At 41.5% G+C, this 72,089-nt stretch overlaps 1 pseudogene across 1 annotated transcript; it reads right to left on the bottom strand.

The window, feature by feature from the left end:
• Nucleotides 1-45,314: 45,314 nt before the first annotated feature.
• On the bottom strand, nt 45,315-45,912 carry LOC308233725 (ferritin light chain-like; annotated as a pseudogene). Its single transcript has one exon. The product of its transcript is annotated as a ferritin light chain-like (transcript).
• Nucleotides 45,913-72,089: the final 26,177 nt, after the last annotated feature.

Raw genomic sequence — 72,089 nt, 5'->3', positions numbered from 1 at the left:
CATAATTCTCAACTGTATGCACCTAATAACCTAGCAAAATACGTGCAGCAAGTGTCAACAAAATTACAAAGAAAAATGGACAAATCACCATCAGACCAGGAGACATTTAGCCCATTTCTCTCTAATTGATAGCGCATGCTGTCAAGGAATAAAATATAGATGATTTGTACAGTATAATTAAGAAACATGATCTGGCAGACATTATGAAACACCATACCAATAGCTGGAGAACACACACTTTTCCCCAAGCACATGTGGAGCCCAGATTACAGCTTAGGCTGTGAAGGAGGGCTTCACAAACTTCAGAGTGTCATGCAGACATTCCTAACCATAGCTCAGTATGTTAGAAATCAACAACAAAAAGATGATTAAAATAACCTCCTATATGGGGGAGGGGGGAATATGGGTCAAAAAAAATGAAATCATAATGGAATTTTTTAAATGCTTATAACTGAAAAAAAAGTGAAATAGCATTGAGAGGAAAACTTATTGCCTTGTAAATGTAAACACAAGGAAAGAAGGAAGGCTGAAAATTAAGAACTTTAGGACAGCAGAATAAACCCTAAGAAAGTAAAGAAAATGTTAAAACTAGGACTAAAGGAAATAAAAATAAAGGGAAAGATTGATAAATTTCATGACCTTAAAATTAAGAAATTCTGTTCATCCAAAAATGCCATAGAGTGAAAACCAAACACCGCATGCTGGAAATGGCATTTGTAGCAGATATTAGCAGTAAAAGATCCATATTCAGAACTTAAGTAATTATTTCCAATCAATAGGACAAACAACCCAACCAAAAATGGGCAAAGAAATAAACATTTTAAGATGAGGACACCCGCACTAACACATGAGAGTAAAACAAGATGCTCCATTTTATCAATAACCAGCGAACTGCAAATTAAATCCCCAGTAAATTTCCACTTGATATCCAGAAGAATGGCAAACTTTCAACACGTGACACTCCCACGTGTTGGTGAGGATGTGGAGCAAAGGGGACTCTCATTCACTGCTGATGGGAGGATACATTGAGACAACTATTTTGCTGAATAATTTGCCTTTACTTAGTAAATTTGGGCATGCATATGCAATACAATCTGTCAGTTCATTTCCCAGGCATTTCCAATATTAACTGATGCACTTATGCACCAGTGGAAATGTCCAAGATGGTCTGCTGAAGCACTTTTTATAATAGACATTACTCTTTAGAGCAGTTTGAGGTTCACAACAAAATTAAGCCAGAAATAGAGTTCCTATATGCTCCCTGCACCCACCCAAACACACAACCATCCCCTCACCCCCCAATCGATATCCCTCACCACAGGGATACATTTCTTTCAATCTATGAACCTACATTAACACATTACTATCACCTAAAGCTTATAATTTACAGTAGGGTTCACTCTTGGTGTTGTATATTCTATGGATTTTGACAAATGTATAATGACATGTATCTACCATTGTAGTATCATATTGAATAGTTTTCCTGCCTTAAAAATCTCCATTACTCTGACTATTCATTTCTTCCTCCCCTGGCAACCACTGATATTTTTACTGTCTCCACAGACCTTCCTTTTTTAAAAGGTCATATAGTTGGAATCATACAGAGTATAGATTTTTTTTAGATTGAATTCTTTCATGTAGTAATTCACATTTAAACTTCTTCACGTTTTTACATAGCTTAATAACTCATTTTTTATTAGTGTTAAAAATAATATCACATTATTTGGATGTACCATTCACCTACTGAAGGGCATCTTGGTTGTTTCCAAGTTTTGGCAATTATGAATAAAGTTATCATAAACATCCATGGGTAGGTTTGTGTGGACATAGTTTCTAACTCCTTTGGGTAAATATCGAGAGTGTAATTGCTGGGTTGTATGGTAAGAGTATGTTTAGTTTTTTCATAGACTGCCAAGCTGTCCTTCAAAGTGGCCTTACTGTTTTGTATCCCTAACAGCAGTGAATGAGAGTTCCTCATGCACCACATCCTCCCCAGCATTTGGGGTTGTCAGTGTTCTGGATTTTGGCCTTCCTAATAGGTATGTGGTGGTGCCTCCTTGTTGTCTTAATTTGCATTTTCCTGATGACATACGAAGTGGAGCATCTTTTCATATGTATACACATATTCTCTGGTAAGGTATCTGTTAAGGTCATTGGTCCATTTTCTAAATCAGGTTGTTGGTTTTCTTGTTGAGTTTTAAGCGTCCTTTATTAGATGTGTGTTTTGTAAATATTTTCTCCCAGTCTGTACTTTGTCTTCTCATTCTCTTAACATTGTCTTTCACAGAGCACACGTTTTTCATTTCAATGGGGACCAACATATCAATTCTTTCTTTCATAGATTGTGTGTTTGGTGTTGTATCTAAAAAAGTCACTGCCATACCCAAGATCATCTAGATTTTCTCCTATGTTTTCTTCTAGAAGGGTTATCATTTTATGTTTTATATTTAGATCTTTGATCCATTTTGAGTTAACTTTTGAAAAAGGTATAAGGACTGTTCTAGATTCTTTTTTTTTTTTTTTTGTATGTGGATGTCCAGGTGTCCAATACCATGTGTTGAAAAGACTATCTGTTCTTTTGTATTATCTTTGCTCCTTTGTCAAAGACCACTTGACTATATTTATATTTTCTATTTCTGGGCTCTCTATTCTGTTCAGTTAATCTGCCTAGTCTTTCGCCAATAGCACACTGTCTTGATTATTGTAGCTTTATAGTATATCTTGAAGATGGGTAGTATCAGTATTTTGACTTTATTCTTCCACTTCAATATTGAAGTAGCTATTCTGGGTCTTTTGCCTCTCCATGAAAACTTTAGAATCACTTTGTTAATACTCACAAACAGCTTGCTGGAATTTTTATTGGGATTGTGTTTCATCTATACATCAACTTGGGAAGAACTGATATCTTGACAATATTAAGTTCCCTTATCTATGAACCTGAAATATCTCTATTTAGCTCTTCTTTGATTTCTTTCATCAGTTTTATACATATAGATATTATAATATTTAGTTAAATTAAGACATAGGTATTTCATTTTGGGGGGTGTTAATAAAAATGGTAATTTGGCCCTAACCAGTTTGGCTCAGTGAATAGAGCGTCGGCCTGCAGACTCAAGGGTCCCAGGTTCGATTCCGGTCAAGGGCATGTATCTTGGTTGCGGGCACATCCCCAGTAGGGAGTGTGCAGGAGGCAGCTGATCGATGTTTCTCTCTCATCGATGTTTCTAACTCTCTATCCCTCTCCCTTCCTCTCTGTAAAAAAATCAATAAAATATATTTTTAAAAAATGGTAATTTGTTTTTAATTTCAAATATCACTTGTTTGGTGCTGTTTATAGGAAAATGATAGATTTCTGCATATTAACTTGTATCCTGCAATAATTCCTTATTGGTTCCAGATTTTTTTATTTTTTTGGTCAATTCTTTAGCATTTTCCACATAGAGATTATGTCATTGTAAACAAAGATAGTTTTATTTCTACCTTCCCCATCTGGGTACCTTTTTTCCTTTTCTTATCTTATGCCTCTGTAAGGTAAGTAAGCAGAGGTATGGGTGAACTATAAAAGAAGTTTTAAGTTATTGGCAATATTCCTTTTTTAAAGCTATTTGGTTAGTGCATAGGTGATTTTAAAATTATTATTATTATTTAAAATGTACACATATGCTACTTACATTCTTTTGCATGGATTCTATATGTTACCAAATAATTGAAGTGCAATGTAATAAAGCAACTGCATAGATTTAAGTAGATAATGACACAACGTTCGGAGAAGATTTGGAGAGGAATTTACAACATAGGAGCAGACAAGGGCAGTTTATGTAGAAGGTTCATCCGTATAAAATAGATTGTGCTTTGGGGGAACTATAAGAAGTTCAAGATGCTTTTGAGCCAGTGTGGGGGAAATGGGCGCTATTGATTCTTGATAATCGCGGAAGGATTAAATGACAAAAAGGGGAACGTCATTTCTGTAAGTTTCCTTTTAGTACGTTTATCACACGCCCAAAGCAGAATAAAGTGGTCGGAACCTTTCTTCAGAATAAAACGACCAGCCCCGCCTCAGAGCTTAGAGTTCTAATCCTTGGCTAAACAAGCGGGGAGTTCTGCAGGGCCATCTGCATCCACTCAGCCTTCTTCCCATTTGGCCCTGCAAAACTGTTCTTTCTCAAAGTTCAAGATTTTTAATCCCTCTGGGCAAGGCTTCATTAATTAAAGCCCAAACAACCTTAAAAGCAAATGAGCATTTGGGGCCACTGGCACCATTCCATGGCTCTGGACCCATTGTTTTTGTTTCTTAATACTCAAAAAGACGTCTTTGTTTAATTCTAAGCTTCCCTAAGTGCCCTTTTCTCACTTGGAGTCTTACTCCTCCCTCCTGCCTCTAGTGTAGCTCACCACAATCAGTCTAGCAAAATCCCACCGAAAAGAAGCTCATCTCTTTTGAGGTCCCTGATTTGATTCTCTGTAAGTACTACACTGGCCAATCCCTTGGCTCAGTCAACACTTCCAGTTGTTTCCCATGTAAAATTTCCAAGAGAGAAAATACAGATGCAAAGTGTATGCTAAGTGCAAAGAGCAAAGCACTCCTGATAACAGAAAATGAGGGTTGGGAAGTAACCCTTGATGCACCACATGAGGGTATTTCAAGGAAGTTAGAGTTCAAGGGTATCCTGTTCCCCCTTCAGTTTCCAAGGTCATGCATATCTGGGAAACAGAAACAGAAACACCAAAGTAAGAAGGAGGCTGCTTCTACACTGGAAAACTTGATAACGGGTCATCAGTAACAAAGAAGCTTTTGACACTTGCTGGGTGGGTCACCAGCAGAAAAAGAAAAGAGAGAAGACAGCCTGTCCTGAGACTGCCTGAGCTACTTAAGGGTTAAATGCATCGCATTTTGATCATGCCTGTCTCATTTTCCTCTGTGACAAGCCTTAACTTTTTTACCTTTGATGGATAGCATTTTCATTCAAAGATTTTTCCATTGTTGTAAGTTAAATTGTTTCTTAAAAGTAATTGCAGTGCCCTGCGCACAGCAAATCAATAAGGAAAAAAAGTGTCCATCGCGGGCTCTCTGTCTCCTTAAGGACGAAAGTAGCATGTGTTACACGAATTAACAAAGTTCAAAACAGTGTAATAGTTTTGCCTCTCTTTTCCCCCACGATCAGATAAAATCAAAGCCTCCCTAATGAATTCTCTTTTCAGATCTAGGTATTAGTTGTGTCTTTGAAAGCAGTTGATAGGCTTCTGCATAACTAAATGCTCTCCTCCCCTCCCCATTCAGAAAGCCCTCGGATGCCTGGGAGGCTTCGGCGGTGGTGTTTCCACCGGCAGGGGAGCAGCTAGCACTGCGTGGATACACCGTCTGGATGTATTAATCCCCCAGCAGCACAGGGCCAGCGGTCACGGATAAGGTGAGCATCCGAACGGACTTAGAATGACCGACGCTAGTTGCTTGCATACTGTTTGAATCTTGAAAATAAACAGAGGGTCACACACAGATCAGCCTAAGCTGAGTCACCTTGATTTAATGTTTCAATTACAGCGGTTCAAGGCCCCACCTCATTGGTCAGTGGAAAACCTGTAACAAGCGACCCCCTCCCAGATCCTCCTAAAGACCCTGCTGTCCCTGGGGATTCTCAGGGAGCTGACATTTCTCTTGGTCACTTTCACTCTTGCCCCCTCCCTCCTTTGAAGCCTCATTTTCACAGGTATCTCCCTTAGGGGGTTGGGCTCTTCTTCCAGGATAACATAGAGGTTAAGAGTTCAGAACCCAGGATCAGTTGTAGCTGGGTAACTGGACAATTCACTCATCTACGCTGCCTCAGTTTCCCCATCTGTAAAAACGGGCTCATAGACTACCTCCTCAGAGGTTGCTGTCGACATTACATTTAGCAGAAACCCCTTGGAAGCGGACCGGCACCCGGGAAAACTCTGTAGGTGTCAGTTATTATTCTCTCTGCTCCTCATCTACCCAAAGGGACACGGCCTTTTTCCTCTGCTTCCCTGAAGCAGACCTTGCCAGTGCGGTGTTTGACTCAAGCCTCAGCCGTCAGAGGTGAGTGTTTGCAGTCTGATTTTCCAGCGATTACAATTTCTCCACTGGGCCCGCTGAGAACAAGCTCACTGATGTCTTCCTGGTCCTCCGGGCTCTGACCAGGGTACCTGAGCTGCTCTTCCATGCACTCCTGACGCCCCCCCTCCTCCTCCTTCCTTCTTCTTGGCCTATCATTCCTTCTCAGGCTCCCCTGAACCCTCCCACTGTTTTGCAGGACGGTTCAGCATCACTCTTTCCTCAGATGTATCTTTCAAGCCACCCCTCAGAAATGTCAGCTTAAGACAGTGGTTGGCAAACTGCAGCTCTGTTGACTAATGAGTTTGCCCACCACTGGCCTAAGAGAATTTGCCAGGCAATTTCTAAGTGAAAAGCCCTTTTAGGAAAGGAAGTATACTGATCCCATCCCCCACCCCTCACCCCAGGGGCAGAAGCAGCTGCCAGCAGTTGTGATTTGTAAAAGCCCCCCTGTCTCTCCATTTACTACTAATAAAATTAATAATGGGAAAAGGTGGCCCAAAGGTACAACCTTCAAGTTATAAGATGAATAAGCGCTGGGGATGTAATGCACAGCATGGTGACAATGGTTAACATTACTGTATTGCATATTTGAAAGTTGCTAGGAGAGTAAATCTTAAAAGATCTCATCAGAAGAAAAAAAAATTGTAACTCTGTGAGATGACGGATGTTAACTACACTTACTGTGGCGATCATTTTGCAATATATACATATATCAAATCCTCACACTCAACAGCTAAAACTAAACAATATTATGTGTTAATTATATCTCACTAAAACGGGGGAAAACTAGTGCCTATGTGCTTTGCAGACATCACATCTATTATTGTCATGGTCCAGTGAAATATTACCTCAACTTTCCGAGTCTCCATCTCCTTATCTGAAAAAATGGGGAAAAATAACAACTACCTCATAGACTCATAGAGTCATCATAGTAATGAAAGGATGTAATACAAACAAGTACAGCCATTACAACAGTGCTTTGCACTCAGTAGGTAGAAGTAAGTGCTGAATTAATGATCCCCATTATCCTCATTATCTCCATTTGACAGATAATGAAATGCAAACTGGGTGCTATTGGGTCCTTACTCATGGTTACAGGGGGCGGAAAGGGAGCAGGCCAAGATTTCATTGAAGCTCATCGTCTGCCTTCCTTGAATCAAGAGCTACACCCAATTATAGGGACTAAACCCACATGTGCAGTTTCTGAGTTGAGGGATCTGAATGGAAGAACGAAATTGCTGAAAATAAATAAATAAATGAGCTTGAACATTTAATTATGAGCACATGTTACATGAAACTCTAGATACGGATTTCTCCTTAAAAGTTTCAAGTCATTAGCCCTCATGCGGGATGGAAACCGCCAGGGAGAGCTCCGTGGAGGCTGCTTTCCTGGCATGTGGCTCCCCGTTCTCCAGTCTCTGCCATGCTTTGCTTTGTTATCTGAGCAGCCCGGGCCCTGCCAACATTTCATTTGTGCCCCGTGCCCTTACTCTGGCTGACCTAAGTGTATATTCTCCATTCATGAGTCAAATCAAGTAATTAACAAATCATCCCTTAACGTGATTCCGGGGAAACTTTGGGGGACCCTGTTGAGCCCACTCAGTGGTGCCACAATAACGAAATGCCTTCCACACCAGAATCATTAACAGCTGCTGGGGAGCCGCCGCCCTCCCTGCCCTGGCCACTGTCAAGTAAACGGAATTGAAGGACCTTCCACAGTCGTTCAGGTCATTTACTCTGAAGCCCATATGGGGGGTTCTGAAACTTTTCTAAACATACCCACGACACAGGTTTGGAAACAGCTAAGGAGTCTGTGGTCATGCCCGTGACAGGTCTGCTTAAGACATTTTCCAGAGTGCATTTCCTTGACTCATTGCAACGGGATGCTAACCAGCCTCCCCACCACCAATTCCCACGGCTTCAATTCATCCTGGACTCAACTGACAGAATAATCTGCCTCAAACATCGATCTTATTACAACCCTCACCTGCTCGGGACCCTGCAGAGCCTCCTACTGCTGCTGCCTGCATCCAATCCGCCCTTTACAGTCTAGCATCCAAGGCCCTCGTCAATTACGCTGTCCCTGGTGGACCATCTCCGGCCCTATCTAAATTTCTCCTTGACACGGCCTCTCCACTCCAGATAAACCAGTCTGCGAGCTGTCTGTACTTCTGGGCTTTCCTTCTTGTTTCACCTGCCAGAAGCCATCCCTGAATTTCCCTTCAATCCAGGCGCACCTTTTGTTCTGTGTTCCCTCATCAGGTACAGATTTAATAAGGATTCTGTTCCTGGCATTAGTTCTATTTTCATGATTTACCCATGAAAGCACATCTAAGCTTTATGTAATTTTCATGTGTTACTTGTAAACAGAAATTCTGCGCTAACATGCACCACTCCCTACTCTTGTGCTCATAACAGACGTTACCGGTCAATCGTGGCACATTTTCGCACTGAGCTGTTCAGAGCTTATGTGTCTTTCTTCACCTTCTGCTCCAGGGAACCACATGTCGGTTGGAGTTGGATATGACATTTCTGTTCTAGGTTAGAGCACCATCACAGTTCTAGATGGTAGAAATGGGAGCACTCAGCCACTTAGAAATGGAGTGGCTCAGTTGGTTGAGTGTCCTTCCATTCACCGAAAGGTTGCTGCCTCAGTTCCCAATCAGGGCACATGCCTGGGTTGTGGGGTTGATCCCCAGTCAGGGAGCGTATGGAAGGCAACCAATGGATGTTTCTCTCTAACATCTCCCCCTCCCTGCCCCTCTGTCTCTCTCTCACCCCTCTTCCCTTCCTCTCTCTAAGCATATCCTCAGGTAAGGAGTAAAAAAAAAAAAGAAATGGGAAAGCTCAGCAGGAGGACAGGGCAAAGAAGAGGGCCTTATTTCCCCTGAACAAGGAAAGGACAATGCTGCTGTAGGGAAGACCGGGGGGAGAGCTCGGTCTTCGGTGGAGTGGATTTGAATATTTTAGATGCTAAGAAGACATATCAACTCAGTTATTGATATACTAGTAAGTCTTAGGTTCCAGAGAAAGGTATGGATTGGAGATTTAAGGCTAGGAGTTGTCAGCACTAAGATGATATTTAAAGCCATGTGAAGAAATATGGAAACCCAGGACTTTGTATAGCTAGGTGAGCAAAGTCATCCCAGCTCTGAGCCCTGCCGCCTCCACACCAGGAACTAGAGCAAAAAACTCCAGCGCCCCTGAGTGCTATCAGCGCCCCTTCCCACGATTGCACAATTAGAACCACTTTGTCCTTTGGCTTGACTTTTTGCTGAACTCAAATTTTCCTATTTGAATAAGACTTTTTCCTAAAAGTTTCATTTTAAACTTTACAAATGCTTTCCATGCTTAGCCCCTAAATATCGACGCATCAGGAAGGGCAGTCTAAACTGAACTGCCAAAGCAAATGCTGAGATAGCCAAGAACAGAACTCTGGTTTCTCTTGGAGGGTGGGACCACCAGGCCTTGGCTTCCAAGGCCAGACTGACCTGCACAAGAGCAGAGGAGGCCGTTGGCCTGGGGTGGATGATGTCCAGCTCCCACCACTGCATGGTCATTGGATGGGGCACGAGAGGGTCAGCACCAGGGCCTCTAAGAATCTGGGTCAGCATCCTGGTGACTGGTGCCCAAAAGAGCAAAAGGGGTCCTCTCTCCCATTGGCCTGATTACTCTGATTAATCTGGCGCCTAATCAGGCCCCTTTAAAGGGTGGAGGGGAAGATAAAAGAGCAGCACACCTGTTTTCACTTGACTCCAATCCTGAAATAATTCGGTGACTCCTACAAGATTTGAAACAAATTAAATTTGAAAGGGCGGAGAGGGCAGCTTTGAATAGTTGGCTCTGTTAAGAAATGTGGGTTTTCATTCCAGGAAATGGCTTCACTGTCACATCCCCCGGTTGTGGTGGCTGGGGTGGCTGTTCGTGCATGACCGTGGCTCAGGTGCTGTGGTGGGCGCTTTTGCTTTCTTATCTCTGACATCGAGCTTTTGAAAATGTCAGAGAAAGGTTATAATAGTATCTACATGAAAGACAGATGTCAGGAAGGGAAGGCGTTGTATACTGTTTGGGGGATCTGTGTTTTTAGTTAAGACGCGTTCTAACATACGGGGAGGCAGTGACAGACATAGTTCTGTTCAACCCATCACCTGGAAGACTGTCCTTGAATAAGACTCTTAGATTAATCTGGCTCTTCCTTTCTTTTAACAAATGAAGAGGCTAAAGCTAGAGCAAGGGTATCTAAAGCAGGGGTTCCAGGCTGGAGCCCTGCCTCCACTTACCTTTCAAGTGGTCCCCAGAATAAACAATGGGAAGTGTTGTCAGAAGAATCCTAGACCTCCAGCTGCCTCCATAAGAACCTGTATCTTTTTTAAAAATATATATTTTAATTGATTTCAGAGAGGGAGAGAGAGAGAGAAACATCAATGATGAGAGGGAATCATTGATCAGCTGCCTTCTGCACCCCCCCCCCCACTGGGGACTGAGCCCACAACCGGGGCATGTGCCCCAACTGGAAATCAAACCGTGACCTCCTGGCTCACAGGTCAATGCTCAACCACTAAGCCATGCGGGCCAGGCAAGAACCTGTATCTTATCCAGGATGTTGGGAATAGGGAAGCAGGACTGGAAGAGAAGGAAATTCTTCCCTCTGGACCATAGGCCCAGGAGCTGCAGTGATGAGAAAGAGAACACGTTGCCCCCCCTCCCCCAGGTCTGGGTGGCAGCAGATCCCTCCTTCTTCCACTGCTCACCCTTCACCACAGATGCCTGTTGAGCATCCGTCAGGTGCAATGCAGGGCTCTGCTTAAATAAAAACTGGCAAGGGGGCCTCCCTCACACTTACAGGTCTGTCACTTTGATCTCTGTTACAGACACAGCCAGATGTGTCCAGTGTGGCAACCTGCCTCCTTGATCTACTACCAACGAAGGGTTTGACAGATCAGTTGAGAGATAGGAGGTCACTGCCTTTTATAGTCTCTGTCATTAATGCCTCCTAGGCAGTGGGCAGAATTTGCCTGCCTGGGACCCAGGGCAGCTGAGGACGCAGCCGTGCTAGGCCCGGATCTGGTCCTGGCTGATGTTAAGGCCTCTCTTTATCTCCTCCACAGGAAGAGGAGCTGGAAGACCTGATCGCAAGGCCACTGTGACCTTTGCTTCGGGGTCCTTGCAGACCTAAACATTTCAATCAGGCCAACGCACACAGCCCTCTCTAATGAGAATTTGTGAAGACCTTCTGTTTGATAAGGGGTGGATGCTGTGGCTGGGTCAATTTCTCTTTTCACTGATGTTCCCGTGGCCTTTGATAGCACAGATCACACACACACAGGTGTGTCTTTCATGCTCCCTCGCCTTGTGGGCAGGGGTCTGCCGAGCCGTCATTACTATGCACCTCAGTGCAGCTGGTAGGGAATGTGATAAAAATAAAAGAGCCGAGGCTCCCTTTCTGTGAGGTCAGGAAACCCCCCTGTACATGCCTGTTAAAATGGAAACAGTTCTCCAGAGAAAGAGAGACCCGTAGAACAAATTGTCATCACTTGTGTCAGTGGCATTGCAAAATTAGAACTATTTTACTGTCTTATTAAACATAAAGGATTCTCCCTAAACATCACCTGGTCTGGTCCTGTACCATCTCTTCTAACTAGTCACTGTATTGATAGAAGTTTTTTTGGTTGCAGACAACAGAGGCCAATTCTGGAAAACATAAGTAAAGAGAATTTGGGGTGCAGGGGCTGGAGACAAGGTTTAGAAATAGAATAGAAACCAGTCTAGATATGGGAGGAACTAATGACTTAGCTAGCTATGCTAACTAATACTTTTGGAGTAAATGTTATACACCTATTTTTACATCCTTCTCCCATCCTTGAATTTTTACACAAAAAGAGAGAGAGACTGTTGGGTCCAGCCTGGGTGACGTGGTTATTCCTTGGGTGGTGATGGCCAGTACATGCTGTGGGAGAGGTAATTCTTCAGAGGATACAGGTGGTGCTCTTCACCAGTGGGACTGGTTGCCAGACAGCCAAAAAGGTTAACACCTGTGGAGCTGTCAACCAGCCCCATGCATTCGGTTTCCTTCTTAAATCTGAATCTTTCTGTCCAGTGATATTGCCTCTGTTGTAATGAGGTCTGCCTCAATTAGGTTTCTATAAGGGGTAAAGGAAATAACATTAGCAATATCTTAGCATAGTGTCTAGCATTTAGTTGAAGGATATTATTAATAGCCTTTGATTTTGAATAGACTTGCTTAGTGATTTCTACCCCTTCTCTCTCCCCACCCCCATTCTATCTTCCACATCACTGCCAGAATGATCTTTCTGACATGCAAATCTAATTACACCCATGCCCCTCCTCAGAAGCCCCTGATGGCTCCCATTGCCTACAGAATAGTCTCAAATTATTAGCCTGACATAGGCTGCATATTCACTCTTTTATTCAGTAGTGCTCTAGTAAATGTTCAATAACCAGTGTTCTGGGGGAGCAGGGGCGGGAAATTTTTGCATAGATATGCATTAATTTATTACAAATTTAATTGATATAACAGATATGTAGCATATCTTTATGAATAATAACAACAGAAGACTACTCAGAGATGTGAATAACAGAAGGGGAAGATCATTTGGCGTCATCTTGGAATCTAGTGACCACAACCTTTAATGGTTCAAAACTCCCTTGCTCTTATCTTTGGACCCATTGTAGGGTAGAGGGGGATCTTTCAGGTTGCTTCAGATTTGGCCTTTGTAAATTAAAGTTCCAGGTATTAATGACTCTTAGAAACCTTAGTGCTATAGCATAAAAATTTAGCTGCTAGAAATTCACATATAAAAGAGCAGTTTTTAGAAGATGCAGCTGAAACTTTCTCCTTGGCCTTCAAACATATACACACTGTCACAGTTTCTTTGCTGACTATTTAATGTTCACAGTGGAAACATTCTTCTTGAGCTAAAGTGAAATTAAGTTTGCTGGGTAATGCCAACGTTTTTCAAATCTAATATATAATCTATATATACAAAAGCCTAAACAACCATTTGACCATTTGACCCATAGCTATGATGTGCACTGACCACCAGAGGGCAGATGCTCAATGCACAGGCATGGAAACATGGAAGAGACTGATGAATCTCAGAGGGAAGGGAGGACGGCAGGAAGAGATTAACCAAAGATCTTATATTCATACTAGAGGCCCAGTGCAAGGATTTGTGCACCGGTGGGGTCCCTTGACCTGGCCTGCGGGGACCAGGCTGAAACCAGCAGTCTGACATCCCCTAAGGGGTCCTGGATTGCAAGAGGGTGCAGGCAGTTGGACATCCTTAGCACTGCTGTGAGGCAGAAGAGGCTCCCGCCACTGCCACTGCACTTGCCAGCCGTGAGCCTGGCTTCTGGCTGAGTGGTGCTCCCCCTGTGGGAGCTCACTGACCACCAGGGGGCAGATCCTGCATTGCGTATCTGCCTCCTGGTGGTCAGTGTGCATCATAGTGACTGGTCATTCAGCCATTTGGTCAATTTGCATATTAGCCTTTTATTATATAAGATTATTTTATTTTAATTCTGAAGACTTGACCCAAGATTTCCTTTTGAAAACATCACTCTTCTTCAGGTATCATCTTCATGTTATTTTAATAAGCATTTACTAAGCACCCACTGTGCATCAGCAAGTGTGAGAGGCATTGGGATATGAAGAGTTCAGGATTTAGTGAGACAGGTATCAAAGTCAGTTTACGATAAATTGTGATAAGTGTCCATGTCAGTGGAACACTAATAGGAGACTTCACAGAGGAGATGATGAATGAGTTGAGCCTTTAAAGAGAAGAATATTTTCACCAAAATAAAAGTGATTGATCGGATCCCCACCACCTCTAACATATCCAAACATTTAGAGATATAAACCCAAGAGGCATTTTGGAACAAAGGTTAAAAGTGAGGCTACTTCCCTGGCCGGGTGGCTCAGTTGGTTGTAGCATCATCCTGTACACCAGAAGATTGTGGGTTCAGTTCCTGGTCAGGACACATACCTAGGTTGCAGGTTCAATCCCTGGTCAGGGCATGTACAGGATGTTTCTCTCTCATATTGGTGTTTCTCTCTCTCTCTAAAATCAATAAACATATCCTCGGGTGAGGATTAAAAAAATAGTGAGACTACTTTTGCTGTTAGAGAAGGTAAAGTTTATAGTAAGTACCCTTTTAGCTGAGTCTCCTTATCTCCACCCTCCTACTCCACCCACAAGCTACTGAGTTATGCTATAGAGCCCAAGAGTCACCAGAATAGAATTTTGAAGTGCTCCATGGGGAACTGTGGGGCGGGGCTACAGTGTTTGGACAGGCTCAAGCCTCGGATTAATGAGAGGGCTCAGTCCTCTCGTGGCCACTTGCAAGTCCCAGCTTGGAGGGCAGGGCCCTCCCAGCACAATTATAGCAAACAGCTGTAGTTGTAAGCTTGAACCTATGGTCCGAACATGTGGCCCCACATGCCTGAGCGATGTAGGAGTGATATAGTTCAGGTGCATGTAGTTGAGTAGGATTGAAACCCATGAGAATGTTGTAAACATCTTGACCACGCCCTTACTTTGCCTCGTGGCATCTGCTATAAAATAAAGACATGGCTTGTGGGGTGTGGCGCTGTCTCTATTCTGGCGTGGCACAGGGAACTTGGAGAGTTTTTGTGTGGGGAAGTGAAATTAATGTGTGAGTGTGTGTGTGTGTGTGTGTGTGTGAGAGAGAGAGAGAGAGAGAGAGAGAGAGAGAGAGAGAGAGAGAGGGAGGGAGTACAGCCAATAGTGTGGGATGGATTTGAGAGTGAGAACAGCTAGGAGGCTGTATTAGTAAGAGTTCTCCAGAGAAACAGAACCAATAATGTATGTGTGTTACAGTATTATATGTAATCCTATCTAATAAAAAGGGAATATGCTAATTAACCATCACTCCATCACAAAGATGGCTACTCCCACAGCTGAGGCCAAGTTCCCATAAGGAGTCTTAAGCAATCAGCAGGGACCTGAGGCTATGCCCTTCCCGACCCCCGTGAGGCTTGACAGGGGACCTTAGGCCACACCCCCCGCCCGGTAGGGCTTGATGGGGGACCTCAAGACCCGCCCCCCATCCTGGCACTGGGCCAGGGGACCTGAGGCTACGTCCCCTGCCCGGTGGGGCTTGACAAGGGTGGGAATGGCTGGGTCTGGATGTAGCCCAATGTCGGGGGGGGGGGGGGAGCGGCAGGGTCTGGATCTCACGTGATTTTGTGGCGAATGTGGGTGAGCAGGAACTTGACTTTGGGTCCCGTGGTGTGCCCCAGACTCTGACAGGAGGAAGGCTTTCATATACATTTTACTAATTTTCTTTCATCTCTGACACTTCTTTATAGAGAAAGAGCAAAGAGCAATATTAAGTTATTTCCTCTAATCCCCTTTTAATGTGCACGAATTTCATGCACTGGGCCACTAGTAATATATATGTAATAATCTATATATGGCATTTATTATAGACATTGCCTCATATGGAGAACCTGAAAAGTTAGTGATGTGATTCAGTTCAAGTCCAAAGACTTGAGAACCTAGAGCACCAAGGTCTAAAGGCAGAAGATGGGTGTCCTAGCTCACACAGAGAGAGTGAATTCATCCTTCCTCTGCTTTTTGTTCTGTTTAGGATTGCAACTGATTGGACAATGTCCACCAGTGAAGGCAGAAGATGGTGAAGGTCATATTGTTTACTCGGAGTACTGATTCAAATGCTAATCTCTTCCGGAGCCAGACACATCCAGAAATCATGTTTTACCAGATATCTGGGCATTCCTTAGCCCAGTCAGTTGACATATAAAATTAATCATCCCAGAAGTTGTTGTGCTAGTCCAGACAAGGCCCATAGGGACCTTGACAGTAGAAATTAGTCTCTATTTAGAATCTTACCTGCTTCTCCACCTGAATTTAGGATCCCCTTCATAACCTCTCCTTTATGTGACTGCCCAGACCTGCTTGAATGTGCAGGTGACAAGGGACTCCTGTTGGCTTGCTCTACCTTTGGATTTTATTACTATTAAAATAATTATGACTTGAGGCAGCTTCCATCTGTTGTTTGAGTTGAGGAACAAATGTAAATCCTCTTTCAATGGCAGCCTTTGAGTGTTTCCCTGTTTTCTCAACATTTGTGAGGTTCTCAGCTTATGGAAGGCTTTGTATTGTATAGTTGGGTTGCAAAATGAATAAGTTCTTACCCTCAAAGAAAGTACTGCCTCCTGGAGATACAAGGGGTCAGGCTAATAATGACATCAATATTATATACTTATGAGGACACTGATTAAGGGTAATGCATTTGAGCCTGATTTTGGAGAAGCCAAAGGAAGATTACATTTACATGTTATATGAATGAGTTGGATTTAATTTTAAGAATAGGAGGGAGAGAGTGGGAAAGAGAGAAAGGCAGCATAGGCCGGGGACAGCATCAGCATTCACAGGGGATGGAAAGTCCATCTGCAGGCTCCATCTCCTCTCCTTCCCCCCACTCAGTGTATGACATGACTTACAGTATGCAGAGCAGTTAAGTGTGGCCTCTGGGGTCAGGCTGTTTGGGTTCATAATGTGATCATTCCACTTTTTAAGATGTTCAATCTTCAAAAGGTTACCTAAACTTTGACTGACTTAGTTTCCTCATCTATAAAATAAGAATAGCAATGTTACCTATTTACCAGATTGTTATAAAAATTAAACCTATTGCCCTGACCGGTTTGGCTCAGTGGATAGAGCGTCGGCCTGCGGACTGAAGGGTCCCAGGTTCGATTCTGGTCAGGGGCATGTGCCTGGGTTGCAGGCACATCCCCAGTGGGGGGCATGCAGGAGGCAGCTGATCGATGTCTCTCTCATCGATGTTTCTAACTTTCTATCCCTCTCTCTTCCTCTGTAAAAAATCAATAAAATATATTTAAAAAATTAAACCTATTTTACTAGGTTGTAAAAAATCAAACAAGTTAAATACATGTGGAGCAATTAATGCAGCACCTGCCACATAGCAAGTGCTCTGTAAATGTTATCCTGGAGTCTGGCATGCTTTGAACACGCAATAGTTATGAACAGCAGGTTATAGGTTCGATATGAATGGAAGAAACAGGTTCATCTGGAGGCTGGGGCTGGTTAGATACAGAAGGTGAGAGAGGGAGATGAACTGAAACCCACCCTAGTGACCATCTCCACCCGAGGAGGGCTATGACTTTGGTTCAGTTGGTGGTGGGCCAAGGGGTCAGCTTTAAACAGATAACCTGTCCTGTCACTCCTGGTTTCCCCGGGACCTTTCCCAAAAGTTCATAGAAAAATGCTGAGGCTCAGGGGCAAGTTGTTCCTCGGATGGCAGTTGGAGTTCCTGGCACAGGGAGTGCAGATTCCAGGAGAAGCCACAGAGAGCTGGAGCTGCTAGGGTTGGCATGTCTTTGAAGTTAAAGCCTCTGGGCATCTGTGCACTTAGGCGGAGGCCAGAGGCCACTGGGCTAAGCAAGGTCAATGCTATCCCAGGCATGGGGACAGCATGCCCTTCTGGCTCAGGGGCCAGCCTGAAGCCCTGGCTTCTGTCACTTAGGCATGGAACTCAGGAATCAAAGTCCAATTGATTTTCACTGTAATATGGTACAGTGAGCACTGAAACTGGAGCCAGAAGATTCTGACAAGTATGATCTACATAGATGTTTATACTCTAAGTCTGTGTCCCCCTTTACTCACCTCTCTACCCCAGAGTGTGACTGTGGGGCTCAAGAGATAATGGCATTGAAAGTCCCTGGGAGACCATGGAGTTCCCACATGTGCTTTTGCCTCCCCACCTTTATCTATAAACTTTTCTGTTATTTTTCTCCCTCTCTTCCCTCCCTCCCTCCCTCCCTCCCTCCCTCCCTCCCTTCCTTCCTTCCTTCCTTCCTTCCTTCCTTCCTTCCTTCCTTCCTTCCTTCCTTCCTTCCTTCCTTCTTTCCCTCTTTCCTTCAGTCTTTTGAATCTCAGCTTAGCAATTGCTTACTCAGAGAAGAAAGACTTCTCTGTCCTGAAGACTGAGCTGGGTGCCGTTTCTGGGTACATAAAGCCTCTTTCATGATTATAATACTTTTTACTCTCTTTTGGAATTACCTTTTTAATGGCAAGATTATATTAGCTCCTCACTGGTGGGGATATATCATAATATCTGTAGTAATCCTGGCACTAGAACAGTCTGGGATGCAAATTTGAATGAATGAACAAAGGACTAAATTGTTATGCAGATGTAAACAGTTTATCATAATACTAGTGACCCAGTGCGCGAAATCACGCAGCCCCGCCCACCCACTGCCCCGCCTTGACACCCTAACCTCTCCACCCAGAGCTCGAGCATGTCTGGCACCACCTCCGACCCTTCCAGCCTTCTCTGGCCGCTTCAAGCCCTGCCCTTGGTCCCGCGAGTCTCCTGGGGCTGGTCCCGCCTCCTCTGGGCACCTCCCTGCTTCCACCCCATCTCCAGAGCAACAAGGCGGCTCCGCCCCATCATGGCACTGGAAGAGAGTGTGGAAGCTTCATGCCTGCTGCAGAGTTTTGAGGGCCACTTCCTGGCGCACGCGTTGCACTCCTTTCCCTGGCAGGTGGGCGGCGGGAGCGCTGAGTGCAAGTGGTGGGTGGCTAAGGACTGGTGAGGAGGGTGCTGTGGGCTCTCACCCCTGCCCTCCCCGCCACAGGATGGTCCTGCCTCCTTCAGGCACCTCCCGCCTTCCGCCCGTCTCCGGAGCAACGCGGCAGCTCCGCCCAGCCATGCACACACATGCAGCCTCCTGCTGATCAGTCTTTACGGTGTGAGGGTGTCACGACCACAGGCTTTTTATAATATAGGATTGTTCAGCTGACTTTTAGAGTGTGCATCTCTTGTTTTAGATTCTGTATTGGGGCTTAGAATACAAAGATGTACAGATAAGAATCTTTCTTCTCCTTCCCATTCACAGCAGAGTAGAAAAGACTGGCACATAAATGGATAGTGACCAGAGAGTGCAGTGCAATGGACTGTAAGAGAAGTACAGAGCAGATGCTATGAGCCTTTGGAATGCACTGTGAGGCATGTCTGATGTAAAGGTTTAACTCGTTGGTACTGCCTTAAAGTGTGGGGTACCTAAAGGAGCATCAAATCCTTCTGTTGGCTGGTGAGATTGGATGCTTCAGGAATAAACCAAGGCTGTGAACCAACCATGGTGGACAGGTGAGAAGAGTGCTGACATTACAAAAATATTTCCAACAATATCAAACCACCTATCACAGGGGGAAAATACTTTACAATTATTTCAAGCATCTGAGAAAGAATGAAAACAACTCTTGTCCAATCCTCCCTACTACACCCTCCCTTAATAATAGGCTTTTCTTTCTTGCTTCTCCTTCTAAAATAGACTCCAGGAAAAATGATGAAGTTGATCTATCTTAGAAAGAATGCCAAAGTTTCAGCATCCTCTCATAGACTTGTTTCTAATTATAAAATTCTTCTAGATCAATCTTGCTTTCTCCATGACTTCAGAGAGCTCCTTCACCTAATTTTTCTGTGGAGATGGAATGAGCAGGCTCTATATTGGGAACCAGGGAACCTTTTCTCTAAGCCAAACTATATTTAGCTCTGTGAACTTTGACAAGCCACTTAATCTCCTAAGAAGATTCTTCAGATTCGAGTAAGGTCTTTGATTCTAGGTATGATTTTAATCAGACCCAACTGTGAAGCCTAGAGTCATCCATAAGGTCTCATTTCCGAATCATTACCTTTACCTTTCCACAGACGTCTTATAAAAATCTTGTTAATTTTTCATTTACAGTATCTTCTCTAGTCATCGATTTTTTCCTATCTCCAACTTTAAATCTTACAAAGTTTCAATCCATCATTTTGAGGACCTTCTCAGTAGGCTCTAGCTGAGAGAGAGTAATGAAGAGGCAGAGTCCAAGACAACATGTAAAGAGTTGTCCTTAAAGACGTGTAGTTAGTTATGTAGGATTGATTTAAGAGCAGAGAACATCTGGTGTTGGCACAACTGGTGAAAATCACCATCTCTCTGAATCTCAGGAAAGCCTTCATTCATACAAAGTCTCAGTCCAACCATGACCCTCAGATCCAGTGGGGTAATATATTGAAAGAAAGAAAATGAAAAAGAAAGAAGGAGAAATAAATGACCACCACAGGCAAAGAAACTAACAGGTATTACAGGCTCAGGGTTTCATACTCCTGCATTCAATAAGAGCTCATAGCTCCCTAGGAGATGTGGATTATTATCTACTTCATGTACTTGACCCATGGCTGTAGAGCTCTTGAGTGACATACAGGAGTGGAATTCAAGTTTTTAAACTCAGGGTACTTTGTGACAGGTAAATGAACAGTGTGACAAGCACTAGAGACTCCAGTCAACATTTGGGCACCATAGGATTTTTTCCCAGTATGCTTTCTGGAGAGTGTCAGTCCTTTGTTGGCTCAAACTGACTTAGTACCATCTTTCTTTTTTTTTTTTCCTTTTATAAGAAAGGAGTCTCTTATCCTGGAATGGTTAGAAAGGTTGTTTATTTTTGAGTCATATTTAATCACATGTTCATCCTACTTGCTTTTGTTTTTCATCAGACCTCTTGCTTCTGCTATACCAGATTTAATCTTATACTAATTTGTGCTTCGCTATCTTAGGCCAGACAGGTACATCTGGTGCATTCTACCTGCATTTTCAGATGGGAGTTAAATTAGGCATTGAAATATAGTCACATACATAAGAGCACCTGCATTTAGTCATCTTCCTGTTTTCAAATGCTAGCCTAAAGTCTTGGCTCTTATCTATATTTAAAACTGACATTGTTAAATGCATAAACACATCTGAATTATTTATATTTAGGTTTATATAGTCTCCAGCTGCAACCGTATATTTCAATATCTTTAAATTCTGTGCTGCCATCTGGACCAGATTGCTGCTAAATCAAATCAGATAAACGTTACCTTTCCACTACCTCTGATTTATATCAACCACTCATTTCCAAAAGCACAGCCCTGTTAAATCCAATCTACTTTCAAAAAGCTTATGGAATTAGCTTAGTTTCGAGGATTTGATATTCATTCTCTGAAGCTTCAGCTTTGAAAAGGCCATTTGGATAGATAGAAAGGCAGTGTGGAGCCAGCAGAGCTAGGAGCACTAGATTTCATTGATTATTGGGCAAATCTTCTGAGCCTGACTTCATCCAATTACTTGAGACTTTTCCCTAATCAAGTTATTGTGAGCCAGTTCATAGACCACAGAAATAGAATATGCAGGTTTTAAAGTGTTAGGATGTTCCTGAGATGGAAGAAGGTTTTAGCCAAATATTTAAAAGGTAGATAGAGGGACTGAACTTTTAGAATTGTATTTTTGTAGTCTACTGAACACAGATACTCCTTTCCCTGAAGAACAAAGGTGGGGTTGGATATCAAACAAATTACCATCAATCACTTTCCACTTTTCCAAATTAGAGTGCAGGTCTGAGATCCTTATTTATTGATGAAAACAATAATGGCCTATATGTTTGTCAATAAGCACAATTAATCTTTGCCTGGAGTAAAGCATCAGAGTAATTATATAGAAAGAAAGAACAAAAGAAAAAGAAGGAAGGGAGAGAGGTGGAAGGGAGGGAGGGAGGGAGGGAGGGAGGAAGGAAGGAAGGAAGGAAGGAAGGAAGGAAGGAAGGAAGGAAGGAAGGATGGAAGGAAGGAAGGAAGGAAGGAAGGAAGGAAGGAAGGAAGGAAGGATGGAAGGGAGGGAGGAAGGAAGGGAGGAAGGGAGGAAGGGAGGGAGGAACAAAAACACAAAATATACTAAAACATCCAGGTGATACTTAGGAGCCTGGATGACATGCACACATTATTTTTATTTATATACAGTCACCTACAGATATTACCTTTCTCTTTCTCAACCCATATAATTTGAAGTCTGAACTCATTTAGCAAGTCTAATGACTGGAACATGAAATATTTTCCAAATGGCTCCACTGAATGGATCTGCAGTCCATCAGCATACAGTTGGAATGATGTCATAAATGGTTACATTTTAATCCTTCCTGTATTTTCTAAATGGGAATGGGGAGGGGAGAAGCTGAAGGAAAGTGGCTTGCATATGATATTCTAAGCCTGAATAACTGAATACAAATCCTAAATGTAGGCACGGAAAACCTGTTCTTCCTCAGTATGACTTAATGCTAATTTTTCTTGCACACACAAAAAAAGAAATATGCCCCTCTTTAATGGTAAATTACCATTTATTGTAAATGTGCCATATGAAGGAAGCCGTAAATCATAATTATTGACCTATTATGATTCATTCTGCTTTACCCCGAATTAAATAAAAATGTGCACTTTAGGATAATATACTTTTAGTTCAAGTGTTCTTTCATTGGACTCGTGCCGGCTCGATTTTCCAATCACAGCTTTGGGGGCAAACACTTGACTTGCAGAGCAAATACCTCATCATAATCATCAGATTTCCTTCATTTCTGTCTCAAGCACAGGAGATGGTTTTTAATCTCTGACTTAATGGCTTCTCATCGCAATGTGGGAAATCAAAACTTCCATTTAGACAAGAAGGAAAGTTGAGCCCCTAAGTATGTTAGTGTTGTGGGTAGTGCAGAATAGAGGAGGAAAAGCCAAGGAAAGCATCACGTTTAGCTGAATGGAAGGTGGATATAGTCAGAGAATTTGAGAAAGCTAATCTTCTTTTATATATATATATATATTTATTAATTTTTTACAGAGGGGAAGGGAGAGAGATAGAGAGTTAGAAACATAAATGAGAGAGAAACATCGATCAGCTGCCTCCTGCGCAACCCCTACTGGCGATGTGCCTGCAACCAAGGTACATGCCCTCGACCAGAATCAAACCTGGAACCCTTCAGTTCGCACGTCCTACGATCTATCCACTGAGCAAAACCAGTACAGGCAGAGAAAGCTAATCTTGAGGAATAGATAAATTTAAAAGCAGACTTCTTAGATGAAAGAAAAGCGAAAACATCATAAACCTCTTGAGAAAATAATAAACCTTCAAGAGAGAAAAATATAGATTATAAAGTAGAGAAGAAGAGAGAGACTTAAAGTTTAATAGAAATGTTCAAGAGTAGTCGTCAGCCCTGTATTATCTGATATATCTGTAGTTAATATATATTTGTGGTTTAATAAAACACGTATAATTTAAAGATAGTTTGTTTGTTTTTTTACTATTCCTAAACGAGCATATTCTGGTGACTCACATCCAACATACTAATTTCTTATGAATTTCTCATGATCTATAAATTACCCAACAGAGGTCCAAATTTCTACTCATCGGAAGAAATAATTGCCAACATGAACTTGTAATTGAGATGCATTCCTGAGACATGCTCCGGGAAGTAGTGTCAATGATGCTGTCATCCAAAGTCACACACTCTCTGCTCCAAGGCCAGAACGAGGACTGCAGAATATTTAAATGGGAAGTGAAAGAACAGCAGAAACCAGTACAGCACATAGGCAGAACTTAAAGGTCTGGTTACAGAGCTTGATGGTGATATTTCTTTGAAAAAAAAAAAAAAAAAAAGCCAGTGGAGGGTTGGGGGTGGGACAACCATTCCAGAAACATAAAGTATTCTTTAAATGAAGAGGAAGACCTCAAACTATGTTCAATGAAAATTGACAGTGTTTCTGCCACTCCCAAGATCTAATTTCAAGTATTACCAAGGAGGATGAAATGTTTCTAGAAGAGAGAAACAGAGGGTAAATAAAGGGCAGACCAGAGAAATTGTTCTAAGTACAAAAGTGTGTGTGTGCCAATTAGTAATAAATATTGTAGGAATAAAAATAGCTTTCGGCATGAAGAGGGAAGGTTACTTGTTAATTAAGGAAATTGAGAGGCTTATTGGACATCTAAAGTATCGGCAAGGAAGATAATGAAAGCATAATTGCAGATAAAAATTATAAGAGTGTCAAAAATGACTGAGGAGCGCTGAAGTTGCAAATGAAATGGAAATATCCAAGCCGTGCCGATAACATATTACTTGCATCTTAATTGCTGTAGGTAAAAGCAAAGGGAAGAAATGATGACAGCAGAATGCGGGAAGAAAGTGGAGTTCATACCCATCTTCAAGAGTCACTTGCCAGAGGGCCGGTCTCACCAGACAGCCCTGGACGTGTTGCAAAACTATTTATTCAAAAGTATTCATTAAAAATAAACCAGTACAGCCCGGATATGGGCATCGTTTTTTTTTCCCTCCCAGATGCTATTAGGTTGAACCCTACGAAATTACTGATATTCAACAGTTACTGAATCTGCCATTTCATATGGTTCATTGAATGAAATGTTCAGGGTGACCACTGCTTAAAGTTAAAATAAATTGTGGAATATTTCTTGGATTGTTTATGCAAAACGCAATGTTGAAATTAAAGAAACAGAAATCATTTACGGCCCAAAGCCTCATTTTTATTTAGCATGTGGTCCTCATCTCTGTGTGTGGACGCATGTAGGCTGTGAACCCCCGAGGAGAGGCTCTTTCTTTTCCATTGTGTCCCAGGTGCACAGACACAAAAATATTGTCACTGAGCCATAATTTTAATAAGAAAGGCCCCAAATAGAGAGTTGTGAGGGAAACTATGGCTTTAAATAAAAACAAAATATGAGCTTTTGGAGTGGACTCTGCATGGTGTCTTAGCACACCTTTCTGGGTGGTAATGACGTACAAGGTTAACAGCCTTTCCCTTGCCTGGAAGTTTTTTTTAACAATAAATAAAATAAACCATTGATACTGAAAATCATTAAAGGAGTCTAATTCTGCTTGATGGATAATAGCAAATATTTACATTAAAGGAAACATTTCTGCATCCCCCAAGGGGTTATTCTAGAGACTAATAAGACAAGACAGTTATTTTCAGCAACAGCCAAATAATTGGTATTTGATAGAGTTGTCTGATTCACTGATAATTAAAATTATAAATGGGTCTTGTTTGGCCTGAGTGATTATGTTCAAGCTCTAGTGAATCTGCCCTTTAAGTACTGGGGCATGTAATTAGACCCCTCTTTGACCTTTGCATATCATGGTGACCACATCTAGGCTGTGACATCCATGGCCTAGATAAGTGCTTAGAACCAGATGGTGTTTTCAGACAGAATTAACACAGGCTCCTATTACCATTCCTTGGCTTGTCATAGACTACAGAAAAAATGACTTGGGGATGTTATATCTCGGACAGGTTCTGTTCATGTTTCCCAGACCTTACTTTTCATTCCCTGAATAACTTATTGATACATAGATGATTCAAAATATGTTTTCTATAATTTATCTTTCTTCTTTCCTTAAATTATTTTACTATTGTGTCCTGTATAATAAAGTCATATGGGGGTAATGTATAATGTGTGTGTGTGTGTGTGTGTGTGTGTGTGTGTGTTTTAGAAGGTGACTATCTGGATTCCCTTATTGGGTTGAACCATATGAAATAGCCAGTATTCAACTTGTATTTGTACAACCCACCCAAGGTGGGTTCCCTGTGTGTGTCTAGATTTAGAATTGCAGCATTGTAGAACTTAATACCTGGTTATAAGAGTACATCTATTCCAATCCTTTCACTTTACAGAGGATGAAATCAAAGTAAACAGAGCTTAGAGGTTAAACGATGTGCCGAAAAACACCCTGCTGATGAGTGGGGGTCAGGACTTGAAATCATATCTCTTGGTTTCACCTTTCTAGCTTCTTTTTAATACGATAACTCATAGTGTGTTCCCACAAAGTAACGTAAGTTAAATAATTCCCTCTACTTTCGGTCCCCCTTCCCAATTCTATTCCTGTGCAATATTCTGTGAAGCTCTGGGTTCTACATATTTTCTCAGAGATATCACACAAGAATATTTGCGGTAGGACTCAGAATCATCTTAAGCTCCAAAATTTTAATATGAGAGGGTTTTAGGGCATTAAGCAATTTGATAAGGAGGTGGTGGTTGGGTGGGGAGAAGACCTAGGATCCATTTTTTTTTTCAACCAGAAGTTTCACTTTTATCCTCTATAAATATTTGTTGATGTCCCACATAAGATTATATATTTTTTAAAAAGTTTAGAAATCACTAAAATCCATTAAACGCTGCAAGCATGTAGAATACCATATGTGAGAAGGTTAACCTAAATCTTAAGTCTAAGTAGGCTGGCAGCTCATGCTATACCCAGGAAGTACTCTCCAGGCTGGACAAAAGCAGAGGAGACTCTCATGGCCCATCAGCTTCCTCCCTATTTTTATTAACTCAAATGTATTCTGATTTGTAATCACTGCTTAAAGAGGCATTGCATTTTGTCAAATTTTATTTCTAAAATTCATATAACTGAACAGTGTCAGACCTTTATTGTAAAAAAATAAAACTATTTTTGTACCACATAGAATTTGAAACTTGAGCAACTTTCCTTACTTCTAGATCATCACCCATTCTAAAGCATCACCCATTCGCTGGGATAACATCCCTGGGTAGCCTTTGAAATCATCAGACTATACGTGAACTCAGCTGATCAAAACCTGGCAATATCCTGATCATGAGACATTTTTATTTTCACCAAGTATCCAAATGCAGGAACCAAACGGATATGTTCATTAATGTGACACTTTGTGAGAAATATACATCAATGGAGAGAGTGTAGTAATGTTTTGTGTCCATTAGAAAAATGATTGATGGGAAAGAGCAAGACGAGGGCCACAGATTGGAATTACTAGTAGATGGTGTAAAATAACCTAAATGGGAAATTCTGAAAGAAAAGGATGCAACTTACTTCCCACATAACATTTGCCAATGGCCTTGTCAGCCCCAGTGACTAAACTCCACTGATGAATGCAATTTGTTTTCTTGACTTTATTACAGCTGAATTGTGATACTGTTAAGATTATAGTAGATCAGTATTCGAGGCATTCATTAAAATCTTGATGAGGGTGAGTCTTCTGTCACAGGAACAGCCCAAAATAAAAATCATATTTTAAATACTTTGATAATGGAGTTACCAAGAGCAAATCTCAACTTAAGTAATGATTGAGATTATTTCAGGATGATTTAATTTGAATAACAAAAATTAAGTTATTTCAGTGGCATTGTGTTTCTCTTTTTTTTTTTTTCAAATCAAGTAATACTAAGAATATTAACAAGCCACACCTCGACAGAAAAAGGACAACTGAAATAACAGTTACCATTTATGAAATATTTAATCATATCCCAGGCACTGAGCCAGCTTCTTTATATGCATTAACTCATATACTTCTCACAAAACTTTCTGAGATAGGTATTTTATGATTATGTCATGTTACAGTTGAGGAAACAGAGACAAAGAAAGGTATAGCACCTTGCCCAAGGTTACACAAATGGCAAGTAGCAGAGGTGGGATTTGAATCCCAACTCTTCACACTCTAGACTGGCATTGTTCAACAGAACTTTCCACAGTGATAAAAGTTCTCTATACTGCATTGTCTAATACAGAGGCTACTAGCCACATGTAGCTGTTGAGTACTTGACATGTGGCTAGAGCCACATTGACTATTAATTTTGTTTTATTTTAATTAACTTACATTTAAATTGCCACCTACAGCTCTGTGGGCTATGTACTTGACCTTTGTACTCTGCTGCAAAACTTCAGTTGCTCTTTTTATTTTATCTATTCGAAATGGAAGGGTCAGACCTCAGGACATACTATATATATCCTAATAGCCCTCTTTCTGTGAAGAACCCTGACTAATATACACCTTCTTCATGAAACTTTAACACCATAGAAAAACTGTATATCTTTATGTGTACTATATGCATATTTATGCTTCATAAATAAAGCAAGTAAGATCCCCATCCCCTGGAATCAATTTTAACTTTTATTCCCGTGTGTACAATTTCAGTTCCAAGGAGAATGCATGCTATAGAGCTGTGCTGTCTAATACCATGAGAACCAGTAGCCATGTGTGGCTACTAAGCACTTAAAGTATGACTAGTTTGAAATAAAATACTGTGTAAGTGTAGAAGACACACTGAATTTTGAAGATTGAATATGAAAAAGACTGCAAAATATCTCATTAAAAATTTGTATGTTAACTACACGTTGAAATGACAGTGTATCCACGCTATATATGCAATCCACCTGTTAGTCACTTAGTAGCTTTCTGGTTATCAGATCAGCTCTCATGTTATCACAGTGCTTGTGTTCACGTAATCTTTATTTTACTTAATAATGACCCCAAAGTGCAAGAGTAGTAATGTTGGCAATTCATATATGCAAAGAGAAGCTGTAACTCTATATTTAAATGAAAAGGTATGTGTGCATAGAAAAAAACATGGTATATATAGGATTCAGTACTAACCATGGATTCAGGTATCCACTGCAGGTCTTAGAACATATTACCCAGGGATAAGGAGGGTACTACTATAATTACTCTGATACCAAATATTTACTTTTGTTTTCTGCTTATTTTCATTTCATATTAAACCATAAACCTAATCTTTTAATTGCTACATATATCCCATATGTGAATATAACTACAACTTACCTACTTTTGTATTTCCAATTTTTAATGTCATAAGTATTGTTTTAATAAAGTGATTTTTGCATAAGACTTTTTCTGTATTTAGTATTATTTTCCTAAAAATGATTTACAGAAACTGATTTTTTTTAGCAAAAGATTGAGGATTTCATTTTAACCCTAACTTTGTACACTTTCTGGGATGTTCTTAAAAGAATTTCCTTTTGTTCTTCTTTTATTTATTTTTATTTTTTTAAATTTAATAAATCTTTATTGTTCAGATTATTACAATTGCTTCTCCTTTTTCCCCCCATAGCTCCCCTCCACCTGGTTCCCACCCCACCCTCTGCCCTTACCTCCTTCCCACTGTCCTCATCCATAGGTGTACGATTTTTGTCCAGTCTCTTCCCGTATCCCCCACACATCTTTCCCACTGAGAATTATCAATCCACTCCCATTCTATGCCCCTGATTCTATTATATTCACCAGTTTATTCTGTTCATCATATTTTTTATTCACTTGATTTTTAGATTCACTTGTTGATAGATATGTATTTGTTGTTCATAATTTTTATCTTTACCTTTTGCTTCTTCTTCCTCTTTTTAAAGAATACCTTTCAGCATTTCATATAATACTGGTTTGTTGGTGATGAACTCCTTTAGCTTTTTCTTGTCTGTGAAGCTCTTTATCTGACCTTCAATTCTGAATGATAACTTTGCTGGGTAGAGTAATCTTGGTTGTAGGTTCTTGCTATTCATCACTTTGAATATTTCTTGCCACTCCCTTCTGGCCTAAATAGTTTCTGTTGAGAAATCAGCTGACAATTGTATGGGTGCTCCCTTGTAGATAATTAATTGTTTTCTCTTGCTGCTTTTAATATTCTCTCTTTGTCTTTTGCCTTTGGCATTTTAATTATGATGTGTCTTGGTGTGGTCCTCTTTGGATTCCTTTTGTTTGAGGTTCTGTGCGCTTCCTGGACTTGTAAGTCTATTTCTTTCACCAGGTGGGGGAAGTTTTCTGTCATTATTTCTTCTAATAGGTTTTCAATATCTTGCTCTCTCTCTTCTTCTGGCACCCCCATAATTCTGATGTTGGTACACTTGAAGTTGTCCCAGAGGCTTCTTACACTATCTTCAAATTTTTGGATTCTTTTTTCTTTTTGCTTTCTCGGTTGAGTGTTTTTTGCTTCTTTGTATTTCAAATCTTTGACTTGATTCTTGCATTCCTCTAGTCTGCTTTTGGGTCTCTGTATAATATTTTTTATTTCAGTCAGCGTATGTTTAATTTCTAGTTGGTCCTTTTTCATATCCTCGATGGTCTCGTTGAATTTATCGGCCTTTTCTAGGAAATTCTTGAAAAACCTTATAACCGTGGTTTTGAACTCTATAACCAGTTGTTTGTTTTCCCCCATTTCTTTTGTTTGTTATCTGTTTCTTTGTCTCTGCATTTTTGCTGCTTCCCTGAGTTGGTAGGGTGGCTTTGTGTGCTAGGTGTCCTATATGGGCCAGTGGGTCGGCCTCCCAGTTACCTGAGGTGGACACTCTTGGTGCACCCCTTTGTGGACTGCAGCCTTGTTGTAGTTAAGTCTTGATTGTTGTTGGTATCACTGGGAGGAATTGACCTCCAGGCCAATTGGCTGTGAGGACGCTCTGTGTCTATAAAGGAAGAACTGCTGCACTGGAGACACGCTTAGGGGGCAGGACTTGCTTCAGTGGGGCTTTGGTGCTCACTGAGTCTGCCTCTTGAATGTGTCACTTATGGATGTGAGTAGTTGAAATCTGGTGTCATCTCACACTGACCACTAGATACACTAGCTTCTGGATCTCCAGTGGGGTGCTGGTCAGCTACTGCCTGAGGCCACCCAGCAGGAGGTACAGTGAGAACTACAGTTTTCTCCTCTTTGCTTGGGGTTTGGAGGTTTTGGAGCTGTCTGACAAGAGCTGCAGTTTGTTTGGTTAAGCTGCGATAGGGCAGGCCATTTATATGCAAAAGCCGCTGCGTGGAGCTTGGGTGGGTTTGTAGATTGTGCGGGGCGGGGTCTCAGGGAGTCACTAAGCTAGGGCGTGGCAAACAGCAATGGCTGCCAGTCAGCCGTCTCTGAGTCTCCACGTTTCCAAGTCCCCACGTCCCGCGCCCCAGCGCAGTAAACAATGATTGCTGGGAGCACCTCTGTAAGAAAGTCACCCTCACTTTCCAATCCGATGGCAGACAGTCCAGCTTCTCCCCATAGGAGTTTGGGTCCCCAGTGTCTCCCCAGAAACTAGAGTTTAGAGTAATCAGGAGCTTGTCTCCCTTCGGGTTGAAAGAAGCAGCACACCCAGACACCTGCCGCCAGCCGGATTCGCGCGCCTCCGTACCTCAGCTTTTCAGCGCTTTTGCATGTCTCAATGCTCTTTTCTCTTTCCTTCTAGTTGTAGAACTTCCACTCAGCCAGCTTTCCCATGGTTCTGGGTGATAGACGTTTTGTCTTTTAGTTGTAGTTTTGAAATTCTCTTGCGTGGCAGCAGTTTAGGTGTTTACCTATGCTGCCATCTTGGTTTCTCCCCACTTTGGTCTTCTTTTAAAAGTCACTTCATTCTTCATTGCTGAAATTGAATTGGGGATAAAGTATTTTTTAGGCTTCTCATTGACTGTCTTTGCATCCAGTAAAACAAGGTTTAGAGTGCTCATGAGAGTTGTGAGGGAATGAAGGATGGGATGAAGACTACACCATTGATGTTTGAAAAGACAGTGACAACTGGGCAAATCCTAGAAATGTCAACCACAATAAAAAGAAACTAGCTTTAAACAAGAAGACCTCACATAGTCAACACATAGTCTCCTTCGGAGTGACATCACTCATATGCTCTAGTACCTAGAGTTTTGTGGGCCATGAAATATGATAGCTCAACATCATTTTTGTGTAACAGCAGTTGAAAACACTTCATGTCACAGGCTGACCATGAGGAGATCATTTTAGATCACCTACATCAAAGAGATCTCTCTTGTTTTGGCTGTGCCTTGGCAAAGGCCACAAACTTTGGCCATGTTTGCTTCTGTTTTGTTTTGCATAGTAATGTCAGAACAAACGATACAGTGCAGCTGTTCTGAAAGATTTATGTTCGTGTTGTCTGTTCCCCTCGATACACCTCATGAATGGGAAACAGACCCAAGTAGTGGGCGTTAACTGACATGGTATAGTGAAAATAGCATGACCTATAGAAACAGCTGGACAGCGTTTCAAATGCTTTTTCTTCCACCTAGTATGGGGCAATTAATTCACTTAATTGCTATGAAACTTTACTTCCTCATCTACAAAATGGAAATGGTTTCCACACAGGTCATAATTATATTTACATAATGTTTGTAATAAGCTGTCCAAGACTTCACTATTCCAAAATCACGATGCCTCTGGTCTTTACTTAAGATTCTGTTCCATACATTCAACCTCCACCCCCACTTCAACTGAACATCTCTGAATTATGCCTGGGAACTCTGGGTGTATCTCCTTTCCTCATGGGAACAAATTTGGTCCATGGGCTTCTGCTTTGGCTTTCTCATTTACTCAACAAATATTTATTAAGATCTTACCATGTGCCAAGCACTGAGAATCAATGATCAAGACAAATACTGTTCCTGCTTTCACAGAGTTGATGCTCTAGTGAGAAAGAAGTGAGAAAACAAGATGAGTGTATTTACATCAAGCTGTGATGAGTACTACCGAGGAATGCAAAATGGGCTGGGTTAGAAGATATAGAATGGGGAAATGAGAAGTGTCAAAGGCTTCTCTGGGAGGAACGGTTGAGAATGCCTGTAGGCCACTTAAGCCATTTGCTTCAAAACTGCTTCTGTTGTTGCTTCTTGGGGGAAATTGGCAGTGCTGTAGGAGGAATGTGCCTCTACTATCCCCAACTCTGTTCCCTGCTCACCGCCTTCCCCTCCCCTCCATGTCTGATCAACTAGATCACCTGGTTCCCAAAGCATTAAGCCTCCCAGTCTTTCATGACACCAGAATCTTTAGGTTCTCACCTTGCCCTTCTATTCCAAAATGTTTGAAGCATTCATTCGGGTCCATTTCTTCTTCTATTCCTTTTCCCTCAGACTTCTTTTACTCTTCAAAAGCAACTCTTTCTTCCTCGGGTCAAAACAAAAGCTCTCCAACCTACCAGTTCATGCAACTGGATGCTTTCACCTGGGAGAATGTGTCCACCACCCAGGCACTCCAGCCTCAGGGTCAGACTGAGATTAGAGCAAGAATACCTGGGTTAGTTACTGGCTTTCCTACCTGCTAGCTTTGTGATGCTGGGCAAATGACTTAACCAGCCTCTGCCTCAGTATCCTCATCTGCAAAAGGGATTAGAATAAAAGCCCTATCTCATAGGCTCCTTGTGAGGATGAAACAAGGCAGCAAAGTGCTTCTAACCATGACTGCCAAATAGTAAATGGCAGCAAGCATTACTACATGAAGGAAAAAGACTTTCACCAATGGCTCCATCACAAGCATTCAACTCAAATCTTAACTGATAAGGAGGAGGAGCAAGAGGAGGAGGAGGAGGAGGAGGAGGAGGAGGAGGAGGAGGAGGAGGAGGAGGAGGGAGGAGGAGGAGGAGGGGAGGAGGAGGAGGAGGGGGGAGAAGAAGAAGAAGAAGAAGAAGAAGAAGAAGAAGAAGAAGAAGAAGAAGAAGAAGAAGAAGAAGAAGAAGAAGGAGGAGGAAGAGGAGGAGGAGGAGGAGAAGGAGGAGGGGAGGAGAAGGAGGAGGAGGAGGAGGAGGAGGAGGAGGAGGAGGAGGAGGAGGAGGAGGAGGAGGAGGAAGGAAAACAAAAGACAGCAGGAATCAGAATTTGATCACTGAAGTCTGAGGTATGAGGCAGAGATCCTATGTGAAGCGAATTGACCAGGCTTCATTAGGGTAAGAGAATTTCTCAAGTCTTAATAGTTTATAAAGACAAGGAAAACAGTCAATTAAATGCCAGTTGAAATAAGAAAGCCTGCCTCCAGGTAAACTGCAGAAATAATTTTGGTTGGGTGGGGGGAGCATTTGGCATTCCCCTTAAAGAATGGTATTTGATTTACTCCCAGTTCAACACCCCTCCCCCCCATCTCCTCCCCCTCCCCCCCCCCCCCCCCCCCCCCCCGACCCTGGAAAAAAGGCCTAGGGACCTCCTGAGGCAGTCAGCTATACTGTAATAAGTCAGTGACTTAATCCCCCTCTTTAATGAAGCTCGTTTGCTTTTTGCCCAGGGAAGCTAGCAGCCCTTTGCTTAGTAATTTAATTGCTTTTTTCTTCACTGTTAAAAGCCAGCTTTGCAGGTACAGGCACAGGGCTTATATCGTGCCTTAAATAATGTTTAAGTGGGAGGCAATGCCTCACCTGAGTGGACTGGGTACCAAAGGGTACGGGGTCATCTCCAGAGTTCCCGCAGTGAGAAACTAACCCTTGGAGACGGCTCCAATTGTGTTCCCTCGGTAACCAGACTGCCCTGAAGCTGTTTTCAAACTGTAAAACCCATAAAGTGAAATTTATTGCACATTGCTGTATTTTACTAGAGTTAGAGGGTTCAGATAAAATTTACTGGCTAGATGTAAAACTCTGTCGATAGGAAAATGAGCTGTTTTCACAGGCACTCTCATTGAGCGGTTTTGATCACTGTGCTGAATCCAGAGCTTCAGCAGGATTGAGGGCAGGTAAACAGAACAGCGCCAGCTTGGCAGCCCTCTGGCTGAGGCGGGCAGGCATAATCTGACCTACCACGCAAGGGCCTCGACCAATTCTACCACGGTGGACACGCAGCGTCAGAGATGAAACATTTTGCCATTCTTGATGTACTGAAGAGTGGCGTCACAGATGGTGGCAGCGATGGAGGACCCAGCACACTGAGGATGGTGCTCTCTGGGAAATGAAGATGGGCACGGTCCTGGGGGATTGTGGGGTCACTCCTGAATGTAAAAGGGCATTTAATTGGACAGGACTTCTGTTTTATTTTATTTTATTATTATGTTTTTATTGATTTTTAGAGAGAGAGGAAGGGAGTGGGGAAAAAGAACTAGAAACATCGATGAGAGAGGAACATGATCTATGGGCTGCATCCTGCATGCCCCATACTGGGAATCAAGCCTGCAACCTGGGCATGTGCTCCTGATGTCCTGGTTCCTCGGTCACTGAGCCACACCAGCCGGACTGGACAGGACTTTTAAAGTCTCCCGGAATGTTGCCCTAATGATCAGAATTCAGCATAGCTCAAGAAAAGTACTGTGAGTGAGAAGGCTAAAAAGGGCTAATTCCAATGTAACCCTGATATTCGGGGGATAGTGATCTGAATCCAAGCCAGCAAGCTCAGTGTATATTCCTGATAACCTATAATTAAGTCCCTCTCTCCTTCCCAGATACTGGTCTTGCAGAACCTGTTACTGTAAACAGTGCACTGCCCCAGAGGGAGGGTTATTAACACTGGCGCCAGGCCAGACCATCAGATATGGCCTGGAGAGGCCCAACACCTGGGGGCCTTCTTGCAAGGCCCGAGAAAAGGACCAGAAGCATAATCCATGTTTGTGGGACAAAGATCACAGGGAGGGAGATATAAAGGAAAGCCTCATGGGTGTTCCTTCACTCAGATTTGGAAGGCTGTTCCCTGAGTCCGCTGGCATATTAAACAGTGTCCCTCCTTTTTTTCTCAGAAGCGTCCTTGGTTTTCTTTGGTCTTCTGCAACATGAGGAGGTAATTAAAACCCCATTTCTCCCAAGATCTTGCTCTACCCATCACCTCAAAATCTAACAGAGAGAAAGGATAAAAGAAAGGGAAGGAAGGAAAGAAGGAAATGAAGGCAGGAATAAAGATAGAAAGAAAGGCAAAAAGAGGGAAGAGAGAGAGAGAAAAAAAAGAGTAAGATATTCTCTTAGTCCCAGCCAGTGTTGCCCAGTGGTTGAGCGTCTCCAGTGAACCAGGAGGTCACAGTTCCATTCCCAGCCAGGGCACATGCCTGGATTGCAGGCTTGATCCCCAGTAGGAGACATGCAGGAGGCAGCCAATCAATGGTGTTTCTCTCTTATCTATGTTTCTATCATTCTCTCTAAAAGTCAATAAAAACATACTCTTTTAGGAAGAAGAAGTCTTCCCTGATTGAGTTTCTTCCGTGGTATATGCTTCCTTAACACGTGGACTGAACAGAAAACACTCATTTGAGATGTGTGCATATGTGTGTGTTTCTAATGTACTAAGGTAGTGTTCCCCAAAGTATAGAATGCCCACTAGTGATACAGAAAATATTTTAGGTGAGACATGGATGAATTTATTTCCGAACTCATGATTTTTTCTAAGGCAGATTAGAAAAATGCTGGTTTTCCTTTTATAACAATAACACAAAATCTATTTTTTTAAAAAAACACTTATTTAGTAAAATAATGTCTGAATAAAGGAAACAATAATGATAGATGACATCATGCAAAACTTATTAAGTGGCGCTGGAGCTTGAAAACATTAAATGAAGGACACCATAGACATCTGGGAGAAATGAAATTTATCTTATCTGTATTTCATCTTTCTTCTTTTGTACCCCTTCCCCCTGCCTGCATTCTCCACACAGTTTTATTTCTCTCTTGGGTACACAGGAAACAAGTCCTTGCCCTCTCTCCCCACAAAGGTGCCATGTGACTAATTCTGATCATTAAAATTGAAACAGGAATTTTAGGGGAATATAGGCAGGTTTAGGGAATTTTTAGATTTGGGGTCCATGGAAAAAACATTGGGTTACAGATTGGAAGAAGGTACATTTCCATAACACAAGGAAGCCAGGTGCAGTTACATTTCCATAAGACAAGGAAGCAGCAACAGGCATATTTCCATAAGACAAGAAAAATGGAAATAGCCAAAAAAGGTCTATATTTACAAAATAAAGAAGAAGGAAAAAAGCCCAGAAGGAATAGGAGGACAATGATAACGGAGGGCCTCCTGAGTCACTATAGTAACCAATTTGAAAGGGAATATTGACCAATCAGAGGGGATATCAGGACACAGGAACTACAGCCTTTATAAACCATGTAAACAGGAAGTCAGTGAGACCCTTTCCCCCTCCCCACGTGTGAGTCCATTCTGTGGGACTCTTTCCCTCTCCCCACATGGGAGTCTGTACTTCTTCAATAAATCTCCACCTTAGCTATACTACCCTTGGTCCGTGGATTCATTCTTGGACTCCGGTAGACAAGAATCCAGGTTCCAGTCCAAAAATTTCGTTTCAAAATGTAGAAAAGAGAAATTTGCCTCTTTTTCTGCTCATAGGATGGCTGACTGCAGAAGGCCCAGCCAAGCATGCTGCTTTCCAGGAGCTAATAGTATTTCAGGTATAATCAGCACATGAGTACCTAACAATGCTGGAGGACAGACTCATATGCTGTACGTGCTATAAAGAGGTTGAATCAGAATGTTAAGGGATTGCAGAGGCAAATGAAAATGCAATGAAATCAAAGACAACAGAAGTATTTAGGGAGTCCTTGTTATGTGCTAGGAGTTGTTTTAAAGAGGGGGAAAAACAAAGAGAAGCCAGTGAGGGAAACTATCAGAGAACTAGTTGGGCTACTAATGAGATTCAATGTAATTCAACTCAATAGATGCCCTTTTGTGCCCATTAAGTCTAATGCACTAGGTTCAATGGACAGTTTTGTGCAAAAGATTCCTGAACACTTTTCCTCTGTCCAGGAAAAGCCTCCTTTTTCCTATACATATGATAATGAACAGCTAGGAAGAGAGAAAAATATGTGGCCAATTTTAAAGATGTTCTACCTCCATCCACCCTTTGACACTGGACATACACAGGAGACCACTCTGATCAAATGGAGTAAATGAGTTTAAAGAAGTAACTAGGCAAATCAGTAAATAACTTTTACCACAGAAATTGCACTAGTTTTCTCTCCCCACTCCCCCACCTTGGATAATGTGGGGAAGCACGGGACTTGGTTGGAAAGTCTGTAAGGAGGATTCTCTGAAAGGTTGGGGGCCTTTTAGAGGGACCTTGCTAAAGGTGGCAGCCCCTGCCTTGACTTTTCCAAACAAGTCCAAGCCTGCAGGTGTTTTACTGGAATCTCTATGTTTAGTCTTTAAACCAGACCTTGTAGAAGCATGTGCTTTCTCAAGGATACTTACCCTGCTGATTGTATCTAGAGGTTAATTTTAGTTCAACCTGTTATTACATTAAAAGCCTAATGAGACAGGCAATCAAGGCTGTTTTTGGAAAGCCAAACAGCCCCTTAGCCTTCTCTTTCACAGAAATGTATGTCAGAGTAATCTATTCATCTGTCGCTCAGGGTCTGCTGGTAAGTCCCCCCAGGCTAAAGCAGCTGTTATGGCAGAAATGATTTCAATCCTATTCTTTCTCATCATTCTCGACCTGAGTTTAGACTTGCTTTATCATATTGAAACTAAATGGAAGAACAATCATTTTTGTGGATCTGAATGATTATAGGACTATATCAGAGTTAGAACGGAACTATATCAGAGTCAGGGATAATTATGTCCTAACCTACTTATTTTTATAGGTAAGGAAAATGGATCAGAGGGGAGCTGAAATGTCTTACTTATTCAGATTGTTGGTGACTAAACCAGGCCTGGAGCCCCAGGCTCTTGCTTTTAAATTCAACCCTTTCTCTAACATAGCCAGCCTATTTCTCTTCCTACAATTTGTCCACAGTTGCACAGCTAGTTGCCCAGTCTCCTACAAGTAAAATTTCTAATATTTTCCTTCTACAAATTCTGGTGACTTACTTCAAAATATAGGATAGCTGGTCAAACATTTGATATTCCCTTAAATTAAGGCCAGATAATGGAACAAAAGTTGGACACAGGCCACCCCCAGATAAGGTAGCGTCTTACAAATAGCACAGTATCTTTTTTTTTTCTTTCATTAAAATTTGTTTCAGGACTCCTATATTGGAGGTTCATGGGTAGAAGGAGGAATAGAAGAGAAAGCATCAGAGTAGATCAATACTTTTTTCATTTTATAACTCTTGAACCAGTGAAGTTTTATCTTTTTCATATTTACCCTCAGTAATTACTTTAGCAATGGACATGATTTGTATTGATGCAGTAGTAACTCATGAACATATATTATTAGAGAATGAAAGCTACATTGAATCAAGTACTGTTAAATTAAAGAGAAAATGGTTAAAAGAATTCATTCCTGGGCTGAGAGATTATATGTCAAGCTGTAGCCTAAAGTGAATTTTTATAGCTAAGTTATAAACCCTTGGAAATACAGAGATATTTAACTGCAGTTGGCATCTTTACGATTAGCTCAAGAGAAGTACCACCTTCAGAAACTTCCAGATTAGCTTGAGAAGGCTAAAAAGGGCTAATTCCAATGTAACCCTGATATTCGGGGCTAGTGATCTGAATCCAAGCCAGCAAGCTCAGTGTACATTCCTGATAACCTATAATTTAGTCGCTATCTCCTTCCCAGATACTGGTCTTGCAGAACCTGTTACTGTAAACAGTGCACTGCCCCAGAGGGAGGGTTATTAACACTGGCGCCAGGCCAGACCATCAGATATGGCCTGGAGAGGCCCAACACCTGGGGGCCTTCTTGCAAGGCTCGAGAAAAGGACCAGAAGCATAATCCATGTTTGTGGGACAAAGATCACAGGGAGGGAGATATAAAGGAAAGCCTCATGGGTGTTCCTTCACTCAGGTTTGGAAGGCTGTTCCCTGAGTCCACTGGTGTATTAAACAGTGTCCCTTCTTTTTTTCTCAGAAGCGTCCTTGGTTTTCTTTGGTCTTCTGCAACAAGCTTAGTGGCAATTGCAGTTGGGTGTACATCCAAGGAAATGGAGGAAAAGCTCTGATGAAAGAGAAACTTCATGCTTTTCAGACCACCCAATGAATAAAAGAGAAAAATGTTCTCAGTACCAAGACAAAGAGAAGTGGGGATGGGAAGGTGGGGATAGGAAACCAAGCAGATAGTGGATGAGAAAGAGGTAAATAGGTGACAGAAGAAGAAATTAAGAAAAAGAGGAGAGTAAAGCATCAGGAGAAGTAGAAATTTGAAAAGGAAGAGCAGTGGGGACCATGTAAATATCAAAGAAAAGGTAACAGATTAGAACCTATTAAATCCTATTGAATAAATAAGAATGCATGAATCAATACTGATACAAATTAATAAATACATAAATTAGGGAGAAATAAAAACTCCTATAATAGAATACCAACTAATCAATATGGAAATGAATGATGAAATTAGGAAATCACCATTTGACAACCATTATAGTAATAATTGATTCAGGTAAGAATCATTAATGTACCAGCTAAAAATAATGGGTCAAACTTTGATGAGAAACAGGATATTTACACATGCTTCAAGTAGCTCCCTGAGATACAGGAGTGGATAAAAGTAGATTTACAGTTATTCATATGGAAAATATAATAATTAATAAATAAACAATAATACAAGAATAAACTGTTTCATGTACTCACAATTGTAAACCTACTCTTGCCCACCCCTGTGTTGTGATTTATAGTATAGTAAGAAATATATATTTGGTTTCTGGCACAGGGCTCCTAAAACCCTTGAAATTTCCTAACTGTTGAAAGTACAAAGCTGTCTCTTGTTATGGTAATAAGGTGGCTTTTGGATCCCACCTAAGGTTGGGGGCTGGTTGCCAGGGTAACCAATCATGAATAGAGGGTTGAAACTTTCAGTACTACCCCTGATTTCCTGGGAGGGGAATGGGGCTGGAGGTTGAATCAATCACCAATAGCCAATGATTTAATAAAACATGCCTATGTAATGAAGCCTCCCCACACACCGAAAAAGGAGGGGGTTCAGAGAGCTTCCAGGTTGTCGCACCATTCTGGGCCCCAAACTCCTTGAGGACAAACTCCTTTGTTTGGAACCTCATCTTAGGTATCTTTTCAGCTGTTTGCTGATTTCCTTTATGTGTATAGGACATGTTATGGACTGAATTTTTCTTCTCTTCCAAAGTTTATACGCTGATTCCCTAATCCCCCAAGTGACTGTATTTGGAGAGTGGGTCTTTAAAGGTATAATTAATGTTAAATGAGATCATAAGGGTAGGGACTTAATCCAATAGGACTGGTGTCCTTATAAGAAGAGGAAAGGACACCTAGAGTATAGATACACAGAGGAAAGGCCATGTGAGAACAAGCAAGAAGGTGGCCATCTGCAAGCCAGAAAGATATCTCCAGCAGAGATCACTCCTGCTGTACCTTATCTTACACTTCCAGCCTCCAAAACTGTGAGAAAATAAATTTCTATTGTTCAGGTTTGTGGTATTGTATTATGGCAGCCCAAGCAGACTGATACAGAGTATCTATATAATAAAAACCCAGTGGTCATAACACCATAACGACCAAAGACCGGTCACCAGGAGGGACTTGACTCTGGGTCCCACAGTGTGCTGGGTCTGGGTCTCGTGAGATTTCGCACACTGGGCTTCTAGTATATTATAAACAGAATTAAGATTATACCACTTATCAATTTTGTATCTTTCCTTTTGAAATGATTATAATTTTTCCAACAATGTTAACATTTACAGAAAATGTGATTGTTGAAATAAATATGTAATATTGTATCATTTCAATACACACTAGATTATTTCATTAATCTTTTATTGGATATCTAAAGTTCTTTCAATTATAAAATAATACTTCCATAAACATTATTCTAAATTAATATGGACATGTATTTCTAGTACTTTATTTATAATACATTTGGACAGATAAGAAGTTTTAAAATTTTATATAGTATGCAAAATTGCTTTCCAACATTATTATTATTATAACAAATTTTACTTACATTTATTACATTTCTAGTAAAAGTAAGACTTTTTTATATGCTTATTAGTCATTTGATTTCTTCTTTTGTGAATTGTCACCATCCATTTGCCACCTTTGTAGTTGGTTGGATTTATATTTTTATTTATTTTTAAACACTCTTTACATATTAGAGATAGTAACTTTTTTCTTTCATTTGTTATAAAAGTTTATTTTACATTTTACTTTAATGTATTTCTGTAAATATTTAATCCCACCTTACCCAATTAAAACCACAAGTATGATCCCTTCTCACCAAAAGAGACTGTATTTCTTCCTGTTCCTTTGATCAGTTCTAATGTCCACAAAAGGTCTCCATGTACTGCAAAACCTTGTTATAATTTGGTTCATTATGACAAAGATTTTAAGGCAGAGTAGGTCAAAGCATGTTCCCTGAACCAAGCTTTGTTCAATGAAAAACTGATGTTACACAGTTAACCTCTAACCTAGTCCTAATTCTGTTCTTCAACTCCGACATCGTGTATGAACACTGCAATAGTTTGAAGTATTGAGTCAAATATGTCCAGAATTTCCAATTACTGGGAGAGGGATTCACTCCAACACTTTCAAAGCTTGACATGAAATAGCTGCCTTATTTGAAAAGTGTGGTTTTAATCTGTGTCATAGCAACATTCAGTCTTTGAGTAAGATAAATAATTAACTTTCTAACTGTTGTGGGGACTTGGTCTTTTATTCTACTAAGGAATTGTGAATCTGGGCCAAACATATTTTTGTTTCTAAATCATCCAACTGTGATATGAAATAATATATATTAACATTATTAGATAAAATAAACTATAAAAACAGAGTCAATCTTAAAGGGGCATGTAGCAGTTTTACATTACAATGTGCCAAGCTTTGTGTCACTATTTGAAATCCTAAAAAATTCTACATGTTTTACATGCTTTTTACATATTTTAAAAATTACAGACTTTTTTTCTGCCCTGTTTATGGCTAAACAGAGATAATCACATTTGAAAGGAATGTTGTTTATACAAACCACATCACAGAGAAAATAAAGGAGAATGTATTACTTGGGTATATTTTAAAGTTTCTAAATTTAGGAATTAGAAGATTTGTGTTCAAATTCAGCAGATTGCATTTAGCCTCCAGTGGATCACTCTACACTTCTCTCATCAATTTTTATTGATGAAGGGGGGAATAATAATTGTTTTGTCTCTCTTAGAAGTTCACTGAGCAGTAAAATTCATATAGAGGCACTAATAAGACTTAGAACTTATAGAATATGTGAGAGCAGAGTTTCTCCTGCAAATAGGTTTTGTTTGGCCTACAAGGTGCTTAAAAATAGATTTAATCTGAATGCCCTTAAGACACACACTTCCCGACTTAACCTCCTCTCCTGTTCGTATTGTCTTATGGGTATAAGCTTTCCTCACATTGCACCCTGACTTTCACAAACATTTGTGTGTGGGACCACATTGTTTTTCAAAGTAGTGTCCAGACCACCTGTATATAGGCGCTTGTTTATAAAAGCAGTGACCTGGGTCTTAACCCAGACCTATTGAATCAGAATCTCTGGAGGATGGAGCTGAGCAATCGGTGCTTTTAATAAGAACCACTGCATAAATGTGAGAGACCATTATTTTTCATCTTTAAAAGAGCAACTGTGATGCATGCATAGAGTCTTCAGGGAAATTAAAAAACACACTCACTTTCACAACCACAGGCACAGTGATGTAGAAGAGTTTAGCTTAGAGTCTTACCTAATTGTATATTTTTTCATGAATAACATTAAACACGAATAGGAATAGGCTTGGGAAACGTATTTGATCTTCCTCAGATTCCTCCCTGCAACATGAGGACTTGGATCTTTAAGAACGACTCCTCCCAAGGCCTATGACCCGATGGACAGCCTCCCTTCAGAATTTGAAGAGTGAGAGTACCCTCACCCACTATTCTTCCTCCTCATGGTAGACTTTGGAGAACCATCATTCAAAGTGGGACTGTTCATTAAGATCCCACAAGCCAAGGTTGGCCAATCAGGTGTTCTCTTCCTGGGACTGGCATCTTGAATGGAGTGACTATAGGGCAGACAAAGCTCATGCCTCTAAAGGCAGCACCATGGAGAGTCTGTCCACAGCTCCTGTCTCAGAGGCCCGGATCTGCCATGGTTCTGTCCTAGCTCTTCAGCTTTCCCTTTTATTCTATGGGCCACTGCAGGTCTTTCCAGCTACCCTTTCTTTTTTTCACTCGAGTTAGCCAGTGACAGCTTCTGCTACCAAAGAAATTTAATCCATTCCCCTGCCAAGCCTTGGCCGCCTTTCCCAGCATTTACTAGTATACACCAACATCAGGAGGCTGTGGTCAGAGAAGGGGCTAAAAAAGCTCTCCTGCAGAAGAATGTCACCCTCCCAGCTGATGCCTTGATTTAGCCTGGCTTTATAATTCCTGTTCAACTCCCCCGATGCGGCCTGACAGTTTGAGGAGAACTGTTTCTCCACGATAAGAAAGCCTTTGCCTTAGGGAGGAGGGAGAAGATTGAATGGAAGTCTTTTATATTCACTTGAACCACAATTATTTTGCTGACACAGGGCAAGGTATTAACAGGGTTTTGCTGTTGGGGAATTAAAAGCCATTTGGCCCATCCCTTGTTCTGACGTTTCCCATTTTTAATATTGTGGTTTAAATGCAGTAACATGTGCTTAAGAAAAAAATGAAAATGCACACTCTGACCTATATGGATATTCAAATCTCCATGTGATTGGGGTGTTTGGGGAATATCCCAACGTAAAAGGCTTCCACATTCAGGCTTCTAGCCAGCCTTCTCGCTTAATCTCCTTTGGTCCTCTCACACCCTCTTTTTGGGGCCTTCTATTCCATCCTACAGTGTCTGGTTCTCTTTCCCAGCTATGCATTCAAATCACTGGGAGAGTTTTTTAAAAATATTGATTCCTCACCTGAACCACAGAGATGCTTAATTGGTATGGGATACTGTCTGGATGTCAGGATATGATTCCAATATGCAGTCACCTTTGAAAATCCATTTCAGGGCAGGTGAAATCCAGCAGCAATCTCTCTATATATGAAAGCCCACAGGCCAAATCCAGCACCAATCTATATATATATATAAAAGCCCAACAAGCAGAATGACCAGAATGACCAGTGGTTATGACGCGCACTGTGGCAGCCAACCGGCCTGATCTGGACACTGATCAGCCCCACTCCCATCCGGCCTGGCCCCTGATCAGCCCCCAACACCCCGATCGGGGGCAGGGCCAGCTGGCCAACTGCCTGCGGCCCCTCCCCTCCACTGTCCCAGCCCCATGGGCCCCCATTAGGGTGAGCCAGCTGGACCCCACCTGTACACGAATTCATGCACCGGGCCTCTAGTTTGTAAATAAAGTTTCATTGGAGTCCAGCAATGCTTGTTCATTGCACGTTGCCTGTTGCAACTTTCTTGTTAAAACAGCAAAGGTGACTAGTTGTGGCAGAGACCTTATTGCCTGCAACGCCCAAAATATTTTGTAGTTTAGTTGTCCAATCTCAGCTCTGGAGCAGTGGTTCTCAAACTTGCACATGCATCAGAATTCTTCACAGGACCCCACCTCCAGAACTTCTGATTCCCCGGAATTTACATTTCTAACATGTTCCCAGGGGCAACAGCACTTCTCAAACCTTAATCATCACTGCAGTTCTCGTTAAAATGCAGATTCTGATTCCGTCAGTCTGGAGTGAGTCCTGAGGTTCTGCATTTCTAACAAACTCCAGGTGATACCAATGGGGCTGGTCCATGGACCACGCTTTGAACAGCAAGACCTTAAGCACTTGGTTTCCTGCCTCATTACCTTTGTTCACAATGTCCTTTCTGCTTAGAGTGTCCAATCTGTATCCATTTTCAAGCTTCCTCTTCTAGGAGACGTACTGAGTTTGTTGTTGTTATTTTATTATTATTGTTATTTTTTGAGGCAAAAGGCTTTATTGTTTCATTTGGTCCCATGCATGGGAGTGGAATCAAGGGTGGTTAAAAGAATGGCTAGTAGTTTCAGGAGGAGGCTCGGGTCAAAGCCAGAGACACCAGGGGGTGCAGAGAGGCCTCTGAAAGGCCTCTGGGCTCCAAAGGCTCCTGGTCGTGCTTGAGGGTGAGCCTTTTGAAGGGATACTCGCCCAGCCCGGCCTGGGGGCCGCCAGCCTAAGGATGTTAGTCAGGTGTCAACCATCTTCTTGGTGAGTTTCACCTCCTCACCCAGGAAGTGGTTCTCCCGGAAGTCACAGAGATGAGGGTCTGCGCAGGTAGAACCCGGGGCTCGCAGCTCCAGAAGGGCCTGGTTCAGGTTCCTCTCCAAGGCCAGGGCGGCTTCCCTGGCGTCCTGAGTTTTGCCCACTCATCCTGGGGAGGCCTCAGCACGTCCTGGAAGAGAATGCGGCCACTGCGCTTGTTTTGCAGCTTTAAGGGATGCTCAGCACCCTTGAGCTTCTTCTCCACCAACTCGCGGAAGAAGTGGCCCACACCCTCGAGAGCCACATCATCCATAGAAGCCCCGAGAGAGGTAGGTGTGGGAGGCCCGCAGATGCAGGTTGGCCAGGTGGTTGACCACAGCCTCCACCTGGGTGGAATAATTCTGACGAATTTGGGAGCTCATGGTTGTTCGGCAATAAGGAGTTAAGGTAGAAAAAACCCCCCCGTGTGTTGGCTGGTCCCGGAGGTGGTTCTGAAGGTGGTGACTGGATAAGACGCAGGAGAGTGGCCGGAGGCTGGAAAAAGGGGTGTCCCTGGGTCTGTTCCGCCCAAACACTGTTGAAGCAAGAGACAGATTTGGGACTTCCGAGTGCGCTCTGTTGTTATTTTTAATTTCACAAGAACCCTATCAGTGCCTTTTTATGTGACTTTTCACTCTTTTACCTTGTGATACAATTATGTATGTTCTATTTGTTCCACTAGACAGAAATCACCTGGACAAGCCTTTTAGACATGGCAAGAGAAAATATTAGAAATGTGTACAGATGGGGATCAAAGGTGATTTGATTGGTGGTGCTCTCATATTTTTTTTCCCCTCCCCATTTCAAGCAGGTAGCAAAATCTTGGGGCTTCCTTGCTCCAAGGGAAGTTTGCTGCTGGAGAGCCGAGGCTGCTTGCAGGCAGGAACATGTCCTGTCTCGTAGAAAAGCCTGAGTCATTGAAGAACCTATGTTAAGTGTCGAGTCAGGGAGAAGAGTGCCTTTGAAGATCATGAAAAGATAAAGACCAGGCTTTTCTCTCCCGAACTGAGGAGAGAGGCAGCAGGGACCGCGACCCCATGCCCTCTCCCTGGCAGCACCCAGCGTGGTAACAAGGGCTCAGAGAGGAGCAGCTGTGTGGTGTCCCTGGAAAGACTGGACTCTGAGCACTGAGGTCCCCAGGCCTGGTCAAGTCTTCCTGTCTCATGGGTGGCACAGAAGGAGAGTTATGCAGCTTCCAGGAACAATAGGGGTTTGGCCAATGCTGTTTCTATGCTGTGCATGGTGGTGTGGGGTGAATGTGTTATTCCCTTGCATTGTAGGCACCACATAAGCTTCTCAAATTCTTGTGAAACCCTAAAGGCAAATCTGATTTCCTGCTAGGCAAAGAGGAGGAGCCTTGAGCTCAAATTCACAGTCATGTACATTTCTAAAAATATTGCTTAAAGAAGTAATTGAAAATTGGCAATGATTTATCTATTAGGATGGTTTCATTATAGAGTTAGTTATTTGAAATGTTATAAGAAAGATTATGATACAACCCAAAGTGGACAATTATTAAAAATCATGTGCAGGTTTTTTTGATGACATGAAAAAGAATTCTCAATATTTTATTTAGGGCAAAAAGATCACAAAACAGCATATGCAGTCTGATCTCAACTTTGTCTAAAAATAATACATGTTTATGGGCCTGACAATGCTGGAAAGATAATATAAAATATTAATAGTGATTAACTTTGGGTAGGGAGATTAAGAGTAATTTTTATTTTCCGCTTTGTGGGTTTTTGAACTTTCCAAAAATTTGACAGGTAAAAAATGTACATATTTATTTTAAAACATTTTCTCTTGATTGATTTTAGAGAGAGGAAGGGAGAAAGAGAGAGACAGAGACACATTGATTTGTTGTTCCACTTACTTATGCATGCATTGGTTGCCTCTTGTATGTGTCCTGACTGGAGATCAAACCCTCAACCTTGGTGTATCAAGATGATGCTCTAACCAACTGAGCTACCTGGCTAGGGCTATATTTTTTCTTAATAGCAGAAAAAAGTGTAAAGCTTTGAGTTTTAAAATCCAAAAACCTCTTACTTTGGGTGCCACAAGTACTCAAAACTTCATGGCATTGTTAAGACTAAATCTCAAATTTGCTGACATTTTGCATTTTTCCCCCTAAGGCCTTAGCTAACAAGCTTTTTAAAAATACACTTTCATGACTTATTCTGAAAATTTTCACCAACTGCTACTGCCTCATGCCTGCTCTTCCTATCATTAGTAAGTCCTGCTCTAGATGCTCAGCCACATTGCTGCTCTAGTTAGCTTCTGCAAGCACAGGGACTCAGTGCTGAGGAGAAGTTCAAGTCTGGGTTTCAGTCTCAGCTCTGCACTGTCTGGCTGTATGTCTTCACTAAATTTCAACTTCCTTATCTGAACATGGGGTGATAATAGAAGCCACCTCTAGGGTTGTTAGAGGGATTGCCACTCTATGAAACATTTAGCACATCTGTGTTACTTCCCCTTTCTTAGCTTAAAATTTTTCTTTTTATTGATTTTAGAGACAGGGAGGGAGGGAGGGAGAAAGAGAGAGAGAGAGAGAAACATTGATACGCTGCCTCCTGTACTCTCCCTGACCGGGGATCAGGCCAACAACCTGGGTATGTGCCCTGATCAGGACTCGAACCTACTGCCTTTTGGTGTACAGGATGATGCTCCAACCAACCGAGCCACACTGGCCAGGGCCACTCTCTTAGCTTTAAATTACTCCTTAGGCCTATGTCTTTTTTTTTTTTTTTCTTATCTGAGAAACATTGCTTAACCTTGAATCAGGGAAATGCACATTAGAACTAGAATTAGATTACATTACATACACACCAGATTAGTAAATGTTAAAAAAAAAAAAAATCAACATGTTGAAAAGGACATGGAGTAATGGAAACTCTAATAAATTGCTGGTTGTTGTAAATTGACACCACCACTTTAAAAATCAGGTTAGCATCATCTAATAAAGTCAAAGACATGCATGCAACCTTATTAGCCATCAATTTTGCTCCTAATTATATGTTCTAGAGAAAGTTGTGTACATGTGAATCAAAGCACATATTGAGAATGTTTATAGCAGCACTTCTATGACTGAATTGTGTCCTTTCCAAAATTCATATAATCCATACGTTGAAGCTCTAACACCCAGTGTGACTGTGTTGGAGATAGGGCCTTTGGGAGGGGGGGCGTAATTAAGATTAAATAAGGTGATAGGGTGGGGCCTTAAATTAATAGGGCTCATACCCTTATAAGAACAGGAAGAGATACTAGAGCTCTCTCCATAAATATCCAGAGAAAAGGGTTCTCTGTAGAAATACAATTAATAGGATATAGATATATAAAGGGTGGGGAAAAGTAGGTTTAAAGTTCTCAGTATGCAAAACACAGAATTTATTCTTGTGTTATTATTTATTAATTATTGTATTATATCCCATATGAACAACTGTAAACCTATTTTTGCCCCAACCTGTATATACATAGAAAGAGAGAAAGAAAGGCAAAACTAAATTAATTTTTTTTGTGTGTGGATACATACCCAAGTGTAAGACTTATTTTTTTTTTAGAAAGGCAAGAAAACTGACTACCATAAAAATCAGGCTAGTGATTTACCTCTAGAGGGGCAAAGAAGGTATCGTGTTAAAGAAGAAAGACAAAAAGGTCTTCTGGGTTGCTAGCAATATTCTATTCAATGTATTGACTTTGGTAGTACTTACATAAGGATTCATTTTATAGTCATTTGTTATACAGACATTTATGATTCATGCACATTTCTGTAGGAGTGTTATATTTCACATTTTAAAATATTGAAATGTATTTAGGGGAATGCTGGGAATGTAGCACCCTGAAGGTACTCCCAATGTTTGTTGATCTCAATTCCTGTCTAACAGCAATCCTCCTCCCCTGAGTCTATCTGTCAGGCAGGCAGGATTCGGGGGCCCTATAGATCCAGACAGAAAGTTGGGGCCAGACTTTCTCACTGTTGCAAATCTTTGACATCCCAAGAGGAAAAGTGGTGCCTTGACACAAAAGTATTCTAGGGGAGATGTCCAAGTCTCTTCCCCTAGGATAGGGAACCTCAATTGGGTACTGGCACCTGCCAGCTGGTATTTAGCCACACACACAGAGATATCTTTGTGTCTCACCATCCACAGAAGTACCTACTCTTTGAGCTCGGCCTCAATTCTCTGAATAGGCAAAGGAAAACTATAATTTCTGTAAAGGGCTCTAGTGGCCAGAGAGAAGAAAAATATACAGAACATCCAGAAAAGGTGGCTCTTAATTAAATAGAGCTGTTCAATAGATAGGCAGTTTCTAAAGTGGTACAACAAAAATAATGCAAGAAATAAGAAGTTTCTATTTCAATCCCTAAAGAATCTGTGAGCCTAGAAATCATGATTTTTTAACTAAATGTTTAATTTATGAATTGAATCAGAGAATGGATTAGTACCCCAGCACATCAAATGGAATAAATAGCCCAAAACATTTGCAAAACTACAAAGAGATGGGAATCATGAGGGAAAAGGTAGAAGACTTGGAAGATGTGTAAACATAAATAATAGAAGATCTAGAAGAATGAGAAAAAACACAGATAGATGAGAGGCAATATTTAAAGTCCCTTTGCTTAAGAAAATGAGACTGATGAGTAAAAGGCCTTACTGAGTTCCAAGTATAATTTGAGGGAAAATAACAACTATTTGCAAGAGAAAACAATCTCTCTGGCATTGAAATATCATCCATAGATGATTGAGAATGATTTACTGTTATTCAACCACCAGGAGGTTGGAAAGATATTTGTACACATGAAAGAGTTCAAAGAATTTAGTGCCAACATGCCCCTTTTAAGGAAAGCACTTACATTAAAAATAAATACGTCAGAATAGAGAACATAGGAGAAGACAGAAGAAAAAACAATAAACCCTGGGAAATATATAGCTAAAAAAATTGCCTGAGTGCATAAATATTTGAGCTATATAGGGATTTTAAAACATAAGAGCCATTTTTCAAGGGAAGACAAAATAATGGATTAGAACTAAAAATGTTAAACTATTTTAGCAAAACCTGAGTTGTCAAAGTGGTAGAGATGGGGAAAGAATAAGCAATAGCAAATAAACTAGTGTGAGAATAGATCTTCTTGAAGGGACATAAATAGTTGGGAAAGAAAGAATATCTTGTTTTATATAAAATTAAAAAGTATGAATTTGATTATGAATTTCAGGAAAAGGAATGGAATGGAAAATACAGTTGCCCTTCTAAATGAGTAGATATAGGCAGGGTTACAGTGGTTGGCATAAATAGTTTGCTTGATCAAATCAAGAAAATAATGACAGATAAATGTGACCATTAATTAATTGATCTTGTTTCTATCTCTCCTGATTGGCTGGTGGGCATGGCTTGTGGGTGTAGCAGAGTGATGGTTAATTCGCATAATACTCTTTTATTAGATAGGATCTTATAAAATATCTAACTCAAATTTCCCTCTCTGGGAAAAATTGCCAGAAACTGTCAAAGGATAACCATCATCCTCATTATTAATGAACATTTATGGAGCAACATTGTGTCCAATGCCTGTTGCAAATAATTCATCCTATCTAATAAAAGAGTAATATGCGAATTGACCGTCACTCCAACACACAAGATGGCTTCCCCATGTGGTCAAAGATGGCTGCCCCCATGTGGACACAAAATGGCCACCACAAGATGGCCAGCAGGGGAGGGCAGTTGGGAGGGACCAGGCCTGCAAGAGAGGGCAGTTGGGGGCAATCAAGCCTGCAGGGGAGGGCAATTAGGAGTTACCAGGCCGGCAGAGGAGGGAAGTTGGGGGTGACTGGGCCTGCAGGGAAGGGCAGTTGGGGGGGACCCAGACCTGCAGGGGAGGGCAGTTAGGGATGACCAGGCCTGCAGGGGAGGGCAGTTAAGGGCAATCAGGCTGGCAGGGGAGCAGTTAGGCATCAATCAGGTACGCAGGGGAGTGGTTAGGGGGTGATCAGGCTGGCAGGCAGATGAGCAGTTGGGAGCCAGCAGTCCTGGATTGGGAGAGGGATGTCCGGCTGCCCGTTTAGGCCCGATCCTACTGGGACTGGGCGTAAACGGGCAGCCGGACATCCCTCGAGGGGTCCCAGATTGGAGAGGGTGCAGGCTGGGCTGAGGGACACACCCCCGTTCATGAATTTTGTGTGCACCAGGCCTCTAGTTAAAATATAAGAGATGACTTCTACCTACCAAGATTTTAAAGTACATCATGAGGTATTAGTTCAGAGTTTGAGGAACAAGAGCCAAATAGGCATCTAAGATAAAACCTACTACAGAAGGACAGGAAGGTTGATGACAGAAGGACCTCATGGAGGTGGGATTCAAGTTGGACCCTGAAGCATGGGCTGGATAAAAATAGATTTCTAAGAGAAAGAGAATGGAGGCTGGAAAGAAAATAAGGAATTCCAAGTTTGTAAATTGGCCTATTTGGTTGAAACGGGAGTATATTTCATAGGGAGCTGGAAGGTGAAGAAAATAAAAAATACGTTGGACGAGATGATGCAGAACTCTGAATTCAAATTTACAGAGTGTGGAATTTATCCAGTAGGCAGTGCATTAGTCATTAGAGAGTTTTCAGCAGGTCAGTGACATAATTAACTGCAGTCTTGGAAAGGCTCTGTTGGCAGCAATAGGCTTGGTGCATTTGGGGAGGAGTAGACTTGGCCATGAGCAACTGGACAGCCCCAAGTGAGGCTATTGCCATCGTTTTAAGCCCCACGCACTCTGGTGAAATCTAGAAATGCCATTTTTCCCATTCTTCAAATGGAAAAACACAAAATTACTTACTCTGAGCCAAACAGTAAGAAGCTCTATGGGCAACAAAACTACAATGCCTGTAGCCAGACTGGTGTGGCCTCTCCTTATTGTGCAACTACATCCCACCAACTCTGCACTGTCCTGCCTTCAACATTAGAATGACTCTCTTAATCTTTGGTACTATTTCTCAGCTCCTCCAGAGATGGCAGCTTGGGAGAGAGAACATTTTTTGTTGTAGACAGGTACACATTAATTTATACACCATGAATGGGGCCAGTTTTCCAAAGGAGTTTGCTCGAGTTTAGCTTGGGGTTTGACTCCTCATGAAGCTTAGCTCCCTCTCCCCTTCCACGCCCATCCTCCACGATCTGTATCATCTCCAGGAACACAGAGAGTTAACCTTTGCAATCGGATTTGCTCTGTGCAACATGAAGTGTCACCCAACAAAGCAGGGTACAAGGCGTCTGTGAAATGTATGAAAAGAAGTCCAAGAATTCAGTTAATTAACCACATCAGTTTCTTAACGTGATCAATTTTAATTAAACTGAATTTTAATAGAGATCTGTGTAGTCTGCAGAGACCAATTGCTAATTCTACAAAGCATGTGCTGCTTTTCAGTTCAGATTTGCTCCCATCTAATTAATATGGATAGAGCATTAAGCCTTTTTGGACTCCGGTGGTTTTCATTTCATGACTATTAATGATTTTAATGAACTGGACTAATTCAGTAGTTTTCATCCCAGTGTTTCAGGGCTTTGTTCATCACAAATTTCAGGTTTATAATTGGTTTCCAGGTCTTAACAGTGGTCATTGATCAGCTTCAGCAGTTCCTTTTACAACTCGGTAGGCGCTGGCGACGGTTAACCCCTTGCCGCCCAGCACTGAGAGGAACAGTGCAGCGCTTCAGAGCAGGAGTCTGGGACTTAACTACCAACTTAACATAGCTACAGAGGCAGGAGAGAACTTAAAATTCATATGGTGATGTGAGCACAGAACAGGAAAGGTCACCCTGGCAATACAGAGGCTTTAAATTAAATTGGGTAAATTGAGGGGGCGGGGGTGAGGGGGAGCGCGGGAAGAGACTGTTGATTAGCTATATTTTTCAGCTTTAGTTTTCAATACTCCAAGTAACAAATGCATTCTAAAATTATCCCTCTTATTTTGGAAATCCAGATTTTCTCACCGCCCATTACCCCTTGCCAATCCCTAATAGGCAACTTTATCAACAGCCAAACAGCTAGGTCTAAGGGGCAAGAAAATGTCGAATTATAGAGAACTGATGAAGAACAGCAATAGGAAGGCTGGGCTGAGGGGAGACATAGCTCTTGAAAACTAATACAGATTTTAAAAAAATGAACAGAGTGAGGAGTAGGTACCGTGCCTTCTCTGGATCCAGATTCACCATTGGAGCCTTGCTCATGGCCTTCCATTGCCCTGAAAACAAACAATGTTATTGCAGCCTCCCATTGAAATCAGAAGGCAGAAAGTTCATAGTATTCCTTACCCAGGGTGACTATCAGACCTCTTCATTGTTGCTCTCTCCTTACTGAGCTCTGAAAAGTGACAAGCAGGATGGACATGCATATGAGTCCAGGTCACCAAAAAACAAAAAACAAAATAGAAGTCAAATTATCTGATATAGGCACCTATGTCTTTAATTATCCTAGCAAGATCAATGTAAACACTCAAGCCCCAGTCGCAGCTTCCAGAAATGTAGCTCATAATCACGGGAAACTATTAAAAAGCTTGTTGTTGTAGGCCTACCCAGGTACTTTCCTCCTACTCCCTCACCCACCATCTGAAAGATGTAACAGTCTTTGCGGAGGTGCAGACCTGGAATTCTCATATGTTCCAGGGACTTGTTTCTGACATCATTCTGCCACAGGTTGAGTTGATTTGGTTTCCAAGTCCGCTTGGAATCTCTTTAGTAGTTTGATTTGTAAAAACATCTTTCTCACCTAGTAAGCTTTTTACTAAAATGGTGATTTTTATATATCTTCTGTGTATTTGCAAACAGAGGATCCAAAAAACTGAGGTTGTCACTTACATAGCATTTAAGATGGTCCAAGAGAAAACAAAATTATAAAGATGAGAAATTTGATTTATTTCATATTTTCCTCATTTCCTTTGCTTCAGTGGTACTTGATTTCTTTGATAATATTAGTTGATAGATTATGTCTCCAACCAATGGAAATTATAGGCTAATATATTTAAATAAACTGCCAATTATAATACAGTTGTCTCCATATCTGTAATTCCTGTTCATCTCTCAATTCTCTTCAGTCTCCTGTCCCACAGAGCTGCTGAAATACTCTGTCATCTGCAAATGGTGATAATAATGGCTTCCTTGTAGGGTCACTGTGTAGATTAGCACACTTAACAAGGTGCCTCAATAAATTATGGCTATTATTACTGCTCAAGTCACCAATGACCTTCTGATTGATAAATGACTTAAGTCCTCACTTGTTGAGTTGTCTGAAGCATTTGACACTGTCAAACACACTTCTGGAAACTCTTCCAAGAAACCATTCATTCATGTATGCATTCTTCCACCAAATATCTAGGGGACATCTGTTATGTATCAGGCAGTGTTCTAGGCACAGGAGATACTATGTTGAGCAAGGTAGAAAGTCCTTGTTTTTTTGGAGTTTTTATTTTTCTCTATTGACAAATATGATTTTTAAAATAGTAACTAAAATTTAATGAGACCTTAAATTGTCTCAGCCAATATTCTCAGCTTTTTGTATATTTTAACTCATTTAGCTCATAGGAGATGGATATTATCATTATCCCCATTTTACAGATGGGGACACCTAGGCATAGAAAAGTTAAATATTTTAGCCAAGTTCTTAAAGTTCATAATTAATGGATCCAGTATTTCAATTAAATCAGTCTGTTCCAGATTCCAGGCTCTTAACCCCATGCTCTACAAAAGAATGGAAAGCACAGTGGTATCACACAAAGAAAGCTACTGTAGATAGGATAGTCAGGGAAGCCCTCTTTGAGGTGGTGATATTTAAGCAGAAACTTAAATATATTAAGAAAGAATGAGAAAAGTACGATGTGCCAGAAGCCAAGTGCCATGGACTGAATTGTGTCACCCCCAAATTCATATGTTGAAGCATTAACCCCCAAATGACTGTATTTGGCTATAGGGCTTTTATAATGTAATTAAGGTTAATGAGAGCAGAGTGAGGTCCTAATCCCATAGGATTGGTGGCTGTTAAGAAGAGGAAAAAGACACCTCTCTCTTCAGACACATTCAAGGAGAGAAGGCAAGCCAGAACAGAAACAGAGCCCCCTGCCTGAACCATGACCTTGGACTTCTGTGGTATTTCATTGTTGCAGCCTAAGCTGACCAATATACCAATCTATCTTGCTTGTCTTATGCCCCACTATTAATCATTCCTTAAGTGGGCAAATTGTCTTTCACAATTATAAACTCCAAGGAATACTGTCCTTGCCAGAAGTGGGAGGCTGAATAAGGACTGCCAGAGATATCCAGGTCCTAATTCCTGGAGCCTGTAAATGTTTTTGTTTTTTTTTTGTGTGTTTTTTTAAAATATATTTTTATTGATTTTTTACAGAGAGGAAGGGAGAGGGATAGAGAGTTAGAAACATTGATGGGAGAGAAACATCGATCAGCTGCCTCCTGCACACCTCCTATTGGGGATGTGCCCACAACCAAGGTACATGCCCTTGACCGGAATCGAACCTGGGACACCTCAGTCCGCAGGCTGACTCTCTATCCACTGAGCCAAACCGGTCAGGGCATGGAGCCTGTAAATGTTAACTTGCATGTCAAAAAGGGACTTGCAGATGTAATTAAGAATCGTAAGTTGGAGAGGGCATCCAGAATGATCCAGGTGGGCTCTAAATGTAATCACAAGTGTCTTTTTTAAAAAGGAAGCATTAAAGAAGGAAGTTAGGACATGTGATGATGAAAGCAAGAGGTTAGAGTGATTTGAGGAAAAGGTCACAAGCCAAGGAACATGGAAAGCCTCCAGAAACTAGAAAAGGCAAAAAAAAATTCTTCCCCCTGGACCCTCTAGAAGAAACCAGGCTTTTAGCCTAGCTAACTGATTTGGAAATTTTGGTTTCCAGAACTGCAACAGAATATATTTTTGCTGTTTTAAACCACCAAGATTGTGATATTTGTTATAACAGCCATTGGAGACTAATATACCAGGGAAATTTCTAGTCAATTTTCAAGAGCCAACTTCCATGCCATCTCCTTTGCAAAGCCTTCCATCATTCCTTATGCAGGGGCATGTTTCCTTATTCTATTAGCCTAGTATTTATTTTGCCATATTAGATTTTCACAAACTTTTTATTTTCTAACAAATATAATCTCATAAAATTTGCAAACATAAAATCATATGCAGTTCTCTTAGCTTCCTGCAACACTGACATCTTACACAACTGTAATACAATATAAAAACCAGGAAATTGACATTGGTACAATACTGTTAACTAGAACTACCACCTCATTCAGTTTTCACCAACTATGTTGAGTTTTAATTATTTTTACAATAGAATGTGAGCTCTTCAAAGTCAGCAACCATATATCTAATTACTCTTTATGTTTGCAATGCCTATGGAACGTTTGGATCTCAATAAATGTTTTTAAAATGAGAAAAAAGGAGAGAGGAATACAGGAGAGGAGATATGATTAAATAAATTTGGGCCCTGTTTGCTCATATTATTTGCAATTATAGGTGTATCTTTGGGTTGAAGGCAGAATGTAAATGAAACACTACACTTTCATGAAATTTAAATTCTATGCTCTGACTTTTTGCTATATATTTTCACAATGGAAAAACTTAAGAACACATTCATTTTCACTACATGTGCTGTATGTATATCACTTTAATTTAAAATTTCTTTTAAACAACCATTTAAGAGTTCAGATGCTAAGAATTTCTAGCTAGGCCCAGCTGGCATGGCTCAATAGTTGAGCATTGATCTACAATCCAGGAGGTCATGGTTTGATTCCTGGTTGGGGCACATACCCAGGTTGCGGGCTCAATCCCCAGTGTGGGGCGTGCAGGAGGCAGCTGATCAATGATTCTATTTCATCATTTATGTTTCTCTCTCTGTCTCCCTCTGCAAAATCAATAAAAATATTTCTTTAAAAAAGTATTTCTAGCTAGGATTTTCCAATAGAAATAGTTAAAAATCTATATATATAAAAGCCCAGCGACTGAACAGCAGAACGACTGGTCAACCAGTTGCTATGACATGCACTGACCACCGGGGGGCAGACGCTCAACGCAGGAGCTTCCCCCTGGTGGTCAGTGTGCTCCCACAGTGGGAGCACTGCTCAGCTGACCAGGAGGAGTGGCGCTCCCACAGCAGGCTGATCCCCGCAGGCATGCTCCCCCGACCAGTGCACAAAGCCCGTGCACTGGTCCTCTAGTTAACAAATAAAAGTGAAGCAGGAAATTTAGGGGGATATAGGCAGACTTAGGGATTTCTTAGAATTGGGGTCCATGGAAAAAAAGCGGGGCTGCAGACTGGGAGAAGGTACATTTCCATAACACAAGGAAGCCAGGTGCAGTTACATTTCCATAAGACAAGGAGGCAGCAACAGGTATATTTACATAAGACAAGGGAACTGGAAGTAGCCAAGAAAGGTCATTTTTACAAAATAAAGAGAAGGAAGCCCTTAATTCAGAAGGAGAAGAAAAAAGCCCAAAGGATATAGGGAAACAATAAGGGGAGGAGGGGGGAGAACCTCACATGTGCCATGTGAGGTTCAACCTTTGAGCCCAGGAGTTACTATAGTAACCAGTCTAAGGGAATAGTGACCAATCAGAGGGGATATCAAGGAACCAGGATCTGCAGCCTTTATAAGCCATTGGGAAGAGGGACTCAGTGGGACCCTTCTCCCCCTCCCCACATGCGAGTCCATTCTGTGGGACTCTTTCCCCACCCTACATGGGAGTCCGTTCTGTGGGACTCTTCCCTCTCCCCATGTGGCAGTCTGTACCTGTTCTCCAATAAATCTCTACCTTTGCTATACCACTTTCTGTCTGAGGATTCATTCTTCGATTCCAGTGAACCAAGAATCCGGGTTCCAGTCCAAAAATTCAGTATCCAAAGTTTTGTCTAGTATATATTTTTCTTTCTGGGTTCCACACATACCCACAAAAATTCTATATTCATGCAAAATTGTCTCACATGAGAAACTGAAAATAAGGTGGCACATTTGAAAAGCTTACTAATGAAACCTGTGCAGTGCCTGGTCTTTGATAGCCACAGTTGGAAAATGAAACATTTCTTTTCTATTCAGCAATATAAAGTCAATTATATGTTTTATTTCCCAACTAAGCTACATTTGTGCATTTTTAAATGATGTATAAGTCATTTCGTGAGCCAGAGGAATTTAGACACAGGCCACCAAAGGTGAAGTTATTGAAGTATGGTAGCAACCATACTTGGGTAAAAATTGCTGTTTAATATTTTAACCTTGCTGTTTTGGGTTCTGTACTCATTTAAAAGTTATTTTGATTTTTCTGAACTTATGTATGATTGAATACTCCCTTGATGGCAGTTTGAATATGCCATTGATTGTGATCTCACTGGTCATCAAAGCACATTCCTCTGGGACCCAGGACAGATAGTGATCCTAAATTGTCTCAGTAGCTACAGATAACTGAATTTTGGTTGACTCAGTGGTCCCGGAATCTGGACAGCACAATTATTCTAAATTGTCCAGATGGTCCCAGATAATGTGTTTCTGTTGATTCAGTGATTCGTAGATACTTTAGATAACTAAGTTGCTCAAATTCTGCTTCTGTAAAAATGCTTTTTTGCGAAACAGGTTCCTCATTCCAGACCCAAAGATGTAATTGATACTTTTGTGATATTCTGCATGTAAGCCAGAAGTGGCAAGCTGTTCAGGGCTGCGAGGTCTGGAGCGCTTTTGCTCCCTCGTATGCCGCCGGCTTTTAATAAATGACTCCATAATTCGACCTTTTTTTGAGGCGTCCTTTGTAAGATGGGGGTTACACTACAACATTATCTGATCCTCAGAGGAACATCAGGAGGAAGAGTTCAAGAGTCAAATCCGTCTTTCATCCATGGTTGACCTTGATCTATAGATCAACTTAGGGGACTCTTGGAAGAAAGGAGAGAGGGTGGACATTTACAGTTTCTCTACTATGCGCTAGTTACTTTAAACCCATTTTCTCTTTTAACCCTTCCCATAACTTTACATTTGAGGTCTTATTTGTCCCGATTTCATAAAGAAGTTAAGCTCAGAGATGAAGCAGTTTGTCCAAGTCACAAAACTATTAAGTGATAGAGCTGGAGTCTATCCTGGTTTGACCTCTAATCCCACACTCTTCCTTTTAGAGTTTATGACTTTCTGTAAAAGCAGTGGTTTCTACTTTGACTGACTGCACATTAGAATCACCCAGTTAGTTTTCCAAACTACTAAAGCTTGGTCTGTACCCCTAAGGGTGGGAACCAGGCTTCTTTATATTTTAATGCTCTCCAGGGGATTCCAGTATGTAGGAAAGTTTTCAAATGAAGTAAAGACCTCAAAATAGACTGAATAAAAGACTGCCCAGGTAGTCTGATTTAAGAAGCTTGAAAGGACCTCATGCCTAATATTTCCCAGTGTAGCCATCTATTATGCCTAATATTCCTATCATCTGCATCACTTCTTTGGGTAAAGGTATCTATTCTCCAGAAGGCCAGTGTTAAAATGAAAATAAGTGACCTAATAGGATAAATGCATTAATATATTATTGCCCAAGCCTAGATTACATGATTCTGTCTTGGTCAACATTTTTAATCACCATCTTGGAGAAAGGCACACAAGGCTTGCTCATTAAATTTGCAGCAGCTACAGACCTGGAAGAGCTTATTAGTTAGCATCTGAGATTAGACCAGCTGTGGGCAAACTCCGGCCCGCGGGCCGGATCCGGCCCCTTCGCCTGTTCTATCCGGCCCGTGGAGCCGAAAGAGCGGAGGGTTCTCTTGCTCTCCCCTCCGCTCCTTCACCAGCAGCAGTGTTAACATGGCAACGTCGGGAAACATGGCCGCAGCTCCTTCTTCTGAGTGGGTGGATTTATATCCGCCCATTCAGTAGAAGGAACAACCTCTCAATCTTCCAGAGGCTCCTTGTAATGCCCACAGACGCGTCCCCCAACATCACCCTGGGAATGCATAGAAACGTTATCGTGGTGATGTAGGGAGACACGCCCCTGGAGAGCACAGTATCAGAGCATTAGCTAAAAAGGAGACCAACAACACTGTTCCCACTGAAGTTGATGTTTTAAAGACCAAACACCTTTCAACCCAGTCTACATTGCCATCTACATCTATGTCCCGGGCATAATTTGGAAGTTGCACTAAAGAAAATGTTTAATTTACTGTTTACACATTTTGTTCTTTTCTATTTGTTTTCGTTTTAAATTATTTTATTATATTTAAGTTTAATTTGAAAGGCTTTTGTACCTTTCCTTTGTTAGGCAATTTTATTTTGCCTTTGCCATCTTCAATATAAGGTATGTTATTGTGCTATGATTCCTCCATTTTGTGAAGTTTCAAATTATAATAATTAGTGTTTACATTCTTCTTGTTAAAATGTTTGAAATGAATAAAACTATTGAAATAAAAAAAAAGACTGTAATGATGTTTACTTTGAATTTATATTAGTTCACACAAACACTCTATCCATGCTTTTGTTCCGGCCCTCCGGTCCAGTTTAAGAACCCATTGTGGCCCTCGAGTCAAAAAGTTTGCCCACCCCTGGATTAGACCTTTCTACTCGGTCTCCTGCCCCCAACCAAAGTCTCCAGAGGCTAAAACACTGAACTCAGATGGAGAACTGGTGTAAAGTCTTCGGTACAGTTTCAAAATATGAAGAGCACAAAAACCTGGTTTCAAAATGACCCCACGTTGAAAGATTCTTAATATACTTTAAGATGTAGTATGGGCCTGACTATGACCTGCCTGACAAAAATGACAATGAAATGCTAGGTTTCGTAAATAGAGGTGTCGCATTCAGACTATTTAATAATATTAGGAGAATTATGTTTCCTAAGAACTGAAAATCTGGATAATGTCTAGACGAGGGGTGGCAATTAGAAACGTGGAAGCACTTGAAAATGATGTCAACTTGTCAACTATAGAAAAAGTGCAACTTAGATGTCATTTTCTCTGTCAGACTTTCCCAGAATACTCCAGTATACCTAACTAGAATTATTCCTCCTTATAGATATGTCTTTTTTTGTTCATATATTTTCATCTATAATACAATTGTAGGATAGTTAGTTGTACATTCTTTCCAGGACAGACTGTGATACCCTTGATACCATTCTTCTTTATTTCCTAGCACCTCTCTCATTGTAAATATTATTAAATCACCATTGTGACATCCTTTGTGAACTGGCTGCATATTCTTAAAATTTCCTAATTCAAATTTTCTAAGATAAATAAATTTCTTGGCAGACGATAGATAACAGCTTCTTGGGAATGTGAATATTTGCTTTGGGTGGCAGGATAGATTGGACCATCTTATTTCAACTGAAGTTCCCATGATCCACAGATTCCTATAATTCATTATTGTTTTCACAGCTCATAAGTAGAGCATACAATCTTAAAGCAATGGAAGTAAAAGTAGTATAGGGTATCCTAAAAATGTATACACACACTTTGAATAATTATAAAGGTAGTGTCTGTTAAAATACATTTTCAAAATTGAGCTATCAGCTGTTAAAGTATGTATACATTTTTGGGGACACCCTGCATATTTTTACTGGACCAGGTAGATGTTTAGCAATCATTTTATAATGCTGATAGAGCCTGTGGATCAAGAATTCAGAAAAGACACAGTGGGTATGGCTCTTCTCAGCTCCTTACTGCCTAGGGCCTCAGTTGGGGTCACTCAAACATCTAGAGAGTAAGAAGAGGTTAAGTTTGAGAGATCAGCTTCCAAGATGGTTCTTCACTCATGTATATGGGACTTAGGAAAGAATCTCTAAAGGACAAGATCAGATGGGATTGTCTACAAGAGTACCTGTCCTAAATGTAGCCTAGCCAGCATGGTGGTCACAGAGTAGTTGATGATATTTCAGGGCTTTAAGGCAAGTGTTCTGGATCACAAGGCAGAGGCTGAATGGCCATTTATGACTTCTGCCGTAACCTATTGGTTAAAGTAATTACAAATCTTCCCAAATGTAAGGGGAAAGGTCATTGAATTCACCTCTCAATAGGAATGGGATCCAAGGATTTGCAGCTATGTTTTTAAAAAGCCATCACAGTACCAGACTAATAGTCCTCTAAGAATGACCAGGAAAAAGCACTACAGATTAAAATTTTAAAAAAGAAGCCATAGTTCTCAAATAGCTGCTTATGTAATCAATATAAAAAGCTAAGATGCCATAGAAAAGACATGATGAACTGACATCTTATGGCCACTTCTTTCCCTCTGGGTACTTGTTGATTCTTAGGATAGGAAGCCAAGAATCCATTCAGAGGGCCAGGACATATCACTTTTGTTAAGAGAGAGGAGCCAGTGGAAAATCTGACAATCTTACAGAGCACCAGAGTAAGAAAAATGAATTTGAAGCTGCCATGACAGCCAGAATTTGATGGGGGGCAAGATCCTGCTGAGAGGAGAGACCTAGGTAGAGAGCCCAACTCTCTGCCTCTCTTCCCTTTAGATAGTTGCTGATTTTATGAGAAGTGAGACAAGATTTGTGTTGCAAAGCAGAATTCTCACTCTTTTATTGCTGGGAAAAAAAATTGATTCTCAGGGCCCAACATTGGGGAGGGCCTCTCATAGGTACATCAGAATATAAGTTGGAAAATTCTGAGGATGACACTCCAGGAGCACGGACAAAATAGAAGTACATAGAAGTTTGAAAAATTATAATCCAACATTGAGTCAGTTAAATGCCTGTTTAGATTAAAGTTATCTGCTACCATTCCATCTGCCTACCATAGGATAAAATAAACTTTTTATAGAGAGATATAACATCAAGAGCTTCTAATACTTATTATAAACAATGGCTGACCATCGGTAAAATATTACCATATATGACAAAACAATGAACCAAGAGAAAAACTGACAATAGAAACAGATCTGCAGATAACCCATCTTTCAGTGGTATTGGAAATAGACTTTAATATAGCTATAATTATTATGTCAAGAAAATATGTTTTAAAATGGAAAATGTCACTAGATACCTGGTACTTATTTTTATTTTTATTTATTTTTAATTTATTTCAGAGAGGAAGGGAGAGGGAGAGAGAGATAGAAACATCAATAATGAGAGAGAATCATTGATCGGCTGCCTCCTGCATGCCCCACTACTGGGGATTGAGCCCACAACCTGGGCATATGCCCTTGACTGGAATCGAACCAGGGACCTTTCAGTCCTCAGGCTGACACTCTATCCACTGAGCCAAATCGGCTAGGGCCCTGGTACTTATTTTTAAATGAAAAACATATATATAATTAAAATGCAATAGCTGAAATTAAGATCTCAATAGATCAGCTTACTGTCATATCACATATGAAGGAAAAGTTTATTGGCAAATTGGAAGAGCAATCGGTAGAAAATATCTAGGTTGAAGCACAGAGAGCTAAGAGGTGATAAACAGGAAAGAGCATAAATTCATATGAGGCATAGTAAAAAGAACAGAGAAAAAGAAAGTGAAAAAATATTTGAAGAAATAATAGTAAACATTTTCCAAAACTGACAAAAGATGTTGGATACAAGTGGCCTTATGAACCCAAAGAGCATACATATAGCCCAACAAACAAAAATAAACAGAAAAATCTTTTACCTAAGCTCAGAATAATAATGTTTCTTTAAAAAAATAAAGAGTAAATCTAGAAAACAGCCAGGTACATTGCAAGATAAATTATCTAAATAGCAACGTTAAAATTGACAGTTTACTTCTCAACAGAAATGATTAAAGTCAGAAGATAGTGAGAAAACATCTTTAAAGTACTAAAAGAAAAATGCCAACCCATAATTTTATATTCAGTAAAAATATTCTTCAAACTGAAAGTCAAGGTAAAAATGTTCCCAAACAAACAAAAAATGAGTGAATTCATCATTGGGAGACCTAAACAAAAAGAAATACCAAAGGGTGGAAAGAAAATGATTGCAGAAGGAGACATGGAAATACAGGAAAGTATAAAAACCAAAATAAGGATTAAATAGGTAGATAAATATAAATAAACTAGAGGCCTGGTGCACAAAATTTGTGCACTGGTGGGGTGGGGGAGCCCTCAGCCCGGCCTGCACCCTCTCACAGTCCGGGATCCCTCAGGGGATCTTTAACATTGCTGCAGAGGCAGGAGAGGCTCCCACTACTGCCGCTGCGCTCGCCAGCTGTGAGCCCAGCTTCTGGCTAAATAGTGCTACCCCTGTGGGAGCACACTGACCACTAGGGGGCAGCTCCTGCGTTGAGTGTCTGCCCCCTGGTGGTCAGTGTGTGTCATAGTGACCGGTCGTTTTGCTGTCGCACTGAAACCGGCTCTCCAACATCCCCTGAGGAGTTCCGGATTGCGAGAGGGCACAGGCCAGGCCAAGAGACCCCACCCGTGCACGATCAGGGCTGGGGAGGGATGCAGGAGATTGGCAAGCTGGGGAGGACTGTGGGAGGGCTGCAGGGTGTCCGGCCTATCTCACTTAGTCCCCATCGACTGGACCCCAGCAGCAAGCTAACCTACTGGTCGGAGCGTCTGCCCCCTGGTGGTCAGTGCACGTCATAGTAAGCAGTTGAGTGGCCTTAGCATATCATTAGCATATTACGCTTTGATTGGTTGAATGGCTGACCAGATGACTGGACACTTAGCATATTAGGCTTTTATTATGTAGGATATTGAATACATAAAATTATGCCTGTGGAGGGATTACTGAACACAGTAATTATGCCTTTTGGGGGTTACAAAATTCACAGAATTAAGATGCATATTAACAATAGCAGAGAAGTCAGAAGTAAATTCTGCTAAAATCCCTGTGTTATGTGTGAAGTGCTCTAAGTACTTATATTAAACTAGAGGCCCAGTGCAAGAATTTGTGCACAAATTTATGCATGGGTGGGGTCTGGCCGGCCCGGCCCCAATCGGAGCAGATCAGGGCCGGGCCTGTTGGGAGGAGGAGACAGTGGGAGGTTGGCCAGCTGGCCAGCCCTGATCAGGGCCCAATCAGGGCTGAGCTGGTTGGGGGGAGGAGCTGAGGGTGATTAGCTGGTGGGCCCCACCTCTGATGGGGGCCAATTGGGGATGAGGATGGCTATGGGGAGGGGCTATGGGCAGTGGGCTGGCCTGCCCCACCCCTAAATGGGGTGAGAGGGCCGATCGGGGGTCAGCAGCCGGGGAAGGGGCTGTGGGAGGTTGGCCAGACAGCCCCACCCCCAATTGGTGTGAGGGCACCAATCTGGGGTGGGGCTGGGTGGGAGAAGCGGCTGCAGGAGGTTGGCCGGCCAGACCTGCCCCCTATTGGGATGGGGGACAATCAGGGGAGGGACCAGTCAGGGGGAGAGGCTGCAGGAGGTTGGCTGGCTGGCCCCGTCCCCTATTGGGATGGGGGGGGCGATCAGGGGTGGAGCCTGCTGGAGGGCGGGGCCACAGGAGTTTAGCTGGCCAGTGTCACCCCCTGATCAGGCCGGTTCGCTGGCTGCAGTGGGCATCATAGCAACCGGTCATTCTGGCCGTTCTGGCATTCCAATCTCTGGCTTTTTATATATAGATGGTTAGAAATCAAGGTTGAATGTTAGTCAAAGAATGTATAACTACCAGTTTATGGGGGGAAGACATACAGATATAAGAGTTATTCAAGAATGAGAAGAAAAAAGAAAATAAAGCAGGTGATAAAAACAAAGAAAATTAGTAGATATAAACTCAAAAAAATAAATAGAAATAAACCCAAGATCTTTAAATACTTTAAAAACACAAAATTGTCAGGCTTGGTAAAACTCAACTATATACTATTTAGACCTTAAATACAAGGATGCAGATATTTGAATGGGAATGAAGGAAAAGGCTATGCATGCAAATAAGGTAAAATAATAGCCAGACAAAATTCAGAGCCCTTTTCCACTTTAGAGATCATGATACTTGGTCTCATGTGGCAACCAGTCATCTAGAGTAAGGCAACCTCCAGAATTCTGATTCCCAGTTCTGTCACTCTCCTACAACACCATAAGATGGACCTTGTTGTACCTTTCATCAATTCTCATTGATTCCCAAGTCAAAATGCCATGTTAATTTGACTACAGCCCATTCATAATGAGCTGTGTTTTGGGAGAACAGACTCTAAGAATATATTTCTGAAATGGTTGCCTCTGTGGAAACTGAGAGACTTTTTATTTGTGGAATATGATTTGTAATCTCTTCTGCCCAGCTCAATGGATGGATGTGTGGGGAACGAAAGATCCTTCTCATGCTTCGCTATTTTTTTTTTCTTCCTCATTCCTTTTTCACTCTCTTCCCCAACAAAGATTTGTGACTGGGGAAAAGATAAAAGAAAAACAAATGCAAACTGTAAGCCAAGAGAGTCTTCTTGACTATATTTCAGCCCTCCTAACAAATTGCCTGACCAAATTCACCTGGCTCAGTCAACAAATCAGAGGGGAAATTTTAACCCCTTGCCCAACAGTATCACATTGGGGATAGCAGATATTTGTCTAACATTACCATGTAGTAAATTTAGCCATGAATTATTGTATAAAATAAAAACATCCAAACTAATTGTAGCAGATGAGGCAGTAATGTGTTTATCCAATTTAAACAATCACAGCAACTCTCCCTTGTCTCTAAAGCCAATGGTGTAAGTCCCAGTGCAAACCGGAGGAAGACTGATGTCTCAGCTCAAACAGTCAGGCAGAAAGAAACCTTAAACCTTTCTCTGCTTTTTGTTCCTTTCAGGCCCTCAACGGGTGGCATGATGCCCATCCACCCTGGGGAGAGCCATCTGCCTTACTCAGTCTACCAATTCGAATGCTAACTTTTCCCTGAACTGCTCTCACAGACACACCCAGAAAGATGGTTTAACCATATATCAGGGCATCTCCTGACCCAGACAAGTTGACGCATAAGATTAATCATCACACTAAGCCAGACTCTCCTGTCGGTCAGATCCTGGTGCTTTTGCAAACCCCAACAGAAACTTTGGTTCTTCCAGTTCCAGCTGCGGCACTCCCGAGTAATCACCGCCATAACAGTACGTGGACACATGAAGACTGTTGAACTAGAGCATATAATTGCTTCATACCAAACTTCTAATAGTTGTTCCCCAGAGGATCAGCCTGTCAGACCCACATTTTAGGCTGTCCTATGCTTCCAAGTAGAATTATGAACTGTTGTTGTTTTCTGTGGTGTTCAGTTAGTTATCTTTTGCCATTCTGAATCACTTAAGTGATTTTCAGATTTTATTTTCTCGATGACATATTTCTCCCCTCCTTTTATTATTATTTTTTTTAAAATTCGGTAGACTTCGCAAGGAAGGCCACTTGAAATTAAAACCCCACAAAACAGAATAAATGAGAAGCATACATTTCTCTCGTGACCCTTTGTCATTCCCCGTGCATTAAGGAACGGTGCATTAAGCTTAATAACTTTGGGCTAATGTTCAAAAGGGACAATGGAGGCCTTGCAAGTGACACCATGAATATTGAAGTCCAAAGGGTAAAGAGAATGTGATCTCCTTCTCTCTGCTGATGAGGGAGCAGCCTCATAAAAGGGAAATGAGGGAGTTAGTCTCTATGATCACCAGGGTCCCTTGCAGCTGTAAAACTCTAAGTGGTCAGTGGGGACAGCCCACATATGACAGGTTAAAAGGTGAAGGTAATCATGAAGCACTACACTTGGCCCTAGTAATTTATCTACCTCCTATTGATCTAAATGAACATATTGCTATTAATATCTCAGACATAATTTTCAGGGGATCCCTTGAAATTCTATTATGGATTCCAGTACCATGGAAAGACTAGGGGTTATTTTCTGGCCAGCTACCCATAAAATCAAGAACTAGCATCAGTTGAGACTCTTGGTTATTATCCTTAGAAACTAATGCTGACTGCTTGGCTGAAGAACTTAGTGGAAGGAGGGACTAGTTCACAGAATCAGTGGGAGGCTGGATGACCTAAATTATGAAAATGGATCAGAAGGAAGGGACTTCTGGAACTAGAGAGGAAAGTCCACATCTTATTGTAGGCAATGTCTGGTCCCTAGGCCACATCTACTGTGTGATGAACCCATACTCTCAGAACAGGCAGCCTTGCTCACATACCTTTCCCCAGCTCTACAAAGGAAATGGTAGGATCGTCATTAATCCCACGTTCAAAGAAGAGTTTCACCGAAAGGCAAATTAGGGAGGAGTTTGACTGAATACCAGACAGGCAAAAAAAGAACTGTCTGCCACAATACTACATACTAATAGGTGATATACCCTAAGTATGTCACTCTGTGGTATACATAGTGTATTCAAAATAGCGTGAGCAGCAGGGTTGGGCTGGACTCCTGGCCCTACCATTATCTAGGTATGTGATCTGGGAGATGCTTTTTTTAACTCTGAGATTCTCCAAGAATGCTCCCTCTTACTGTTGTTAGGGATCAGGGGCATAATCCGTGACTCACAGTAGGTTCTGTTATTTTACTTTTCTTAAAGGAAGATAGGTTCTTCATTTTGAATCTTGAATGGCTTATACCTTAACAAAACTTTTCTAAAAGCCTCTGACCATCAGTCTTTGAAATGAGTACAAAACGTAGCAATTAGTAGCCTGCAAGCTTGAGCGGTGTTTTACAAACAGGAAACCCATAGGCAGACCTGGACGGAAGGACGCGGGTTCTTGGGGGCTGTACTAAGTGGGAAAGCATTTCTCTGCCTCGATAATTGGATGTCTCTCCCTTCGATGGAGAAATTAGGCCCCATTTCCCCCCCCCACCCCCGCCATTTTACTTTCCCATTTAGGATGCTGAAGTGTCTCTGAATTTTGCAAGTACTTTTGTTTAGCATTAATACTGTCATCATAAAGGACCAAGTATCTTAATTTCTTTTCATGCAAAGTCAGCAGGAAAGATCAAAGTCCTTTTTCTTATGACTGAACTGCACAAGCATCTAAAAATGCCTTCAGGACTTCAGAGAGAAGCCACCACAGTGCATGACACTTACATTCTTTTTATAGACTTACAGGTCTGTGAGCTTCTTTTTTTTTTCCTTTGCAACCTCATACAGCCACTTACCGCATACTGTGGCAAAGGATGCAAAGAGGTCTGCTGCACACTTCCTTAACTAAAAGTGCTCAGCCTACCATGCAACAGTTTTACGGTTGTTGTTTTATGTTTTGTTTTGTTTTTAGTAGAAAGATGCTTTTGGCCTACATGTTTTGATTTTTTTACATTTTAGGGTCTTTTAAATATTACCCAGTATTATCTTCAGTTAAGCAAGAATAAAATTAACAGTTTTAAACTGGATCTTAGGACATATGTTAAAGCTTCTGTGCATGCTGCTAAGCTGAGTCAATTTCATTAAATTCTCAAAGGCTTGTCATCCTCCAAACCTAACCATGTTAAACATCCAAATATTAACAGAAAATCCCAGACTTTAAGTAAGTGGAGTCAAGAATGTTGAAATAGGTATGAAAATAACTTCATGGATCTTTTTTCTACAAGAATAATACAAATGTTCAGGTGTGAGCGAGCATCTATACTAATAAAAGGGTAATATGCAAATTGGTCACGACGCCCTCACAGTAACAACTGAATAGCAGGCTGCATGGAGCGACCAGGCCAGCAGGGCGGTTAGCGAGGGATGACCAAACGACTGACCAGCAGGCTGCATGGGGCGACCAGGCCAGCAGGGGGGTTAGCAAGGGACGACCAAACGACTGACCAGCAGGCTGAGTGGGGCGACCAGGCTGGCAGAAGGGTACAGTGATGGGCAACCAGGCTGGCAGAGGGGGGCAATGAGGGGTGACCAGGCCAGCAGGGGGGGCAGTTGGGGGCAACCAGGCTGGCAGGGGGGCAGTTGAGGGGCAACCAGGCCGGCAGAGGGGGACAGTGAGGGGCAACCAGACCAGCAGGGGGGCAGTTGGGGGTGACCAGGCTGGCAGAGGGGGGCAGTTGGGGGCAACCAGGCCAGTGGGTGGGGGAGCAGTTAGGGGCAACCAGGCCGGCGTGGGGGGGGCAATTGGGGGCAATCAGGCTGGCAGGCAGATGCGGTTAGGGGTGATCAGGCAGAGGCGGTTAGGGGAGGCAGTTAGGGGCAACCAGGTCAGCAAGGGGGGCAGTTAGGAGCCAACGGTCCCAGATTGTGAGAGGGCCGAAACCGGCAGTCAGACATCCCCAAGGGGTCCTGGATTGGAGAGGGTGCAGGCTGGGCTGAGGGGGACCCCCCCCCCCATGCACAAATTTCATGCTCCAGGCCTCTAGTGTTGTTTATAATACAGAAAAATTGAAAGCAACCTGAATGTCCAGCTCTAGGGGATTGAGTAGATAAAATGTGGTTTCAACCATACAAAAGAAAACCTTACTACAGACGATAAAATGAGGAAAAATATACTTAATGACATGGGTTGATGCTTATACTACCCGATATGTAAAATAAAGTTTAAAACAACATATTCAGTCTGATCCCAATTCTGTAAATATTGACACAAGCAGAGAAAAGGCTAGGGCAACATATCAAATGCATGGTTATTTTTTTTTTTTCTAGATGATGAGATTACAGTTGGTTTTTATTTTCCCCTTTTGTATATCTATTTTCTAAGTTTACAGCAAAGAAAAATTTAAAACTAAGTTATTTTACGTCAAAATAAGATATAATTGATATTACTCTGTTTTCAAACTTCGTTTCAACTCTCAAACTTACATCAGAGATTAGCCGTGTTACTCACTGCTAGATGAAGAATTGAAGTCATGCCGCAAATGGGTGACTATCAGACTTACAACTCTTGCATGCGTTCTCCCCCTCCAACTGAAATCCTTTAACTCCATCTCTAACACTCATCTTCATATTTGACCAGATGGTGCCGTCACCCTGGTAGATATTCTCTTTTCTGAGTTAAGCTTGAATTATATCCTTAATCAAGGTGCCGAATGAATGCCCGCATAGCATATCTGAGCATCACCAAAGCCATGAGTAGTCAGTAAACCAAAACACCACTTTACTGGGAAATAAATTTATTCCCAATATATTCCCAGTATATATAAAGTAAATTGGGTTTCCCAGTCTCCAAAGGGTTCATCAGTATTTATGTTGGTTCTGAGAAAAGTTTGAGTCTGTTTCTTCCATAGTTCCTGCAAGGGTGGTTTGTTTCTGGCAAGAGCACAGATACCTTTCATCTTCATCTAAAAATTGAGACTGTTCATTTGAAGTCTAACATGCTGGTGAGGTGAATGGGCTCTGGAGTCAGAATGCCTGGGTTCGAACTTTTAGTCCTACCACCAGCTACACCTGTGTGGCTTTGGGCAAGTAATTTAACCTCTTTAGGTTTCAGTTTCTTCATGTAGAAGAGAGGAAAATATCGGTGCTTTTCCCATGGGGTTGTTGTGAAGATTGACTGAATGAACACATGCACAATTTAAAACTGGCACATAGTAAGTGCTTTATAAAATCAAAGACATGCTGGCTGTTCTCTCCTTTTCCTTCCTAAGTCCATTCTCACACTCCACCTCCCTGCCCAGAGGAGCTGACTTCTGGAGACTGAAGTCACCAAACTCTCTCACCTCTGGTTGCTAGTTGGGTTTGCCAGGACATTGTAGGGCCCCGTGACTTACTCCTCCCTGACTCTGTCCCTCTCTCCA

This window comes from Plecotus auritus (assembly GCF_963455305.1).
Source record: "Plecotus auritus genome assembly, chromosome: 9".
Classification (NCBI taxonomy): Eukaryota; Metazoa; Chordata; class Mammalia; order Chiroptera; family Vespertilionidae; genus Plecotus; species Plecotus auritus.
The sequence above is the reverse complement of the archived record's forward strand: the minus strand, read 5'-3'. Positions and strand labels throughout refer to the sequence as shown.